This window comes from Cyprinus carpio, unplaced genomic scaffold (genome assembly GCF_018340385.1).
Source record: "Cyprinus carpio isolate SPL01 unplaced genomic scaffold, ASM1834038v1 S000006632, whole genome shotgun sequence".
In the NCBI taxonomy this organism is placed as follows: Eukaryota; Metazoa; Chordata; class Actinopteri; order Cypriniformes; family Cyprinidae; genus Cyprinus; species Cyprinus carpio.
Window position 1 is genome coordinate 4,889 of NW_024879262.1, and position 63,220 is coordinate 68,108.

At 37.7% G+C, this 63,220-nt stretch overlaps 2 protein-coding genes, 2 long non-coding RNA genes and 1 pseudogene across 4 annotated transcripts; 4 read left to right on the top strand and 1 right to left on the bottom strand.

The window, feature by feature from the left end:
• The first annotated feature begins 9,982 nt into the window (after positions 1-9,982).
• Positions 9,983-13,494, top strand: LOC109085580. Its single transcript, XR_006159638.1, has 6 exons — positions 9,983-10,329; positions 10,977-11,152; positions 11,528-11,590; positions 12,121-12,210; positions 12,423-12,509; positions 13,396-13,494. It is a non-coding gene; the product is annotated as an uncharacterized LOC109085580 (long non-coding RNA).
• Positions 13,495-15,248: 1,754 nt separating this feature from the next.
• On the top strand, positions 15,249-21,233 carry LOC122144288. The gene is made up of 5 exons (XM_042755081.1): positions 15,249-15,254; positions 15,490-15,642; positions 18,822-18,888; positions 19,905-20,059; positions 20,224-21,233. The coding sequence occupies exons 1-5, from the start codon at positions 15,249-15,251 to the stop codon at positions 20,803-20,805; spliced, it is 963 nt and encodes a 320-aa protein (XP_042611015.1). The 3' UTR covers positions 20,806-21,233.
• A 10,814-nt stretch (positions 21,234-32,047) lies between these two features.
• LOC109093867 lies at positions 32,048-33,445 on the bottom strand (annotated as a pseudogene).
• Positions 33,446-34,619: 1,174 nt separating this feature from the next.
• On the top strand, positions 34,620-41,016 carry LOC122144290 (A disintegrin and metalloproteinase with thrombospondin motifs 7-like). Its single transcript, XM_042755084.1, has 4 exons — positions 34,620-35,301; positions 37,481-37,848; positions 39,895-40,072; positions 40,187-41,016. Exons 1-4 carry the CDS (start codon positions 35,172-35,174, stop codon positions 40,405-40,407), a joined length of 897 nt encoding a protein of 298 aa, XP_042611018.1. The 5' UTR covers positions 34,620-35,171; the 3' UTR covers positions 40,408-41,016.
• Positions 41,017-55,057: 14,041 nt separating this feature from the next.
• LOC122144291 lies at positions 55,058-60,694 on the top strand. The gene is made up of 3 exons (XR_006159637.1): positions 55,058-55,207; positions 55,287-55,436; positions 60,669-60,694. It is a non-coding gene; the product is annotated as an uncharacterized LOC122144291 (long non-coding RNA).
• The last annotated feature ends 2,526 nt before the right edge of the window (positions 60,695-63,220 follow it).

Consider the following 63,220-nt stretch of genomic DNA (forward strand, 5'->3'; position numbering starts at 1 on the left):
CCAGTACAAAGCCTGAACAATGGGCTTATGTTGCCTCAGAGAACAATCCAGCGGATCATGCCTCTCGAGGTTTGACAGCAGAGCAACTTAAAACCTCAAATTGGTTCACCGGACCAAAGTTTCTTTGGCAAACGGAACTACCCGAAAGAGAATGTAAGTTGGGAGAAATTAAGCAAGATGATCCTGAAATTCGTAAGGTTGTGTTTAACACTGCTGCAAAGGAGAGCAGATCATTATTGGATCACCTACAGAAATTCTCTGACTGGTTAAGAGTTGTAAAGGCAGTTGCTAGACTGAAACATAAAATCAAAGAATTCAAAGATGTGAAGAAACCAACCAAAGAAAGTATGAGCCTGGAAGAAAGGAAAGAAGCAGAACTTTTTATCATCAAGCTGGTTCAAAAGGAAGCATTTTCGGATGAGATAAAGAGTTTGAAGCTAAAGAAAGTAGTTTCCAAGACCAAAAAGAGCAGGCTATACAAGTTAAATCCATTCTTAGACAAAGAAGGTATCCTGAGGGTTGGAGGACGCCTAAGTCAATCTACGTTGCACCCATACGTCAAGCATCCAGTAATACTTCCCAAGAATAGTCATATGTCAGCTTTACTTATTAAGTACTTTCACGAAAAGGTACATCATCAAGGACGTGGAATGACAATGAACGAACTGCGAGCTAATGGATGGTGGATCCTGGGATGTAGCGGGGTGGTCTCATCACACATCTTTAAATGTGTTAAGTGCAGAAAGTATAGAAGGCCTGCAGAAGAACAAAGAATGGGTGACTTACCGCAAGATAGAATGGAAACCACTTGTGCCAGCGTATGCTTGAGGGGAATTACATTCTCTCTGTCTCTGACAGGGGTTCCCAATTCGTATCCAAATTTTGGCAAGAATTTTGTAAATTACTGGGGGCCACGGTCAGTCTGTCCTCGGGCTATCATCCCCAGAGCAACGGTCAGTCTGAGCGAGCCAATCAGGACCTTGAGAGAATGTTGCGATGTCTGGTTGCCAAGAATCCGTCCTCCTGGAGCCAACAGCTCTTCTATGGTGGAGTACGCCCACAATTCGTTGCCAGTGTCATCCACGGGCCTCTCTCGCCATTTAAGTGTAGTTTAGGTTACCAGCCACCAATTTTTCCTAGTCTGGAATCTGAAGTCGCGGTCCCCTCCGCTCACGCATTCATCCAGAGGTGCCGCCGTACTTGGACTAGAGCCCGTGAGACTCTACTCCAAGCAGGGGGGCGCATGAAGGCCAAGGCCGATCGCCACCAGTCAAAGCCTCCCGTTTACGTCGTGGGTCAAAAAGTGTGGCTTTCTACTAAGAATATTCCTCTCCGCTCCGTGTCTAACAAGTTAGCTCCCAAATTCATTGGCCCGTTTCCTGTCACCAAGATTATTAGTCCGGTGGCAGTCCGACTCAAACTTCCTCCGGCGTACAGGAGAGTTCACCCCGCCTTCCATGTGTCTAAAATCAAGCCCGTGTTTTATTCTCCCATTAATCCGCATGCCCCGGTTCCCCCCCACCGCCGCGACTCGTAGATGGGGAACCCACGTATTTGGTAAACCGCATTCTGGACTCAAGACGGAGAGGACGCGGATTTCAGTACTTGGTGGACTGGGAGGGTTACGGTCCGGAGGAGAGAAGTTGGGTTCCTGCTAGGGACATTCTGGATCACTCCCTTATCGATGATTACAATCAACAGGTAAGGTTGTTGGGGAACGCCAGGAGGCGTTCCTAGGGGGAGGGGTACTGTCACGTTTCATGAATCGGCTGTCTCACACTGAGGTGTCTGTGTGAGTGTAATTGTGTGGGTGTTGGTTACTCATTGTGTTGATTAGTGTCACCAGCTGTCGTTGATTTCACCTCCCTTTATATGTCAGTAAATACCCTCTCATGTTGTCAGATCGTTGTGGTTGTTCCCTGGTGTGCGTCCTGTTCTTGTGTCTCGTCAAGCCCCATTCTCCATTGGATTTTGTCAGTTCTTCGTGTCGTTTGGATTTCGTCAGTTCCTCGTGTCGTCTGGATGTTCAACGGTTCCTGGGGTTCTCTTCACGCTCTTCACCGCACCACCACCGGATCGCCATCTCGTCCCTGCTTCACCACCACCACCTGAGTGTTTGTCCCCGGCCTGTGTCTTTACTCTGACCACCATTATAATTAAACTTGTTTACTTGCATCTTGCATCCTCTCATTATTCATCACAGTTTGTCCCTTTTTGGCCCAGCGCTGGGTTGCCAAAATAACCCAAATTGGGTTGTTTTCAACCCAGCAGTTTTTAGAGTGTGTGTACCCCATTTCGGTGGATGTTGGGAGAGAGAAATACGCTCCTTAAAGGATGCACTTCGAGTCACCATTGGCACCTAGACAGTTACAGAAGAAGTACTAAGAACTGTCTTCATAGAGATAGAGGGCATCCTAAACTCCAAGCTCATTGGCTACACCTCTTCGGACATTGCTGATCCAGATCCAGTGACTCCTAACATCTTTCTTACAAGTGGTATATAAGGACTCTAAACTCCTAAGCTGTAGGAGATGGAGACATAGCCAGGTCTTGGCTGACCACTTCTGGAAGCACTTTATTCGGCACTACTAATCTCCAGATCAGACAGAAATGGAAGACTGAAGAAGCCAACTTATAGACTGTGACATAGTAACCGCATGATCGTGGACTAGCAACTTCCTGGTTGTCTTTGGCCTGTAGGGAGAATTGTTTAGGTCTTTTTTAGGTCCAACCAAAGAATTAGATCTGCAGAAATACAGATCAAAGTCAAGACTTACTCTCGACCTGTAACCAGGATTATTTGTTTGCCCCCTCTCCCTAACTAGCAAAGATTAATATTGACAAATTCACACTGGGAATTTGGGGGTGACTGTAGAATGTGTTCTCCTTAAACAGTATTAATCCAAATCAGAGTAGTTTTTATCAATTGTGCATGTGCGTGCATCACACCAACCACACATCTATGCACATTCAATAAAGACATTTTGGATTATCTGAGCGAGACATCATTGTTCTGACCAGACAATGTAACCTTCACCCAAACCCAGACTAGCAATAGAAATTCTCAAGATTCAAAAGGTTTTTTTAAGCTAATATACATATTATAATATATATACATTTATGTTTGCTTTCGCTTATGATTATAGCTCTCTCATAATCATGAAAACTGTCAGTGTGTTCAATACTGCACAGCAATAAGCAAAAGAAAGGCCTACAGATTTATTCAGTCATAAATAAATCATGACCCAGATTTTGATCCTTAAATCTAAGAAATAAATACTGCAACCTGCTTAATTTAGCTCATAGGAAAGATAGAGCACTGGACATTTGTTTTCATTGCAAAGATTGTTTTTAGGTGTCTTTAGACTCCTAGTAGTCTTTGTCTTTGCCATATGAAACCATGCTCACTTTGTGTCCTTTCCTTTCATTTGAAATGAGGAAAGACAAAAAAGTATGCCAGCAATTCAGCAAGGCAAGACATTTTCTTAACGTGAATTTAAGATCAAAACTGTGTTCTAAAAACAGCAGGTGACCTAAAACAGGACGTTTTCACTGGTTACACTTCTCCAGTAGTAGCTACTTCATAAACAGACTCTGAGAAACACCACTACAAAAAATGAACCACAACATTTTTTTTGTACACTGTACAACTACCACAGTGAAAGTTAATCTCAAACCCTCTCTGACCTCTCCTTTTTTGCAGGATGGCTTGTGGGTCAAACTAAAGCGAACATTAAGCAGGTTTACATAAGGCTTAGTTGGGAGTATTGCACTTATGTGGAGCTCATTGTATAAACAATGTAGCACATGTGTGACTATTTGACATCATGTGAGTTACATTTACCAAAGCAAAGTTGTCCAAAGCTTTATTTCAAGACAATCCTTAGAACTTTTGAATGTAATAAGAGCTTGTTTTTTTTGTGAAGATGATGGTTGGTTATTTCCTAGAAGAAATGACAACAAATACTTTTTATTGTTGTGATATGTTGGAGATTTATGTCTCTTAGATTTTAATTACCGTTTCCTGAAATGTTTATGTGAGGTAGGGTGCAGATAAACAAAGATCACAAAGTTAAAAAGAAAAAGGTTTAGTGGTTGGTATTTAATAGTGCAGAAAACTCAATTCTCACTTATGATCTCTTATGAAACTAGACCAGAAGTATGAAACTTAAGCTAAATTACAGTTTAGGAGAAGAAATTGAGATATTAAAGATATAGTTCAATTATTATTATTATTTGTGAAACAAAAATTGGAATTTAAAGAATCATACAACAATGGTTCATTGTGACCATGTCTGTCAAATTTCAAAAATGACCATTAAAGTTGTCTATATTAATTGTGCTTCATAGCGGTCTCATTTTTAAGTACATTTTTATAATTTCTTGGCTGTATACTTCAATGAGGTTGACTCAATTCAGAAAAGTACCCCTTATAAGATTGATTTGTTGTTCATCATGAGGCATAAATTATTGTAAATTTGCTTATACTTTCAGCTATAATGTTTACTTTTCTGAAGCGAGCCAGCCTCAATGACGTATTCAGCTGACAAATGCAACATAGTAGACAATTAAAATCTTATGAAATCACTGAACACATTGAAAACTAAACCATTATTTACTTAATCTCTTTCTGAAAACCCCTGCTAAAGCTTTGATTATGGATAGACGTTCGCTGTCCATTATCTGAAAACTATGTTGTGTTTCAACTGTGCAAATTCAGGAGTAAAAATAATTACGACTAGTTATGGTAGCCTAATGTTTAAAAATACTGAGTGCTAACAAAGATTGCAGGTGAATTTCTAAGAACAAGTGACCACAAAACTGAGATTGTAATTCTCAAAGTGGTGACTTATTTGTATGAATTTGTACAAATTCATACATTTTTGTACAGTCTGCTTATGCCCAAGTGACACTTTAGGGTAACAGTTCAATGTCATATCCAGGTCTTTTTGTAAAAATGACATACTTCTCTCTGGTGACATATGTAGGAGCATGGGCGTACTTAAAATATAAGCAAGGTAAGTGGCCGCTTAGGGCCCTTGGGGAATCAGGGGGCCCCATCTGATATTGGCAAAACATATTTGCAGCATTGAGCAATGTAGCCAGTCACAGACATATCTGTTGATTTCTTGAACTCAATGACCAGAAGTGTTTAAGTTAGAATCACCGCTAAAAATGCAGTCTTTAAGTGCTGAGTTCTGGAAGATCTGGGGTATTTAAATTATAGCATAGTTTAGATACTATGTATACCTGAATTTGTTGAGTGATTGTTTATGCAGGGCTTATTAAAGGAATGTCATCAGATCACAATGAACTGAAGTGAGTGACAGCTTTTAGTGATTATAGAGGGAGTGCTCTTTGCGCACATTCTAGGCTGTATAATACTGTCAGATATTTACCTCAGTAAAGAAAGTATTGTGATCAAGTCAAATTTATTTGTCTTGATGTTTCAAAATGACTCTCTTGTGTGCTTTTCCTAGGTGTGCTGGTGCGAACTGTCGAATAGGCCTACTTGTATAAATGCATGAATGCAATGAAAGGAGATTTTTGCTTTATATCTGTCACTACTTCATTGCGCTTTCAAATAATATCTGTTTTTTGTTACTGGTATCCCGTTAAGTCATTGGTCTCAAACTCAATTCCTTGAGGGCCACGGCTCTGCACAGCGTAGCTCCAACCCTAATCAAATACACTGGATCCAGCTTATCAAGGACTTGTTATCAAGGATAACTAGAATCTTCCAAGCAGGTGTGATTTGGAGCTGGTTGAAGCTAAACTGTGAAGAGTTGTGGCCCTCCAGGAATTGAGTTTGAGACCACTGCGTTAAGTCATTTAGCAGATTATGTGACATAACATACATCATAACATACATTAAATTAATTCACTACTGATTGTATACTGAACTATTTCAGTTGCTAAAATGCTCATAAACTCTATTTCCTCCAATGGTTAACTCAGGGCTTGTTTTGATTAATGCTGCCAACCAGTATTTTTACAGCTTATCTTGACAACACATTACATACATCCAGTTACTTTAAAATAGCAAGAATTTGTTACATCAATGCTAAAACCTGTTTGGTCAAACCCTGTCCTAGTTGTCAAGCCAAGTTGGCATGGATTGGGAGAAAATGGGATTTATCCTTTATCCTTATCTTTTCTACAGAAGGACTTGTGAAATGGAGCATGCTGTTTTGAGAAGATTAACACATTGTTGGTATTTGTATTTTTAAGCACTTTGCATTCCCCAAGACTGCAACTGATCACAGTATTTCTAAAATAAGCATTGGCAGATTCCTGAAAATGCATAAATCTTACATGCTCCTTAATTATGCTCGTCCATATTAAACTTCAAATGCTCCACTTTACATCTACTCAGCTCATCTTCGCTAGCATTCACAGTTAGCCTCTGATGGTAGATGTTGTGGTGTGATTATTATGTGTTTGTTATGGGGCTCTTTAAGAGAGTGGGGCTAGCAACTGGCAACACGTTCAATGGGCCTGCAGTCTTTCATTTATGAACACGACAGATGTTGTCACTACACAGTCTGGGTAGAAAGCCATTTAAAACATCAACATATTCTGATTTAAACTGTTTTGCAAGAAACATTAAATTACACACATTCCAGATTATCATAATCATGGTTTGAAATTAACACCTGTTAAATGTGAAATTCAACCATAGCAGTTAACGATATCAACTCACTAGCCAATTTGGCAGGTTATGATTACTGTACATTCTATCATAATCTCTACAGGAGTTACCAACATTAGCAAAACAGCATTGCTAATGCACTGAGGGGTGAGGAAGCAAGAGACAAAATTTTAAATGCTGCACAATTTGTAACTTTGCAAATACATGTCAACTACCCTTTATTAATAGTAGGCTCTATTTTGATGGTCCCCTTACAGACATTCGACTAGTACATGCAAGTACATGTCAACTTATTCTACTAGCCATAACCCTAACCCTTAGTGTAACCTGACAGTTTACTAGTACTCTAGTAATACACAGTAACACTTTATTTTATTTTAAGTACCAATTTTCACTATTAACTAGTTGCTTATTAGCATGCAGATTACTAGAACATTGACTGCTATTACATGTAAAGCACATACAAATGCCTTATTCTGAATGACCATATTTTAGATCCCTTAATCCTACCCTATGCCTAAACTTAACACCTTACTGTTAATATGCAGCAAATTATGAGTTTATTGTGGTGAAAGTCATAGTTAATAAATAGTGAGAATTGGTCCCCAAACTAAAGTGTGACCTAATAAGAGTCAGTTGATGTGTAGCTGCAAAGTTACTGCAAGGGAACATCAAAAGGTAACCCAAAATTCACAATTCAAAATACCCAGTGTCGTGTTTCTCTCTTCCTTGCCGAACTAATTCTACCGAACACTACATTTCTTTGAATTCCATAAAACCTAAATCTAACTGTAACTAAATTTCAGTCTTATATTTAACATTTATGTGTAGTTAGGCCTTTGTCTCTTTTCTTATATCTCTTTCTTTGCACTTCAGTCTCCTATCTCATTTCCTTTTACACCCACATAAACTGGTACTCATAACACCTAATCCCATTATCTGAATCCTATATGTCATTTGTTATAATAACTTGTATCATTTCAATCAAGATACTCTGATTCAATCTGCTCTACTTTCAGTATTTTCTCAGAGTTAACCCTATGTTAGCCTAACCCTAGGAACATAGAACCCTATGTCATGTTCAAATCTGTGGAACACAGAACCCTGCGAAAATTAATGCTAAGAATGTTCTGTGATGGCTTAAACAAAGATGACAGCTTCAGTTTACTTGTTACTTCTTCCACATGGTCCAGCTGAGTTCTTCTTAAATGAGAATGCTCAAGCTTCCGCCAGGTATTACAAGTCTACTTTAGTCAACTCACTTAATACTTCAAACCTGCACAACACTGACCTCTGCTGGTGAAAGAAAATCTTGCAGTAAAATGATCATCAGGAGGGCTTTGCAACAGGTGAAAAGGCTGCAGAGCCAGTGGGTGGAGCTTGATGTCCAGCTTCCTCTCATTGGATGTAACGGGTGGAGTTAGACAACCTAACCACAATTCTGATTTGAGAAGGCTAAATTGATCAGACATAGGCTATGATCAGCTCACTGTCTGCCGCTGACCGCTTACTTAAAAAAAAATAACTTATATTTAACAAACAATTTTTTTCTAAATTACCTTATTAAAAAATAAAGCGAAACAAAACATAATCAGTTTGCCCTTACATTCAAAACTGAATTATTTTAATAGCTGAAACTGTAGTATAAGCCGTTTTGGGAGAAGGGGAAAAAGACTGGCTTGGGTCGGGCTCTGGCCAGTAATTTTGATTAGCTGTCGGACCCCGGCCGGCCTTAGGGCCTGAGTGTCTTGGGCTAGGACCAAGCTAGGGCCTAAATCTGAGGCTTCTATACTCTTTGCCTGCAGTATAGGTCATAAACCCTGCTTATTATCATGCATATTACTAGCGCAATGGCTGTTTATTACTTATAAAGCACATATTACTGCTTTAATCGTATAGGTCATAAACCCTGCTCTCTCCATGTAAATGAATGGGACATGACGTGAGCTAAACTAGAAAATCAAATTACACTTCAAATACATTTTTCCAAAAGATGGTTTCCTGTATATTAGGTAGTTCTTATAACACTGATGTGTGCTCAAGTTAACTTTTAGTTAGTTATTTGAAGCTATAAAAAAGGGGTTTGGCATAATAAGTGCTTGCGACTGGGTCTGAGGGAGTTTCGGTGGGAAGTTTGAGTGAGTTTGACTTAGTCACCATATCTTTTATAAAGTAGAAAGAGGGTGGAATTGTTTTGAAAGAAGCATTATATTGGCCGGTATTTCTTTCAAAAACCTTACAAAACAATGCAGCCTACAGCTTAGCTGTTCAAGGCCTGCTCCATGAATCCATGACAGCAGCACACAGCTACATGGCTGCACAATGTGTCTGCTTCATGTGACACTGTGTTCTCGTTGTTCCCACACAGAGAAGCAGTGGGGTGGAAGAGGGGCTTCTTCTTGTTTGTCTCCAAACATGTATTATACCAGCTGATGTCATGGTCGCGTGTGGCAGAGAAGAGCTCTGATTGGCTGAGAGGAAGGAAAATATTTTGAAGGAAATTAAGTATCAACAAATATGCTAAAATAAATAGCACACTGCATAACGAGGGTGTGTTCTTCCTCTCGTTCACAGACTTGGTCAGAGCTGATCAGTGGCACAAAATATTACATAAGTCTTGAGAAGACACCCTGGCCAATACTTTCACACATCATAGAATATGAAATGAAAACATTTGAGTGTATTATGCAGAAAATTTAATAAGAGTACCAATGTATGTTGTCTCCTATTCATAAAATATGAATAACACTTTCAGTCCAAAGTTTGGAATAAGTAAGATTATTCATTCAGTCAGTCAGTCATTTAATCATTCATTCATTCTTGTCTCTTTTTTTATAATGTTTTTAAAAGTATGCTCACCATTTCATGGTTTCCATGGAATCATTATTAATATATTTATTAATAAATAAAAATAATGCTTATCATAAAATATTCTTGAATTCATAGACAAATATGAATTGTGTCTAAACTTCTTCAATTCTGGATACAGATCCCAGGATTTTTATTTTTTTATCTCATACTTTAGTTTTCATAACTTTATTATTATTTAAAAATTTGGAACAGCTTTTTGAACAGCTGCAATACAGTAACTGTCTAAATATTTGGTTGGTATCTCATTATTAGTATAAAACTAAAGCGCTGATCAATGATTCAAGTAGTGACAGATTAACTAATTAAATAACTTTTTTTTAATTATTATTTCTCACCACATTTATTTTGTAATTTCACTTTTAATAGATCCAGTGCTGCATTAAAGTTTTCATTTATTCATCTGGTTAGACTGACAAAGTAATTTTAATATATTTCACATTATCAGATTTCTCACAGCCTCCCATCCCGCAGTGCTTCCAATAATACAAAATGACCCCTGAAAAACAGATGCAAGTATTTGGGTGGGAGGGAGAAGTCCACTGCTGGCAAGCTCTTTAGGCAATATATGACCGTAAGATGAAGTCACAAACATTGCGACTGGAGTCAACTCCCACTCATCGGTCAGCACAGTCAGTGCTTTATGTGAAGAAGTACCAGCTGGTGCCACGGTCTCATAGTCCTCCATACTTATTTGTATGCATCAGAAACTGGGAAATGGACATGATATTTAAGCGTAAATCCATAACTACCATCTTTGGCTGTTTATTTGCATTATCCTTTCACAAAATTCTGCTTTGCTGAGAAAAGTAAGTAACTCTTGTTTCAGTTTTTAGATCTGCTAAAACTATTGTCAGCAATGCTATTGTGTCGGTACGACGTGGCCAGTCTCTCTCTTTGGGTATTTTTTATGATGCAAGTAATTTCAGCTCAGTCAGTGGAAAAATAAAAAAAAGACGCCATGTCTGTTTTCATTGTCTACAAACGGCCCGGAATCTAGAGCTTCAAAAAACAATATATTTAGTTGCTCAAAATGCTTTCCTACAAATATTGTGTCATCACAGAAAAATGAACTGCCCCTCAAAAAACTTGAATGTGCTACAAAAACTTTTTAGTACAATTTCAAAAACAGCATTATGACTTTAAAATATTGATATGTTCACACAGTTCTAGAATAAATAAAAGCAAATTAAAATAGTCAATTTAATTTATTTTAAAATATTAACATATTAGAATCTGATTCAGAAAGCTAAATTGACATGCTAAAATTGAGTATCACATACAGTATCTGTGCATACACATTTACAAATACAGACAACAAAGATATCGTATTAATGTATTAACTGTAAAATATGAATTTCAACAAAAAAATATTTGTATTATATGACAAAACACACATTTTTGTTATATCTGCTATAATATGCTAAGAATGGTAATATTTGTTTTCTTTCCACAGTTTGTACCATCCCCCCAGAGCCTGTAGCAATTAAAGAGAATAACACCGCTGACACAGTCGTTGTCCATATTAACACAACAACAAAGGATGTAACGCTGAATCTCACAGAGAATCCTGGGAATGCCTTCAGTCTGAGAGGTTCAGAACTGATAGCAAAGAAAGGCCTGGACTTTGAAGTATGTTTATTTCATGACTTCCCATTTTCTTGTGCCAATTTGAGTAACAAGAAAATCCAGCTAAAACCAGCTTCAGATGTTAGTTATGTTTACATGGTTTCTAGCTGGTCATTCATGGTCAGTATTGATCCAAGATGATTTAGTTAATCAAGGCCGCACTACCAGACATAGGACCTGGTTTAAACATGGTGGTAGACCAAAACTGGACCCGGCAACATACCAGCTACCATCTTCCAAATACCAGCTTGACCATCTTAAACTGATTTGACTTTGGTTTAACTTGACTTGGTTTAACACTGGACTAGTTATGAAAATTCACAACGAAAGCTCACAAAAGTTAATCCTAACTTCAGGTGATATTAAACTGTTTTCCAGACACTTTCAGGTCCTGAAGAACTAACTGTCCAGATCCGATGTAATAAAACTGGCTACAGAAGTGTAAGTTTCTCAGAACTACAATTACAATTATGGATTCCATGCAGATGAATGCAAAGCAAAAAAGTCTTAATACTAGATAAAATATGAACCCATGTGTCAAAAATAAATGTTAAAGTTTTTAATTGACAAAATAATGTAAATACTGCACAGGATGAAGACAATCAATCAATCACAATATATATTTTCAATGATGAACTACATCTGTGGTTGCTGCATTAGGACACCTGAGGGAACCTGAGAGAAATTGACTTCATATATTCACTAAAATTCCATCTTATTAAACCTGAAACCATCTGATTAAAATAAATTGAAAGAATGACTCAGAACAGGCTAGGGGAGACTGGTGTGAGATAAGCTCTAGAATTTATCATTTGTTTGGAGAGCCCACTTGATAATGTTATCTAATGTAATGACATCCAATGACACCAGTCTGTTTGGTGATCACTTTTATATCAAGGATTAATAGTAGGTTTTTTTTTTTTTTTTTTCATTTTTGCCATTTCATATTCATTTGTACATTTTATCTACAGATCACTCTGACTGTGATTGTTCGTGTTGTGAATATCAATGACAACCCTCCATCATTTGACAAGAGCGAATATACACTTAACATAAATGAGGTGAGACCATATTGTTATTCAGCATTTTGTTATTCAGCATTAATTGTTGATACAGGTACATGCTCTTCTTGGCAAAATCATGATTACATACATAGTAAGTGAAGTCAGACAACTTGCTCATCATTTTTTATATCTACTATCAAAGTGAGGATGCTGCCATTCTAGTCCATTCTAATGCCATTCTAATGTTGCATTTTGTGTGTATTGCACAGCTTACACCAGTTAATAGCAGCATTGCCCTGATTGAAGCAATAGATGATGATTCTGAGGTTCTGTATTATTCTATGGAACCAACTGTGGTGAGTAATCAATTCCTTTTCTCTAATGAGAAGATAATTTCAGTTACTTTAGGAATTGTTTACCCCAAAATAAGTCAGTCATCATTCTCTCATCCTCCTGTTATTCCAAACCCATATGAGCTTGTTCTGTAGACCACAACAAGAGAAGATGAGCAGAAAGTTCAAGTTGTTTTTTTTCCCCATACAATTAAACTACCAGGGGCCAGAGGCTGTGAAACTCCAAAAAGGAAAAAAAAAAATATTGTAAAAACATCATAAACATGACAACTGTGCTGTCTGAAGTCATGCGCTAGCTTTTTGTAAAGATCTGACTGAAAATTAATGGGATAGTTCACCCAGAAATAAAAACACAGTCATCAGTTTCTTACCCTCACGTTTGTTCCAAAACCCATAATATTTTGTGCATCTTCAAAAAGACAAACTAAAATAATTGTAATGAAATCTGAGAAGTTCCTGTCCTTGCATTGAAAGGTATTTATCCAAAACATAATCCATATGAATTTAATTGTTTAGTTCATGTCTTTTGAATAGACACAATCCCTTTTTATGATGAACATATAAGGTGAATAATTTAGGCTTTTACTCATATATAAACATTAATCAACACACATAGAACACATCAAATATGACAAATGCAAGCTCAAACAAGCATGCTTGCAAGCTGCAACCTCATCTCGTCAGAAGTCTTGTTTTAAACCACTTAATTCACATGGATAAAATCAATATTAACTTTTTGAAGCATCAACGTTTTAAGTGAATGGACTTTCAATAAAACAACTGAAATCCAATACTCTGTGAGTTATTGGTTTGAAAAAAAAATGTGAGTAAATGACATTGTTCGCATATTTGCTTGAACTATTCCTTTAATATAAACATTTCTTTACAGAATAGGTACTTCAGACTCGAGACCATGTACATACCAAGTATCCTTGTGAACAAGATTTTAGATTACGATGTCATCCAACAGGTGAAACTGATCTTGTATTTTGCAGGTATGTAAAAATGTTTCATTTGAATGTGATCATTTCAGAAATTCTCTCCTGATCTCACGTAAAAAACAAACAATTCTTGACTCTAACAGGATACTCTACCTCCATCACAACCGGGTGAACTCTCTTTCACAGCTTCAGCAACCATCATCGTCAATATTATAGACATTGATAACCGTCCCTCCCTGGTTTCAACCATGTACAGAGTAAGCAGTGGTAATGCCAAACTCTGCCTGAGCCTGGGCTACAAGGGCAGGGTGAACCTAACAGAGAAACAAGTACATTTTCATTCATATTATGACCATGGAAATAGTTCACCCCAAAATTTAATTTTGCTGAATATTTGCTTACCCTTAGGCTATCCAAGATGCAGATGAGTTTGTTTTTTTGTCAGAACAGATTAGAAGAAATTTAGCAGTACATCACTTGCTAACCAGTGGATCCTCTGTAGTGAATGGGTGCCATCAGAAAGAAAGTCCAAGCAGCTGATAAAAAAAGTAATCAACGAACTCCAGTTCATCAATTCACATTTTGTGAAGTGAAAAGCTGCATGTTTATCATAAATCTATCAATACAACATTTTTGTCATTGCTTTGGGCTTTGGTCCTCTATCCATAATATTGCTTTCTCCAGTTTGAATCAGGGGAGAAATATGCAAATAATATGGCCATACTGTAAGAGACAGTTTACAGTTAAAACACCCTAATGACGGATTTGTTTCTTATAAACAGACAGCTTTTTTGCTTCACAATATTTTAACTGATGGGTTGAAGTCTTGTGGGTCATTGTGATGTTTTTATCAGCTGTTTGAACTCTCATTCTGACGGCACCATTCCAACGGTAAGCAAGTGACATAATTTTAAATATCTCCAAATCTGTTCTCATGAACAAACAAACTCATTTAAGTCTTGGATGGCCTGAGGGTCTAAGAAAATTTTAAGCAAATTAAAATTTTGTGGTGAACTATTCTTTTAATAAATGCAATGGTGTGTTTTGAAATTATACATACTAAATTGATGTTTCCAGGATGGAGCCTTGCAATTTCAGCCAGGACCAGTGTATGCCAGAGATGGAGATAAAAGCAGAAATGAAGAGATAAGCTATAAAATTGTTCGAGGTATTAAAGCATTTTTCCTCACATAACTGTTGCTCCTACACACTCAATGTTTCAACATGAACGGCACAATCATTTCTGTAATTACCTAGGAAAATGACGACACCATATTTCAGATTGATGAGAAATCTGGAAACATATCCATGCTGAAACCAGCAGATATAGCTGGCCCAATATCACTCTTAGTTTTGGTGAGTTTCTTGTGCATATTATGAAGAGTTTTGTGACATATCCATCCTCATGATATCTGGTTGGACCTGAGAGCAAATACAATTTTCACTGCTTAATTTTGATAATAATATCAATCGACCTTCTGTCCTTCCCAGGCTTCCCAGGTATTAAATAGAGATCAGTTTGCCACCACTTCAGTGACTATTGATGTAATGAAAAAAAGCAGAAATGCTCCAAGGTTTGAGAAGGAACGATATGAAGGGTATGTTTACAGTACTTCAGGGCCTGAAAACATGGTCCTAAGGGACAGGATATCCAAACAGAACCCATCAGAGGTCAGAGCAAGGGATGAAGATTTGCGGGCGAGTGTAAGTTTTTAAAACTTCATTTAATTCCATCAGTTAGTGATTTAATTTTAAAATTACAGTATATGCAGAGAAAAGACATTGTAGTTTTGATTTACCCATGACAGTGACCCTAGAGCAACATCCTTTTTGTTTTTGGAAAGGTTTTTAGGTTTAGGGTTGATGTTAGGACTGGGTTGGGGGCTTAAGCAACATTCATACCAATTTATCACTCCCCTCTAATTTTAAAGCTAGTTAGTGGTTAGATTTGGGGATAATATTTGTTTGAGAGAAATGTTTTTTTTTTTTTTTTTTTTTTTTTTTTTTTTTCAGGGAGGGACCAACAAAGAGATTGATCAAAGATCAATAAGAGATTGCCAATTTCTCCCTTTATTTTTCAGGGAATCAATCCTGACGTAAGATATGAAGTGCAATATAGCAGCTATGTTAATATCACAACAGATGGGTTTATACTTTTGAAGAAAGCCGTTCGGACTGATTCCTTTGCTGTGCAGGCAAGTAAGGTTCAAAAAACACATTATTTTCCATAAAATGTACATTATTGTTTCTCCTCTGTGCCCGCTCTTTCTGAAACGCGTATATTTTTACAAAGCTCATCGCTCTGAAAAAGCGAGGTGTATGCTGATTGGCCAGCTATCCAGTGCATGGTGATTGGCCGATTGCCTCGAGCATGTGACGGAAATGTTACGACCCTTAACATACTATGCCATCTCCCAGACCAGCAGCAGCACGAGACTCAGTCCAGCTGCTCTGCTCGTGCACATCCCATCATCAGTTCTCTTTTAGCAGTGTAGTGTTAGGAGTAAGTGAATAACTTGGGATATTGGTTTATTTCGCATCAGAGGGAGTGTAAGGCATGTTTATAAAAACTGATAACTTAAGTAAGTTTGTGGATTAGTGCGTACTGGAGACTCATACCCACCATTTCAAACGATTCAGTTCGATTTGGTGGAACTGATTTGACTGGTTCACTAAGAAGATCCGGTTAAATAGAACGATTCGTTCGCGATCACTAGACAAAAAAAAAACAATAAAACACATTACAAACAAGGCATTTGCTGCTTCCAGTGGGGACATAATTACTGATTATAATGACTTATACTGTCTTTTTACGCATTACGTTGCGTATCATGGCTGCGTAAACATAAAACCATGTCTGCTTTTGTGATCTTAGAAACAACAAGCCTACTCTACTGCTCAAAACTTGTGTTTGAATCATCAGCATTTATATTTAAATATAAAAAAAAAAAACATACAGGCTGTGAGTCAGAAGCGCCAGACTGTCTTTGCGTAGTTTGAACTGCCAAACTTTATAGAAACAGCCATTGTGCCACAGACGCATTGCAGGATACTGGTTCAGGAAACAGTCCTCATCCTCCATAAAATGCACTGCACACATCTGAATATTTGGGTTCAACTGTTCTGGAACAGTGTTATAAATACAACTTAACCACTGATTTCTAGTTGTGTCCTCTTTTGGAAGGCCAAACAAAGTAGTTTCGCTTTCACAACGAAACACTGATGAAAAATTTAATCCAATTCAGACGGTCAAGGTGTAATAATATGTAAATTTATTAAAAAGAATATAGAGAACAGAAACCACAAATCATAACTTGGAAATAAAGTTCTGGATAATAATAACAAACTTCAAATATTGAAAATGTAAATCCAATGTTAGTACATTTTAATAACAATCCATTTATGATGGATTGAACCCAACCAGTATTAATCAAAACATTAATACAATTGTAATTAAAACATAAACAATTATTCTGTTCGAATCAAAAGTACCAACATATTAAGTATTAAAATATTAAAATATCAAAGTATCAGAGTATCAAAGTATCTGAATTTCAAGGTATCTGAATTTGAATAAAAACCTGTAAGAGTTCTAAGTCTGAGTCTAAGAGTTGTCGAGTGAAGCCAAAGAAGAGGAAGTGAGCTGAAAAGATAGAGAGACCAGAGTCTCAGAAAGTCAAACCCCCCTCTATTTTGCAGAGTCTATCTTATATACTGTTGTTCCAGACATAAGTCGTCATCTGGCTATCACTAATAACACCTGACCTTTAAAAATAGTCTAGTCAATGTCTCGATTTTGGAGTTCTTCCTCTTTTAGATTCAAAGTATCATACTGATAATTCTAAGAAATACTGATACAAAAGAACAATACGTGCAGTTCAACTTCATATGCAAAACAGACTCAGCTGACTACGCAGTTAGAAATACTGTGAAATTACATATGAAATATATCATAAAGTTTATCAAAAACATTTTTTGAATATAAAAATGAAACCTGTTAATATATATATGAGACAGATCATTACCATGAAATATTAATTTTTAACTTTTGAAATGAAACTTATCATTATGAATAGAACACATTTTGAGTACATGACTCTCTCAACAACACTTGGGTTTAATTTAAATACGTGGACTTTTTCTCAGAATACCTGTCACCACGTGGATTTCTTTAAATTTCCATACACCAAACACACAGCGACTCCACAACATGGCAGCGGCGGCAACAGAGTTACGCCTTCTTTCTTTGCGTGAACATTTGGGCGGCGTTATGCAAATCTTCCCACATCATGACGTAGACATGTGGGGGCATGTTAGAATGAGCCGTTTTAGGGGGTGTGGTTGACTCTTAACTTTTATAAAGAACATCTCTTTGGATTTGAGACTTTAGTCTTTGCAACTTTACAGATCTTCTTTATGCACCAAGAGCTTGTAACACTCCAAAGAGAAAGGAAAAATCATATGACCCCTTTAAAATAAAGATGAAGAGGGATTTTGGATCTATGAGATTTGAATGAAGGCAGAGCTACACAACAACAATCCTGTTGTTCTTTGCAGCCACAGCATTTACCAAAGCTTTTATAACTTATTTTATCCTGTCACATCAGTTTTTTTTTTTTTAGTTATTAGTTTGTGTTTGTTTTTTATACATGTCTCACTTTATATGGGCATCTTATTACACTTTAAAAAATGGTACACAACTTTCTTTTAAACAATTATCATTCAAAAATTTACAGTACATTTCACAAATAATTACAAAGAAACAGCAAGTAACACTGAATTAAACATTACATTTCTAAGTGGAGAGACTGAAATAGTTTTTTCCTGTATGGGTAGGTTTAAGGGTGGGTTAATAGGTAAAGATAATTTTAGTGTAACTACAGAAATTAATTACAGATACAGTTTTTTGCATGTTGGTATTGAAATAATTAAAAGTACAATGTAAGTATGTACACAGTAAGTGCATTGCATCAAATGATTAGTTTAAAGTTTGTATATAGCAGTAAAAAAATGCATAATATAAAGTAGGTCCAAGAGACTTTGTTACTGAAGACACTGCTGTCAGTCTTAAGGCTAAAATCTTCAAAACCTAAGTCTGAATTTGAAAATTCAGTCACACTTTATATTAGCCTTCACTACTAGATGTCAACATTCAATTCAACTCCATTCTTGTTGTTCTGAAAAATTCCCACATCTACTGCTAACTGGGTATGGTTAGGTTTAGGAATAAGGGTTAGGGTTAAGATTATAGGGGTTAGTGTTCTTTTTGGGTAAAGTTTGCGTTATGGTTAGGGGTAATGCTAACAGCGTAACTACAAATATTAATTTAAGTACTTCATAAAGTGTGACTGAAAATTATTTCTTTTGTCATCAGCTGCGGGCAGTGGATGTGTCTACTGGTGAGGCAGGAACAACTACTCTCTCTGTGATTGTAGTACCATGTAAGTTATACTACAAATAAAAGTTTCCTATACAGTTTAACCCAGGGGTGTCCAATTCTGCTTCTGCATGGTCACTTTCCTGCAGAGTTTAGCTACAACCAGCTCCAACACACTGGCCTGGAGGTTTCTAGTGATCCTGAAGAACTTGGTGAGCTGGTTCAAGTGTGATTAGCTGGGGCTAGAGTTCAACTTTGCTGGAAGATGGCATTTTAGGAACAGGATTAAACACCCCTTGATTAAGTGTTAAAGGATTAGTTCACTTTCAGAATAAAAATTTCCTGATAATTTACTCACACCCATGCCATCCAAGATGTTAATTTATTTCTTTTCTCAGTCAAAAAGAAATTAAGGTTTTTGAGGAAAACATTCCAGGCCTTTTCTCCATATAGTAAGTTTGGGAGCCAATGGGTTGAAGGTCCAAACTGCAGTTTCAATGCAGCTTCAAAGGGCTCTGCACGATCCCAGCTGAGGAATAAGGGTGTTATCTAGCTAAATTATCTGTTAAATAAATAAATAAATACATTTTAAATTGATATACTTTTTAACCACAAATGCTCGTCTTGCACTAGCTCAACTTCAAGCATTACGTAGTCATGTTGGAAAGGTAACGTGTGATGTAGGCGGAAGTACCGACCCAGTGTTTACAAAGCGAACATGCAAAGAAAATCAAATGCCCTTTAAAAAAATGGCCGATCATTTCACAAGATAAGACCCTTATTCCTCGGCTGGAAACGTGTAGAGCCCTTTGAAGCTGCACTGAAACTGCAATTTGGACCTTCAGCCCATTGAGTCCCATTGAAGTCCACTATATGGGAAAATCCTGGAATGTTTTCCTCAAAAACCTTAATTTCTTTTCGACTGAAAGAAGAAAGAAAGAGATGAGCATCTTGGATGACATGGGAGTGAGTAAATTATCAGGAGATTTGTATTCTGGTAAGTAAACTAATCCTTTAAGGTTCTAATATTTTTTCTGCATGTTGCCTGTCTAATTTTCTATTTACACTCTGCCATCTCAGCAGTGGGGGACCAGTCGCCCGACGAGGGGTACCGTGCAGGAGACATGGCTTTGCTGGGCTTTGTAATGGCTGCGTTACTGGTGCTCTGCCTCATTGTGATTGGCTATCTGATATCCCGTGTCAAGAAGGGGAATCCTGATGCATTCAACTCTGAGGTCAGCATCTTCTCATCAAAGCTCAGTGAGTCCAGCTCTGAGTGTCCACTTTGTAAAAGAAATGACGCTTAAGATAAAGTTTCATAAGAACGCCGTAATCATGTACTACAGCAGGTAAAATACAGCACATGAAATTGTGAGATTAACCCTCTGCCCTCATTCAGTGTTTAGGGCCATGCTTGAAGTTTACTCAGCCTCCTAACAGGCCAAGTCCAAGAGATAGCATGCAGTTCACCAATGATGGTTTCTTGAATGAAGGGGACACAGGGAGATCCAGATCCAGGCGAGCTGAACTGAGAGAAAGGAGACTGGATTCAGTTCAAGCAGCGAGGGTGCGAGTGATACCTCGCGAGAGACAGAGGCACTGCAGCTCCTGTGGACTCCAGACGCATACCAACCATTCTCACCATAGTCCTGCCGTCCAAACCAGAGGAAAGGTGAATAAGCATAAAGTAAAATCCATTCTGGCTAAAGAGAGGAGGAAGGATGACGGTCACAAGACCGTTTGGTTCAAGGAGAGCGAGGATTCTTCCGATATCGAGGTGGAGATCATCCCTGACACTATAGGGCTTAAGCCAGAAGAGGACATGGAGAAAGTCGAAGGGGATTTTGCGTCCCATCCACCAGAAGACAGTGAGATGGAACTGGGGGAGTTGACAATGCTGAATTTGCAGGACTTGAGTAGCAGAGAAATGGCAATTTCTGATAGTAGAGAAGGACTGAACACAGAAAGAAGAGATCAGTGAGGATCTCAGAAGCTCTTGCCCAGTAAAACTAGAGCTCTTTGCTCATCAGAGACTGGAATCGGTTTTATTTATTTTTTTATTTTTCTCTAGTTCAGTTTGGCTGAAATAATTTATATTTGTGAAAATAAAACCGGGTTCTGTTCAGACATAATTAATGGCAAAATACTGACACATTTATTCATATTGGTGGTAAGTTGTGAATACATTATGATATGCATTTTTCCATTGTGTGATATGCATGCTAAATTAATATGCAAACATGTGTTGATGAAATGTCTATAATTTCAGAAAACAATGCTTAGAATTTAATGTTGGCTTGCTGCATTATTTAATGTCTGCTGTGTCTATGAATAATACATTGCGAAATAGAGTATTTTGTATAATAATGTAAATTATGTGGAAAACATCTAGAATAAAGCAAATTTGAAAGTAGCATCAAGACCTCATGTGGTGCCTGATTAATATATATATATATATATATATATATATATATATATATATATATATATATATACATATATATATATATATACATATATATACACACACACATACATACATACATACACACACACATACATATATATATATATATATATATATATATATACATATATATAAAAGACAAAACCAAATCATTTTAACAGAGCTAAACAGAGCCCTTTATCAAATTTCACAAAGGCTTTTTGATTTATGGAGGATGTTATCTCTGGGTTGTTATGCAAATGACTGGTTGCATCATTATGTTGTCCCTTTCTGGAAAATTTTGTAAAAATACCAACTTAAGGCTCTTCACTGATAGGTAAGACAGGGTTTCATATGAGAAATGTCAGACTAAGATTCAAAACCTGACCAACCAAAAAATGCATTTGCAGTTATACACTTACAATGAAAGTGTTTTGGTCTAGAAAACAACAGTTGCCTAAGTGCTTTCATTTTGAAAGAACCTTCAACAGGCAGTTGTTGTCCATGCATTAAAATGTGGCACGGACCAATACCCACCACTTGAGGGCTGCATTGGCATGAGTCCTGACTGTATCGTATTTTTAGTAAAAGGCCTTTTAGTGTGATTGCATCGGTGTCCACCTTTAGGTCCTGGTACGTATAGAAATTGAGGAATTAGTTTTATATTATTAATAAAATTTCAAGATTAACATGTACTGAAGCAATTTAGGTTTACTTGATTATCCATATTTATTTATTTTTTTAAATAATGACAATATGTATCAAATATGATACATTAGGCTTTTGAGGAATGTTTAAAGAACGTTACAAGGTTAAAAAGTTATACCGATGTATCAAAGTGCTCTAAATTCATATATATTTAGATTTATTAATTTAACAGATGGTTTTATTAAAGTGACAAGTAACAGATACAACAAAGCACTTCATCCTAAAGTGGCAATGACGAGAAGTGCTTATAAGTTTCAGACAATGCAGTACAGGCTAGAACCATAGACTGTAAAAAAGACAGTGAAAGCATAATGGATTTGAAAAAAAGATGTGCTTTTAACAATTTCTTGACTTTGCTTCTGGGTAGGACTGAGAATGTCATTTAACCAGCCAGTAACAGTGAACATGACATTTCTTGAGAGTGATCTTGTGCCTTTCCATTTGCTTACCAAACAAAGGCCTGCCTAATTGTCAAGCTATTAGTAGACACTGCAGTATTTGTGCTTAAAATGTGATAAGAAAGAAAAATATAATTTTACAAGTTAACATGCAAATCTGTGAAATTCATTAACCTGAAGAAAGAACTAACTATATATTAAACCTCAGTAGTTGAAAGTCATATCATTTTGCCAATGAGCCATATAGGCTACTAGCTATTTTAAAATAGTTAGAGACCACAGAATTGAGAAGTCTAAGACAGCAGACACTTCACTTGCAAAATTAAATTTTTCTTAGCATCACTAGTCTGCAGTTTATAGTATGCATTTTTTTTTTTTTTTTTTTTTTTGCATATGTGAATGTTTGTAGAATTACCAGTTATACACTACAATTTGCACATAATGCAGTTTTGTGACATTTGTAAGTCATGACAACATGACCTGATCCTAGCCATCGAGAGCTCTATTTGTTCATATTCTACCAGCATATCTGCAAGGTATTTTAGGCCATTACGGTAGCATTTTGTATGAGCTCAAACTGTCAAATAGTATTTTTTGGGACGGATAGTAAGAAGTCCATTATTAATCTACCCTTCTGGTGATGAATGCATGAAAAAGCATATCTGGGCCATGTTTGGACACAAAGGATCTAATTTGCGCTACGTTTTTCAGATGGTAGTATAGACTGATTTTTAGTTAGGCCTATTGCTGTTACGTGACTCCTTCAGATTCCAGAATGATATCAAGGTGCATTTACCTTTTATAATTCTTCTGTGTTGCCAAAACAATCACCTCTGTCTTGTCTTTATTTCAGTAAAGAACACTTTGGCACATTCAGCTGTTTATTTCATTTAAGGCACTTGCACAAGGTGTCTACCTGAAGGGCCCTTCCACGTGTTAAAATTAATCCATAATCGAGATTTAAATCTGAGTTTAAAGTTATGGTGCAAAAGGATTCAATTTAATCTTAAATATAGGCCTAACTTAAATCCAGAATCAAAATGATGGGTTAAAATGTAAACCTGCTTATTTTTAATGGTTTAAAGTTTGGTGCAACAGAATTATTAGATAAACCTTGATTTAATCTAGATTTAAAATTAATCATTGCAAACCATTTAGCTATAATTGAAAGAAGATAAATGCACATTAGGCCTAATGTCTGAAGTGGGCAAGCAACAATATGCCTAATTATCCTTTAAAATATAATTTGAAGAAGGGTTTCTTTCACAAAATGAGCATTGAATATAAAACTATAAAATATACTCAATTGTTCTCCCTCTTCACCAGGCACTCATGTCACTTTCATTTATTTCGGGATAAATGAATGATTTCAAGTGTTGTAAATCTGTCTGTAGGCCAATAGTGTACATAGCTCCTTTATTTAGCAATCAACTATGCATATTATAAACGTAACATTTAACTTACATTTTTCTTCTATTAAATTATTTTGTCTTTGTTACTCTTAGTTATAAAGTATGGTAGCACAGCATTTTGAATGATTGTCTTCTTGAGTTTGTCTGTATCCGTATTGCATGTTTCCTCTCACTTGTAAAGTATGCTTGCAGTTATTTCTTCTAGTTCTTTCAAAGCAGTTCTTTCTGCGTTTCCACTCACATATTTTTTTTAAATCTGTTTTATTGAGGTTCCAAATAATGGCTCATTGGCTTTGATATAACAGTTAGAAGCATATATTCTTACACATGCTGTTATTTCTATGAAATAATGTTATCTTTGCTATTCTGATATAAAATAGTTTTTTTTTTTTTTTTTTTTTTTTTTTTTTTTTTTTGACTGCTTGTCCTATTTTGGCACAATCCCTAAATTGAACTTGAGTAGTTTTACTAAGGGCAACCCACTTGAAATTGAACTATTTCAAACATATTCTACCTGCCTTCCTGAAATAAATTACTATTAATTTGATATATGGGAATTAATACTGAGACACTAATTTGGGCAAAGAGCACTAAAGACTTCAGTCTTAAAGTTGAGGACTTGCAACTCGACTTGGACTTGCCTGTCTTGACTTGGGACTCCAACACATCTCAAGCAACTAGGCCATGTACAGTATGAAACAAATAATCATGCAAGTTTATAAACACTGGTGATGTATATCTGTGAAATACTTTGTCTTCATCATATAAAGTGTCCTTCAGAAATGGTTGATTCTGAAAGTCTGGACAAACATATTTAAATCCTGCAAAACTTTGGGCATGTAGCCTAATGTTATTGCTGTTTTCACATTTATGCATATTTGTTCACATAATCCAGAGAATCCTAAATGTTTTTCTCAGCCAATCCCATCATATATTTATTCCAAATATCTCTGGGGGAGTTCATATTTTGAATAATTTAACATCACAATGGCAAGTTTTATAAAGTTACATACACACCGATATAAAGCATATTTTAAAAAATGTCATTATAAAATTTACACTTATTTGCAACATATTAACAAGAATATTAAGATAATCTTTTGTTTATCTTGGCATATCGATGTTCACTTTCATCTGGAATTTGCCCAGTATATCCAACTTTCAAGCATAAATGGGTTCCAGTGGCTAATGCATACAGGTGCTGGTCATATAATTAGAATATCATCAAAAATTTGATTTATTTCACTAATTCCATTCAAAAAGTGAAACTTGTATATTATATCCATTCATTACACACAGACTGATGTATTTCAAATGTTTATTTATTTTAATTTTGATGATTATAACTGACAACTAAGGAAAATCCCAAATTCAGTATCTCAGAAAATTATAATATTACTTAAGACCAATACAAAGAAAGGATGAGAGCCCAGGTTGCTCTGATAGTGGCTTTCAGCTCTTCTGCATTCTTGGGTCTGGCATATCACATCTTCCTCTTCACAATACCCCATAGATTTTCTATGGGATTAAGGTCAGGCGAGTTTGCTGGCCAATTAAGAACAGGGATACCATGGTCCTTAAACCAGGTACTGGTAGCTTTGGCATTGTGTGCAGGTGCCAAGTGCTGTTGGAAAATGAAATCTGCATCTCCATAAAGTTGGTCAGCAGCAGGAAGCATGAAGTGCTCTAAAACTTCCTGGTATACGGCTGCGTTGACCTTGGACCTAAGAAAACACAGTGGACCAACACCAGCAGATAACATGGCACCCCAAACCATCACTGACTGTGGAAACTTTACACTGGACCTCAAGCAATGTGGATTGTGTGCCTCTCCTCTCTTCCTCCAGACCCTGGGACCCTGATTTCCAAAGGAAATGCAAAATTTACTTTCATCAGAGAACATAACTTTGGACTACTCAGCAGCAGTCCAGTCCTTTTTGTCTTTAGCCCAGGCGAAACGCTTCTGATGCTGTCTATTGTTCAAGAGTGGCTTGACACAAGGAATGCGACAGCTGAAACCCATGTCTTACATACGTCTGTGCGTAGTGGTTCTTGAAGCACTGACTCCAACTGCAGTCCACTCTTTGTCCCACATTTTTGAATGGGTTTTGTTTCACAATCCTCTCCAGGGTGTGGTTATCCCTATTGCTTGTACACCTTTTTTTACCCCATCTTTTCCTTCCCTTCGCCTCTCTATTAATGTGCTTGGACACAGAGCTCTGTGAACAGCCAGCCTCTTTTTGCAATGACCTTTTGTGTCTTTCCCTCCTTATGCAAGGTGTCAATGGTTGTCTTTTGGACAACTGTCAAGTCAGCAGTCTTCCCCATGATTGTGTAGCCTACAGAGCTAGACTGAGAGACCATTTAAAGGCCTTTGCAGGTGTTTTGAGTTAATTAGCTGATTAGAGTGTGGCACCAGGTGTCTTCAATATTGAACCTTTTCACAATATTATAATTTTAATTTTAATCATAATATTTTCCTTAGTTGTCAGTTATAATCATCAAAATTAAAAGAAATAAACATTTGAAATATATCAGTCTGTGTGTAATGAATGAATATAATATACAAGTTTCACTTTTTGAATGGAATTAGTGAAAGAAATCAACTTTTTGATGATATTCTAATTATATGACCAGCACCTGTAGATGATGATGCATCGTTTTTTTAACCCAACCGTTGGGTTACACATATTGGGTCACTGTGTTTGGTTATCTTAAAATTTGTTGGGTCATTTATTTTCGGCGTTGGGTTATTTTTAGTTAACTAACTGTTGGGTTAAATATGGTTCCCGCTTCACTCCGGTTCAAAATGTAACGGTCCAGTAAGCGACTCAGTGGACATCAGTGGCAGCCTGCCTGATTATGAAAGGTAAGTAACTGTTAATATAATTTTATGATGTATATAACTGTTATAACATTAAGTGATGTGTACTGAAAAGTTAATTAAATCCTAAAACTGTTTAAAAATCTAAGTTTTAATTCCCTTTAGTCAGTTTTTTTTCTTCCCCAGAGAATCAGATCGAGTGTAAATGCTATTCATGTTTGCTTGCTAGCATTAATAAATAAAAACATTAGCTGAAAGACTAGCAAAACTGTTTAGAGAAGTATTACTTAACGTTAATAAAAATGTCTGGTGAAATGTGAAAGGCTGGCGAAATCTTAGGCTACAAAAGCCACACGGACCATTTATCGGATCAGACCAATGAATGAAGCTGCTCGAGCGAGCTGAGCTCACACATCAGTCATGTGACAGACACCAGATTCAGTGAGAAGCATTTTAATTTCGCTGAATTTTCTGTTATAAAAATGTAAAACTCAGACGAAAAAGCCCAGCTATACCATTTCAGGAATAATGGAATAGCCTGTAATAGTCTTTTTTTTTCTTATTAAGCTATAACAATTTTGCATTTATATTAAATGTGTTATAAATACCAAACATGTTTATACTTATGTTTTAGATAAATTTATTTCTTTGTATAGGAAAGATTACAACAGCGGGACCTCTTCAAGGTAAGTAATTATTTAATTTAGTGTTGTATAAGATTTTTTAGTCAACATGACTACAGTGGTTCAAACTTAATGTAATGAAGCGACGAAAATTCTTTTTTTGTGCGCAAAAACAAAAATAACTACTTTATTCAACAAATTCTTCTGTCCCCTGTCATACTGCTACTCTATTTTCATTTATTGGTTTTATTGTTTTCATATTAACTCAGTATTGGCCGATGCATGCGCGTGATGCTGACGGAGGAGCCAGCCAATAAAGAGTTTGCGTTCGGATGTAAGTACATGGAAGCTCTGAACTGCATTCACTACGTCAACTGCGTATGTCAACAGTTTAAAAAACTGTTAAACGAAGTAGTTATTTTTGTTTTTGTTTTTGCACACAAAAAGTATTCTCGTCGCTTCATAATATTACGGTTGAACCGCTGTAATCATGTTGACTATTTTATCAATGTCTTTAATACCTTTCTGGACCTTGAAAAGTGGAATGACGTTGCTGCCTATGTGTGGTTCAGAAACCTCTCGGATTTCATCAAAAAGTATTTAAATATTTAAAATAAAACTGATAAAACTACTTGGAGGGGGCAATTTTACCAAAATCTTTACCACAATATGAGACATATTTAACCACAGTAAGGACAGGCATTTTAATTTAGTAATTAAGTCAGATGTTACTCATTGAACTTAAAGCCATACCCTGTATTTCTCAACATCTTTGCTAAAATAACTTCTAATTAAATGTGGAGATGTTAAAACCCACATCAGACTATTTGACAGCCGGCCATTTTACCAGTTGTATTTTCATTAATACTTAAATTGCTTAAAGGAATAGTTCACCCAAGAATGAAAATTCTGTGATCATTTATTCCCCCTTAAGTGAATTTCTTTGTTCTGCTGAACACAAAGGAATATATTTGGAAGAATGTCAGTAACCAAACAGATCTCGCCCCCCATTGCCTACCATAGGCAGTTCAAGTCGGATAGAAAGACCTTTGGCATATACTTTGTAAATTTTAAAATAGTTTACGTGCACAAAACAGCTATATTACTAACTAAAGGAAAAGGAAAATCCAAAAGAGGATAATATAGACCCATTAAATTACATTGCTCTGTACATAAACTCTTTCCTTTAGTGATTCGGCTTTTTATCCACAGGTGTCATGACTAATGATCATCATCACTTTTAGAGTTAACTTACTTTAATTCACTAAAACACTGCTTCAATTTTACTTTTTTTTTTTTTTTTCTGTGATTCATTTGTAAACATATATTGAATCCCTGGAATGTTTGTCATATATGCTAACTAAAGTTTATTTATTCTTTCAAGGTTGGTACTAATATGGTGCACTACCTCAACAATGAGACAAGCGAGGATCCACATGTCTTGATGCTTGGAGACAAAGAAAATTCCTCCCAAGTTTTCATCAATTTCAGTGGAGTGGCAGTTGAAAAGAAGACCTTACTTCAAGCAGTGGATGTATGCTTCAAAATGTTCTACATCTATGACATAAACTACCCAAAGCCCTCTGCTCCCATTTGGGAGTTCTTGCAGCATGCAGTCTATAATATTCCTGGAGAATTTCCTTCTACACATTGCTGCCTCCTAAAAAACTTTGTATTCAGTGTTACTGATCATCAGTAGATCCATGAAACTTAGAAAGGAGATGGGTAAAATAATCCATGTGACATCAGGGGTTCAACCGTAACAGCATACGCTGTTTGCGTTCAATGGATACTGTCCAAAATGGCACTAGGGTGACACGGAGGAAACGAATTGTGGAATAAAGTCATTATTTTTTTTCTTTTGCGCACAAAAAGTATTCTCGTATAATATTATGGTTGAACCCCTGATGTCACATGGATTGTTTAACCGATCTCCTTACTAAGTTTCTGGATGTTGATCGTGTAAGGACCCTTGCAGTCTATGGGAGGGTCAGAGAGCTGTCAGCTTAATTTATGTTTCGAAGATGAACGGAGGTCTTACGGGTTTGACATGAGGGTGAGTAATCAATGACAGAATGTTCATTTTTGGGTGAACTAACCCTTTAAGGTGTTTATAACACAATGCTGATGACCACTGTAGCCTTTTTTTTAAGGATATGTTTATTTCTTGAAGTATAAAGGTATGTCCTTGCTGTACACATTTGTGTAGTTTTTGAATTGGTATACTGAATGTGCACATTTGTGGTTTGAATTTGTATACCGTATGTGCACATATGTTTAGGTTGTATATATTTCTGTACTGTATGGTGCACATCTGTATTTTAAAAGTGTACTACATGTGCACCTGTGTAGGTTTTGAATTGGTAAACCATAAGTGCACATTTTTTTTGAATATTTGTACTGTATGTGCATGTGTTTTGAATTTAACATGTATTTGAATTTATGTATATTTTGTGTATATTTGTTTTGAATTTAATGTGTATTTTGAATATTTGTACTTCAACATTTATTTGCCATATGTTCTACATGTTCGTAGTGTATTTTCAATTCAATATATGCAAATAAGTATGCATATTTATATTAAATACTAGGCTCACCAATATTGAGTACATTTGTCATTTAAAACTTAAAACCTGTTTTTAATACAGATTTATAGTTTTTCTACTTAAATAATCTGTATTTGAAAACTGTGTATTTTATTAATTAAAATAATCTCATGAATAAAAGTAAATAGTTAACCCAAGTGTTGGGTTATTTTTAACCCAACTGGCTTTTAACCCAATCATTGGATTAAAAATAAACCCACAGTTGGGAAGGTGCTATGTTAACTTATAGTTGGGTTACTTGTTGGGTTATTTTTAACCCAACTTTTTTTAGTGAGTACTGATAGCTGTGCAGATGTTCCATTAGCAGCAAATAATTCTCTTAGTGACCAAATAGCAGAATATTGCTGAAATTTGCATGTGTGATTATCAACAGAGAAAATCATTTGAAGAGTGTTTTACACTGATACAGTATCTCTGCAAATGTTTGCCAATCAAGTTTTGCTATCTTATAGGAATGGCTTGCTGGCACATGAACTCTCTGAAGTATACAACCACCATAATAGTGTTCTTGTAGCCTAAACAGTAGTGCATAGCTCCAGTAACATCAAGGTCATGGGTTTGATTCAAAGGAAATCTATCAACTGGTAAAATGTATGCTCTGATTGCAATTTTATAAAAAGTTGTAAAACTGTGCACTGTGTTAATATAAATTGTGCATTGTATTGTGGTGATGTGTTTTAGGGTTAAAGTAAATGTCTGTAACTTAATCCTGAAATCTACCATTCTACCAATCTACTTCATTTTTCTACAGATTTTTTTTTCTTACAGTTAGAAAAAAAAAAAATAAGATTTTGCAAAAAATATCACTTATTTACCCAAACAAATTAAGGTATGATTCTTCTTGCAGGTATTTAATATTTTTATTATACTGTATAGATATATATATATATATGGAAATCATTTGAAAGGACTTTTTCGCCAGTGCTCCCTGATGATAACAAAATTAAATTATCAATGAAATTAATGTATACTGCTATAGTATTTCCTGCACTTGGATACAAAGCTTTCTGTCACTATTAGTTGAATCACTGACACAGCCCGAAGCATCTCACACACTTTATTGCACAGCTGTCTTTTATCAAAATAAGCTTAATTTAATAATTTATCTTCAGCCAGAGATCTGCATGATATTTTGCATGGGAAAATTCTTTTTATCCATTATGTATAAATTTTATTTTGACACTCACAAAACAGTTTTTAGCATAAAAAAACATGCACAGTTTTTTGCAGATTTGTTGGTTTATTATGTGGCGACACATCATACCCACTCTCTGTCTCCTGATGAAGATGGATGTTAATGACAAATATAGTGAAAATATCTTCTTTTGTATTCTGCAGAAGAAAGTCATACATGTTCAGAATTATATTTAGGCTGAGTAAATGATGAAACAATTGTAATTTTAGGTGGAGTATCCCTTTAAGAATTATACTGAAATAAATGTAATATTATACAATTCATATTAATAAATTACTATTAGTCATGTACATTATAAATTAGTGCTGTCAAACGGTGGTGTGTTGTGTGTGTGTGTGTGTGTGTGTGTGTGTGTGTGTGTGTGTGTGTGTGTGTGGTGTGTGTGTGGTGAGTGTGACCCTGGACCACAAAACCAGCCTTAAGTCGCTGTGATTGATGTTTTGGCAATGGTAAACATTGTATGGCTCAAAATTATCGATTTTTCTTTTATGCCAAAAAATCATTAGAATGTATTTATTCAGCTTTCAGATGATGTATAAATTATGACTGGTTTTGTGGTCCAGGGTTTTATATATATATATATATATTATATATATATATATATATATATATATATATATATATATATATATATATATATACTATACACACCACACACCACCAGTTGCCTACACACCCATATATTATGTAAACAAAACTTTTATTTTGGATGCGATTAATCGCGATAAATCGTTTGACAGCACTAGTATAAATATAGTTTTGCAAGCATCGATTCAGTGCTCAGAATATCTTTCCATTTCAATGTATTTTTTCATTTCAAATTTACAAATTGTGAATTCACTATCACACAAAAAGTGGCAAAGAAGAAAATATGAATATATGGGCAAATAGGTGCGTGAGATGCAGGACAAAAACATAGCCTAATTAGTATATATATATATATATATATATATATATATATATATATATATACGTATAATTAGTATATATATATATATTTAGCCATAAGGTCTAACTTGGACATGTAGGCCTATATATTCAGTAAGTATATGGGCCAACAAACAAAACACCTTTAAAACTGTTCAAGCCACAAACAACAACTGCAGTCATTGTTCGTTCTCAAATCACAGTAACCCTATGGTTTATCAGGGGAAAAAATAAATAAGTCCACTGTTTAATTAGTTGACAGAATCTGTCTGAAGTCCTGTGAATGTTGTCAGTATAAGGTCGGTTGTTTGGATTGTTGGGAGCGTTGTGCGTCAATCACGTTTAAATGAATTACAGTGTGTGCGTCATCCAGGTTTTGACTGCTGCCTCGACTGTATCCATGTAGTTTTCCAGCCTTCGAGATAACAGGCGAGGAGACGCGCCAAAAGAAACTATGTAACATTTTCCTAAACTCCCGTCGCATTAGACAATACAATACTGGGTTTAAACAACTATTAGTATGAGCAAGACAAACAGTCACGGGGAAAACATAAGTTTGCACCATGTAATATGTTTTGTCCCAGTGCACCGCGTTCAATTTCACCAGCACGCCCCACAGGGTGATCGCATGGTTTGGCATCCAGCAAATAAAAAAAGAGAGGACCACCACCGTTACAGACTTTGCTACTTTCGATCGTCTTCTTTGACGGGTATTAATACCCCTCTTTCGGATAAACCTCAGCAGTAATAGATAACATACTGAGAGAATAACATGGGCAAGATAAACGCAATGACAATTTTCTGAAGGTGATACAGAGCGAGCCAATCCTGGCCATCTGGGAACTTGAGGAGGCAGAGTTTTTCACCTGCCACAACTGTCACGGTGGAGAAAATGGAAGTTGGAGCTGTTGCCACAGTCGCCAAGATCCACAGTACAGCACAGACCCACTTCACAGACACGGACTTCTTTCGAGAAGGGATCTTTAAAGCAGATGCGACAGACCAGTAGCGCGTAATGCTCATCGCGGTGAGGAAAAAGACGCTGGCGTACATGTTCATCACAGTGACTGATAAAATGAGTTTGCACATGGCGTTACCAAACGGCCAGCTGAAATCCAACGCCGTATCTACAGCCCAGAAAGGTAAGGTCAACACAAACTGAAAGTCGGTGACAGCTAAATTGATGACAAAGATTAATGATGGATTTCTTTTGACCTTGTCTTATTTTCATAAGGAAAAACACCAAAAGGTTTCCGACCAAACCCACGGCGCACACCGCGGAATAAACCACCGAGATGATAATCCGCAGGACGAGGCTGCCGTCAGCAGTCACATCGATGTCTTCCAGACTGCTGAACTTGTGCTGATCCGTTAAACTTTTGTTCAAAGTTCCCCATCCGCTTTGGTTGAGAAAGTCACCCATTGTTTCTGAGGAAACTCTCCAACAGGTGCCTGGTGCACAAGGCTGTCTACTGATCGCATATCAGTTAGTCTGACATTGTTTCACACAGAAAATAAACGGTTTTAGATGGCAATGGGTTCCCACAGGTGTAAGCGACTTGTTTTGAGCACGCAGTGCACCTGACAGCCAGCGTTTTATGCAGAAGCGCGCGGAGAGCGCCCGCCTGTGAAGCGCGCGCACTGGATAACACCGCTGACTGACTTACAGCCGTACTCTTGACGTCATGTCATGTCATTCAGATTTGAGGGAAGATGACCAAATAACACAAGATTCCAAAACAGACCTCTTACTTAAACATGTAATAAACAAAAATCGACAAATAAACGCATACCAAGCGGATAAGAAATGTAACAGCAATATAGGCTATGTAGAACATATCTACAGTGTCTATAGTAGCTTTGTTACATTTATTAGTAATAGTTATTTAAATACAATATCAAATGGTTAAACATTTAATGCTACTATAATTCAAGATTATGTTCTTGGATTTTATTTTATGTAATGTTTGCTTTTTTAGTTCCTGTTGATAGCTCATATACGCTTAGAGTTAATAAAGCCTTATCGTGTATCATCTTATCATATATCATCTTAAACTTCTGCAATTTACAATGCTAGATGGGAATGACTTCCTAAATTGATATAAAATATGTTTCCTTACTGTTGTGTCCACCAGAGGGGGCGCTTGATGGACAGATATATCAGCAGCTCAGTTTGTTACTCCCTTAAAAATTAGCTAGCATTGTCAGATTTGCCCTTTTCAGCCTTTCAGTTTATGGAAGGGTCAGGTAGAGTGGACGATGGTGGGACAGGTGGACAATTAGGCTACTTAGTAGGCATTAAAGAGATAATTCACCCCAAAATTTAAATTCTGTCATCATTTACCTTAATGTTTTAGATTTGTATGACTTTCTTCCGTGGAACATATTTATTTTCCATATCCAAATGGAAAACAAATGATGATGATAACGATGATAGTCAAATGATATAGAGCTTATGAAAAATATGCTATTAAATAATGATTTGCATTATAGAAAAAAGATGATTATTCGCATTATTATTAATGGCATCAACATGGATACAAAAACGTGCCTTCTTCCATTCAAAAATAGCTACCCGGGACTAAAAGGAACTGAACAGAATGTAAATCGAGTTTATAGCTGTAATGACAAAGGAATAAACGCTCTTGGCGCCACGCAACAGCCAAAGACGACCGACTGTTGTGTTCATATACCAAAATTTAAAATCGCACAGAGTAAATTCAAGAACGCGTCCTGTGTTTGTGTTCATTTGCAAACGGTTAAATTATGAGACGGGAGTCATTTGAGTATAAACACGGAAAGCACTAAACAAAAGACTGGAGTGGGTTCAGTCTGGCACACTGAACACAAAGACAGTGTCCTCCTACTAGAAGACTGAGAGGGCGGAACTTTTTCAAAGTTTTACTGAAACACAGTTCGCTGCTCTTCTGTGAGCTGCTTCAGTAACTGCAGTCGTCCCAGTTGAATTAACGGAGCCCAAAATCGCCCATGCACCGGATTCACAGACTTTATCATGCTACATCATTTATCTCGGATTGATGACCATTGCAGATCTCTGGCTTAATAAATGCAGAAGCGTTCTTTTGTGTGATGGGTCCAAACTACCGATGCATAAGGCTGAGGCAGAAGTTACTATTCAAACTATCACAATTTAAATGGACTGTGGATGTACCAGGAGTGATCTGTCTTCTCCTCTGTGCAGTTTGACATGATGGTACAGCTGGACTGCGGCATTAAAGTTTTGGGACCAGCAAGTTTCTCTCTCTGCTTTGTGATAACAGCTGGGCTTCTGTCCATGTTCGAGAGCATAACAGCTAGCGGATATAATAAAGACACAGGTGAGTGGGTTGAGCTTGTGTCTCATTATAGTCCCGCACTGTGAATTTTAGCCTTTTTTGTTTCTTTGTCAGATGATGTGCGCGTGTGCGCACAATGGTGTTCATATACAGTGGCCCAAATAGTATTTTTGGGCACTTGTTTGTTTTTAAAATGTGGCTTTTATTTTAAAGAGATTAAGCGAAAGCACATTTATTGCAATCAATATATTTCATAAAGAAAATGTTGCTTCCCTTCTGATTTTAAAACGGCATATATTCTGTTAATTAAAACGAAACGTATTGTGACACTTTGGGGTTGTAAAACGTTAAGTGAAGCGAAACATGCTCATAAAATTTGATTAAAGAAACTTGTGGTTATTACTTTGAGGACTTCATAAATCCACTTAAAACCACTGCAAAACCGGTAATTGCAAAAATGGCTTAGAAAAGTGAAGTAGTTCTGCAAAAGGCCCTGTTATAATTTGTCTACAGATCACATTTGTCGTACTCGTCAAAATTGTTTCGAGTTTTTAAGTGCCCATACTGTTTACTTAGGCCAAGATATGTGATGGCACATGGTACATAGGCCTATTGTTTAATTTTTCTACTGGCACTCTATAAACTATGAATTCATCTTTCTTGATTAGGTTATTTGAATGTAAATTAGAATTTTAGGTCACAGTTCCAATAGCAATATTTATTACCACTGTGTGAAGCTACTGGACAATAATAATAAACAATACAACTTCAGAACTGTCTGTAATAAAATGTTTTAATTGTAATTTTTAGTGCTATTGTGTATAACTATATTAAAGTGTAAGGTAAAAGAATACTGTAATGTGAACTGTTTCTAAATATCAGCATCACACCACTTTCGTTTGGCTTTTGTGTGCTTTTGACTTATGTTTACCCTGATGGCGTATACATCCCCCACTCCATATCCCATTTCTTGATAGACACTACCCCTATTGCTGCTCTCTTGTGGAAGCCCCTCTGCTTCCACAATCACGTAGGTCAAAGCAACAGGGCTGCCAATGAACAGACTGGAAGTCATGTGACAAAGACTGTTCAAATGTTTGTACTACAGTCTCTAGGGAGATACTGGAATATGGAGAATGCAGACCTGAGAAGTTATTTTAGTATTTACTCTACCACATAATTGCTATAAATACTTCTGTAAGTGTATTATTCTGGTCTGTTGGTTGAATAGAATAACAGACTTCAGCTTGCTGTTATTAATTCACGGATTTGTTTCATGAATTATTCAATGCACAGTTGCTTTGAAAGTCACAGGAATTTAAATTATTCGCTTATTAACACTTATGCAAGTGCAAAATAAAGAACAGAAAGGTTACAATGTTCCGGTTGCAAAATTGTAGTCACAGTCACACACTTCTTAAAAATCAGAAAAATCTTTGGGGAATTTTAAAGTCTAAACTATGATCAATTGTCTGTGTTGTTTGGTCATATCTTTAGATGATAATAAATAGTAAATCATATAAAACTTATTTAGTGTTTTGTAAAATATACATAAGACACATACATAGACTTTGACATGTTCTGGGGGGGAAAGTGATTATCAATGTAAAACTTACCCCCCACTGTGCAGTTTCAGGGCAGAGTGTTGCTTTCTGATTTCTAAGATGTTCAGAGTGGTTGTTAGCTAGTATGCTAAGTTGCTAGCATGAGCTTGGTAGCTGATGTTTAGTTTAATTACTAGATTAAGCCAAAAGAACCCATCCATCTCAATGATATTCTAGTAAGACTGTTACACAAGTATGCCTAGTTGTATATAGGCACTAAGTTTATTCACTGCTAAATATTTGAGCTTTTGCATCATTAAACTTAGTTTAAGCATAACGCTATGTATAACTAAATATTTACGGAACCCTGCACACAGCAGTAATGGCTGGAAGAATGAGCACTTCTTGTCTGGCAGACATGAATCCTTTAATTCATTTACATTTGAGAGAACATTATGTGAATATATGAGTTGTAACCAAATTGATAGCTAAAGTAGTTACAAGCTAAGTAGTTGTTACAAGGCCCAAAGTGTGAACTTGACATTCGATGTTAAGTAAGATCTGCAGATGCAGACCTTTTCATCTGTTTTATGTTATAGCACCATACTTTTTAACTAATCCACTTAATGTGTGTGGCGGCTTTTATCCTAAGAGTTATTACCCTGGTGTTTTTGCAGATAGTTCTCCTAATGGATTTCCTAACTACGAAGTTGTTCATCCTATCAAAGTAGATTCATCGGGACATTTTTTGTCCAATCATGTGTCCCACCGTGTGAGTCGAATTCAAAGGAGAGAAACATCAAAAAACAAAGAGAGCCTGGCCAAGGTTTTTTACCATCTGCAGTATGGTGGTCAAGACCTGCACTTTAACCTCACCCTAAACCCTCATCTACTAGCATCTGGATTCCTCACAGAGAGGAGATACGGTGGTCTGCAAGGGTCTACATTAAATAGCCATGGCCACTCTCTCTGCTACTTCCTGGGAGATGTCTGGAGCAGTACATTGAAGTGGGGTCAAGCAGCTCTGAGCACTTGCAATGGCCTGGTGAGTTATTAAGCATGTTTGTATTTTAATGTTCTCATGTAGAAGTATAAAAATCTAGAAATATTTTATCAAACAATGCTAATAATATTTTGTATTGACACTGAACAACATTCTTTTCTACTTATAATTTACCTTATATTTTAGGGATATAAAGGAACTGATTAAATTCCCGAAAGCCTGTGTTTTTTTGTTGGTGGACACCCAGTGATGAATCTGTGGGCTCCACTCTAGGTCCTTAGTGACCTCTTCATAACAGGGCCTGGGCAACATTCCCAGAAGTCTCCCATGATGACAGCTTTGTAAATACGTTAAGGTTAGAGGTTAGAGCAAGGGTTCAGGTTATGATTGTTTGGAAGAAAGATTGTTTCAAGACAAACAAAGGATGTTGATACAGGTGATCCATATAATCCAGAAAAATTGCTTGGTTAAAACACATCAAGCCACTTACACAAACAGCTGACCCTGTCTTTTTTATATATAAATAGAGAGCAAACTGATTTAGGGTCATTGGCATAACTCTTGTTTTTCATGGTCAATTTATTCTATTACATGAATACATCAATAAATTTTGTATATATAAGTATGTAATTTCTGTATTAAATTCAAAGATTATTGTGGAGGGGTGGCAAGGGTGTGTGGGTTTGATTATATGACATTAGTGAGGACATAACCCTCCTTGATATATGTTTTACCAGAACTTCTTGTCATCTAAAGCCTTTATTTACAGATAATAGTCAAAACACTCACAAAGGGAGTTTATGTCAGTATGCTCCTAAGACAATAATTACATATTATTAGTATTGCAGTTCTGTATTTCATGATACAGTATATGCTTGTAAAGATGCATACATCATTTAATTTTAAAAATGAGTTGGTTCAGTGACAAACACAACTTTCACATGCATCTGATTAACAAATTGATTAATAACCACATGCTATTTTGCTGTTGTTCATTGTGTGGATTTTTCAGCAGACAGTTTGTTTTATACATTTAGTTTAACAGCATTATGTTAAAAATTGTAAACTTTATCATGTAGCTGTACTGTGCACATGCAGTTTAAACACTTATGTTCTTGTTCTGTTCATGCAATAAATTTGTGTCCTGTAGTAAGCAGGGATTTCTAGCATGTTTTCTTTACCTTCTCAGGTGCTGCCAAGTCTTATCAGCCTCATATCCAACTTTATTTAGGGGGGTCGAGAGTAGAGAATCTGGGCCAGGGCTAACAGAGCCCGCAGATTCTTAAACTCAGTGAGACAATCCTGGTTAAATAAAAAATTTAAATAAACCCCAAAAGACACTGACAGACAGCAGTCTCTATATATTAATATATTTAATTGTTTTATTAAAATTATTACAAGAGACAATTCAGTAGTCACTGGATATTGATGGGACACGCTCCTAGCATCCCTACTAAATTAAATGGCCTTGAGGGGTGGGAAGGTTACTGTTGCATAAAGTAAAAAAAATGTCAAGGTGATGCAACTTTCCTGATGATGATGATGAAAAACAGCCTTTTTAAAAGAATGAAATTTTGGAAAAGAAAACTATTAGCAGTGTGACATAATGTTTCTCTGCTTATTAATATAAAAAGTCACATGGTTCACCGAGCATGCAAAAACATGCAGGGAAAAACAATTTTCACAAGGTCGGTTAATGTTCTTAAAACATCAGAATTTTTTTTTAACAAAGGTAAGTTTTTTTATGTTATAAAATGTTATGTTGTGTGGCTCCCATTATAATTTAATAATTAATTTGTTTTTGAATGAAAAATGTAAATACAATGAAAAATGTATTTACAAACCTTATTAAAAAGAATTTTTAAAGATTTTTTCCTTTGTGTAGTTTATTACTGACCCTCACTGATGGCAAAAGCTAAAGTTGTTACCATTCTGAGTAAAACTCTGTTTAATACTTAGGAATAATAAGTAGTAGTTGCCCTGTGGCAAAAAATACGGCCGCGGTGAAATGAGACAGTGAATGTGGATTGCATGGGTATACGCTGTTTAATTTTTTGTCACGTTACTTTGACCTTGTCTTCTCTCTAGACAGGGCTGTTCAAGCTCTCAGAAGAGGAATTCTTCATTAGTCCACTGGAGTCAGCACAAGAAAAGTCAGCCCCACAGGCTCATGCAGTCTATAAGCGACATGCTGTCCAATCAGAACACCAGCTGCTGCAGCCACTGTTTGGGGAGCACACAGCTAACACGACTTGTGGAGTCAGAGGTAAGATTTTGGGATGTAGGATTCAAATGGGCTAAATAATTTATGAACAGATGTCTTTCATGATTAAAGCACATCATGCATTAATGATCCAAGATCATTTTTAATCATCCTTAGATCTTTTAGGAGGGGCAAAGCAGGTGGAAAGGCAAAGAGAGCGCTGGGAGAGACGGCAACATCGCAGACGGATTAGACAGCGCTCCATAAGCACTGAGAAGTGGGTAGAGACTCTGGTAGTGGCTGACCCTAAAATGGTGGAATACCATGGGAGCAAAGGAGTTGTGAGCTATGTGCTCTCTGTCATGAATATTGTGAGTAACAGTCCTATCTATAAATAATTCATGCATGGTGTTTTCCAAGGCAAGCACCACTATTACTGTTGCTCATACTTATTCTAAACCCTTAAAGAGATCACTGTCCTGTCATCATTTACTAACCCTCATGTCATTCCAAACCTGTACAGTATGTGTATTAATGTCTGTGTATTTTTTTTTTTTTATTCACTGAAAGTCAGTGGGGTTCAGTGCTGTTTTGAACTTCACTGACTTTCAGTTCATAAACAAAAACAGTAAAACAAAAGCAAATTTTTTTTTATCTTCCACAGAAGTCATTCAGGTTTTGAATGGCATTAGGGTGATTCAGTTTTAATTACAATTTTTGGGAGAACTGTCCCCTAAGCTATCCCCTAAGGGATAGTTCACCCCAAAATGAAAAATCTGTCATTAATTACTCACCCTCATGTTGTTCCAAACCTGTAAGATGTTCATCTTTGAAACACAATTTAAGATATTTTTGATGCATTCTCAGAGCTGTAGACAGTAATGTAATTAACACGATCAACTTCCAGAAACATAGCAAGGAGATCGGTAAAATAATCCATGTGACATCAGGGGTTCAACCGTAATTGTACAAAGCAACGAGAATACTTTTTGTATGCCAAAAAAAAAAATAATAATAATGATTTTATTCAACAATTCTTCTCCTCTGCATCACCCTAGCGCCATTTTGGAGTGTATCCACAGTTGTACACACGGATACATTGTTTTCGGTTCAAATAAAAGCGTAAATAAATGTAGAAAACGTTTATTCACCACAGAATAAAAAAGGTAATTGCAACTTTTTATCTCACAACGTTGGACTTTGTGTTTCTTGTAAATTCCTGAGAAAAAAAATTACAACTTCAGAGTTTGCAAGAAAAAAGTTAGAATTCTGGTTTACATCTCGCAAATCTTTTTTTTTTTAAAAAAAAAAAAATTATTCTGAGTTTGTAAAGTCTGAATTGTGAGATTTAAACAACAACAACAAAAAAGTCAAATTACCTTTTTTTTTTTTTTATTCTGAGGCAAAAGCTGGTTTTCCATAGAAAACCACAAGTTGCTCATGGAGAATTATTAGTATTATTATTTTTTTTTTTGGTAATTAAACAAGTTCTTTAGCACAGATGAAAATGATGGTTTTTTTCCATAATTTTTTAATGTGCTTGTCAATTAAGTTTTTTTTTTTCATATATAATCTTCTATACATGAAGACTTTAAGTATTAACTTCTGCGTATATCTCAGCCTGTGACCCTTCTCTTGCCACGGTGTTCTATTACTTTTCAAAGTGATCGCAGATTTATGAATTTCATCTGAGGAATGGTTAGGGTTAGTTGAAAATAATCCCATGATCAAAGCATTCACCTAGCCTTTCACCATTTTTAAAGCAACAACTTTAAACATCCTAGCAACCACCTGGCAGTTGTGGTGGCAGCATCCACTACTCACATTTTCTTTTATAATACTGTATCACCTGTTTTAACAAACAATAAGTTGTTCACCATCTTCATCCAGCTTATTCATATTATTGCTGATAATTGTATAGATACTGTGATCGCTTCTAATTAGAGGATCCTATGTATTGATTAGACTTGTTTCTAAGGTGAACACTTGTTCGATCGTCTACGGCATTGTCAGGAACACCCCATGAAAGAGATCCAAAAAGTTTTCAAAATTCTGCATTTTTGTATTTTTTTTCATTCTCAACTCTGATGTGTTGTTTCTAGAAACTATCCTCATTTCATCCCTTCAGCTTTCACCTCGCTGACTCTCTTCTCCTCCAATAGCTACAATCTGCCTTTAGGCAGTGCACTCATTCTGCTAGTTGCTCCCTGAGCTGATCCAATTCAGCTGACCGTGTTACTGATCCATGTCTGTTTTATGTACATAAAATATTTTCCAAAATATGCTCTGTATGCTTTGTCCCTGACTTCTGTTTTTGTGCGAGGGAAAAACCTTCAGGGAAAAAAAGTTTTTCCATTCCAGACATCCTGGTTGGTATTGAAGAACATTCTATAAAAAGGTAAACATTCCCATTCAGCTTTCCTCAGTTTTCCTGCCAGGCTGCTTCTTCTTCTTTGTAGGTCTATCCTGCTACTTATGTACAACAAGAGTTGGCAGGAGTTTTAGGTCTGGCAATACCCCGACCCATTTCTGCAGTATTTTACTTGTTTTTGTGTATTGTTGAGGCAGACTAAGAGGGTAATAAACCAATTCAGAATCAAAGTGAGGATACAGAGCTACAGTAAATAAAAGAGGCTGTTGGACAATGGTTTAGACACAAATATTCCACACTTTAGTAAGCTACATTTACTTGCTGTCTACTGATGACATAGAAGGGAATTTTCTAAAGTGCAGTCACATTTACCATTGCTCTTCAAATCTTCTTGGGTGAACTATAGTCATTTCAATCGATGTGAATGGATTATTTCATGTGAGGGGTGAAAGATTTCCGTTGAAGATTCAAGTGTTGATCACATGGATTTGAATCTTTGAATCTTTTAAATTATATATATATATATAATATATATATATATATATATGAATATATTATATATATATATATATATATATATATATTAATAGTTTGGTATTTTCTTTGGAAAATTGGTAGAAAGTGGTCCAACATGTTAATCTGAAGTGATTTTTCAAAAAGAAAAACTGAAAAAAAAAAAGGCAAACACAAGTGTACTCCATTAACTTACTTTATCTACTATAAGCCTCTTGTATTGCAGTTTAAAAGAATCAGTAGAGAGGACAAATATTATTGGGCGTTCAGGCCACCATTGAGCTCCTGAAATTCTCTCTCCAGCAAACATACTGCACCACTGCTGATATGTATTCACAGTGCCCTTTTTACTAAATATGTCATTACAAATATGACTATTACAGAATTACAAGTAGTGGTTTACATTTTCTGAACATAATAGGACTTTTGTTATGCAATTCTAAGATGTTTCTGAGTGGTTGATATTCATTGCTACGTGCAAGTTGTTGGCGTCTTCTGATGTTGGCAAGCCATTCATACATTAGTGCTAGGGTGTTCTGGGTGGTTACTAGATGGTTACTTTACTGGTCCAAGTCAAAATGGTCTAAACCCCAAGACTCTATGATATTTTTGTCTCTAGATACTGGCTTGTGTCTCTTGATGTCACAATGTAAATTTCAAAGACAACCTTCATGAGTATTATCTGTCAGCAAAATTTTTTTAGCCAGATTGCTTAAAAAGTAAAGCACACCTCTGCTTGAAAATAGCAACATGATATTAGATTACATTAACGTCTGTAGCTTACAGCAAGGATGAGTTATTCCCTAGAAATTCACTACTTAATTCCATTGAACTAATGATTCACAAGGTTTTGTTTTTTGTTTTTCATATCAGGTTGTCTTATACATCTCTCAACCTTGCTAAATATCATTTGCCAACATATTCCAGCGTAAGCTTGCGCGAGCACTAGCAGAGAACCTGGAACATTAGTAATCCTGCAACCTGAAAAAATCAAGGTATTTATAATAAAGTATGAACCCAACTTCTGAGAGTGCCCATAGTACTATCATCAAAGATCCTAGATAATGTCAGCAGAAGTTGCTTCAACCTCCAAAGAGGACAGAACCACTTCAAGGTGTGCCTCATTAATTTCACTGGAACATTTTTGTAATGAGCACCACAGAAGCATAGAAACTGCCTCATCACATTTCATACCACATTTACCTCAAGGAGGAGACTTTGATATGAAGAGCAGAACTTCTAAGCATCCTCGCCAAACAGAAAATCTTGTTTTTTTGTGTTTAACTCCTTAGTTCAATATCAGTATGCCCAGTCATATCAAGGTTTCTTGAGTTCTATCTATGACTTATTTTGTTACTTCTCTGCATAGGAATTCATAGACCCTATTTAGGAGGGAGCTTCAGCATCCAATGTCTTGCATACTAAGACCCTGTGTAGCCCCCTTTAATCTAAGATCATGTCATCGCTACTAAAAGTCTGTGATTATGTGATCTCTCCTCCGGTTTGATGGAACACCGTTGGCTGCAGTAAAACTATCTGAGGTTACTTCACTCTAAATCCTTTCCGTACAAATCATTTAAACAATGTGGCAACAGTAAGTATCATCCTTCCCTCTAGTCAGTGTCCAGATCTATCCGGCAACATAAAAGGCCTCCCACAAACAGCTGCGAAAGATACTCTATCCATTTCTCTACACTTTCCTCCGGAATGGTAGGGTCTCTCCATTCCAGAGGAAACAGAAAACAAAAACGCCATTACTGCCCGTAGATTGTTGACCCAAAATTCTATAATCCACTGCCAGGAGAAGGGTTGTGATGTTAGATTAGCTTCAAATCGATAGGACATTCAAATTATTTACATTGTCATACTGTGAGAATGCTGTGTTTTGTATGGTGGACGGGTCTATTTCGGGATTGCCAGCATTGGAAATGCATATCAACAATTGCTGCGGGAGCGTCTCATTCTGCTGGAAAAAAAGGATGAGCGTATGTGAAATTGACAAAGCCGTTGAAGTGATTGCAAACCTCTAGCTCTAAAACAATAGATTGGAAGAAACGTCTGAGTCAGTCTGTATCAGTGCCAACAAAAACAGAACTAGGTACACTCTGAGGCACGTACACACTGCAAGGTTTCGGTGTTGTAATGACGGCATGTAAACTTGTGGAAGGAATCAAACCTAATTCATGGGTGGCTTCAGCTGTTTTGATTTATGTTGGTGATCACGGTGCATCACTTGTGCTTTTCATGGCTTAATCTGAGGAATATTCCACATATGGGTCACCACATGGGTTTGTCTATGAAAAAAAAAAAAAGCAACAAAAAAAGAAATAAAGTCAAACAACAAAAAGCCTATTCCAAACTGGTATCTATTGGGTGGTACATTGGCCAGGCGTTAGAAAAAATATCACTATGATAGGTACAGTAGTCTTTATAAAGTGAAATTTTGATATGACATCACACACAATCAACTTATATTCTTACATGGTGTCTTAAAATCAAACTGAACTGTCAATGATGTGTTCCTGACCAATTTTTGACTTGCATTTGATTTGCTTGAGTTAGTTCGGGTTTGGTGAATAAACAATAAATAAAATTCTAATACTTTATTTAATTATGATTATAGTTATTATTACAGCCATAGTTGGCAGTTTAAACTACTATTTCTCACTCTTTCATACCAGGATTCTTTGAAATACAGGCCGTAAGTGGCAGTATCTACTATAGCCTCTTGGTTTTGCAGCTTTAAAGAATCAGTAGAGAGGACAAATATTATGGGGCTTCAGGCCCATTGAGCTCATGAAATCTCTTATCCGAGGAACATACTGCCCCATGATGTAGGTATTCACGTGCCTTTTTTATAAATAGGTCATTACAAATAGAACTATACAGAAATTACAAGTAGTGGGTTTACATTTTCTGAACATAACTGGGTTTGTTATGCAATTCTTAAGATGTTCTGAAGTGGTTTGAGTAGTTTCCATTGCTATGCCAATTGTTGGCGTTCTGCTGATGGTTGGCAAGCAATTCATAATTAGGGCTATGGTGAGGTCTGGGTGGTTACTAGATGGGTACTTACTGGTCCAAGTCAAAATGGGTCGAAACCCCAAGACTCTAGATATTGTTGGCTCTAGAGGTATGGCTTGTGTCTACTTAATACATGTAAATTTCAAAGACCTTCATGAGTATTATCTGTCCAGGCAAATTTTTTTAGCCAGATTGCTTAAAAAGTTAAAAGGCACACCTCTGCTTGAAAAGCAACATGATATTAATTACATTAATGGCTGTACTTAAGCAAGGATGAGTTATCCCGATGAATTCACTAATTAATTCCATTGACTAATGATCAACACGTTTTGTTTTTTGTTTTTATTTCATTCATTTGCTTTACATCTCTCAACCTGGCTAAAATATATTTGCCAACATATTCCATGTAAGCTTGATCACTGCAGAGAACTGGAACATTAGTACCTGGCAACCTGAAAAATCAAGGTATTATAATAAAGTTAACCAGAATTCTTTGAGTGTGCCATAGACTAATCAAAGATCAGATTAATGTCAGCAGAAATTTGCTTTGCTTCATTCACCTCAAAAAGACCAGAACCACTTCAACGGTGCCTCAATTAATTCACTGGAACATTTTGTAATGAGCACGCACAGAAGCGATAGAAAATGCCTCATCACTATTTCAGACCTACATTTACCCCTCAAGGAGAGCTTTGATATGAGAGCAGTCAACTTCTAAGCTTCTCAGCCAACAAGACAAATCTGTTTGTGTTAACTCCTTAGTTCAATACTCGTGATGCCAGTCATATCAAGTTGTTCTTGAGTTCTACATCTTATGGACTTATTTTGGTTACTTCTCTGCATAGGGAATTTAATAGACCGCTATTTAGGAGGGGAGCTTCAGCATCACTGTCTTTCCTCTAACTGCCCCTGTAGCCCCCTTTCATCTAAGATCCTGTGTCATCGCTCCTAAAAATCGGTCATTACTGTGATCTCACTCCTCCGTTTTGCTGAAAACCGTGGCTGCACGTATAACTATCTGAGGTTACTTCACTCTAAATCCTTTCCGTACCAATCATTAAAAATGTTGGCGAACATTAAGTATCGATCATTCCCTCTAGTCAGTGTCCAGCATCATAGGCAACATAAGCTCCACACACAGCTGACAGATACTCTATCCCCTTTCTCTAACTTTCATCCAAATGCTCTCCATTCCAGAGGAGATCAAAACAAACTGCCATTACTGCCCGTAGATTTTGACCCCAAAATTTCTTAAACCACTGCAGTAGAAGGGTTGTGGATGTTAGATTAGCTTCAAATCGCATATGACATTCAAGTATTTGACACTTTCATATGTGAGAATGTTGTGTTTTGTAGGTGGCAGGGTATATTTCGGGGATGCCAGCATTTGGAAATGCAATCAACATTGCTGTCGTGCGTCTCATATGGCTGGAAAAGGATGAGGTATCATGAAATGACAAAGCAGGTGATGCAAACTCTAGCTCTAAAAATATATGGCAGACAGTCTGAGTCAGGTATTCAATTGCACACAAAACAGACTAGGTACACTATGTACACAAGTACACACTGCAAGGTTTCGGTGGTAATGACTGCATTTAAATGTGGAATGACTCACCTAATTCAGGGGATCTACAGCATGTTTTTTGATTTATGTTGGTAACACTGTTCATCAACGTTTTGCTTTCATGTCTTAATCTGAGGAATATTCCCATATTGGTCACCACATGGGTTTCTGAAAAAAAAAAAAAGCAAAAAAAACAAAAAGAAATAATGTCAAAAAAGCATATTTCAAACTTGGCTATAGATGGTGGTAAAATTGCAGGCGTTAGAAAAATATCACATGATATGTGACAGTAGTCTTTTAAAAGTGAAATTTGATATGAATCACCACTACATCCCATTATCATTCTTTACCATTGTGTCGTAAATTCAACTGAAATGTAATGATTGTTTACTGACAATTTTGACATTGCATTTGATGCTTGGTTAGTTTAGGGTTTGGTGAATAAGACAATAAATAAAATTCTAATAATAATTATTTAATTATTATTATAAAGTATATTCAGCCAATAGCTTTGCAGGTTAAAATAATATTTCTCACTCTTTCATACCAGTATCTTTTACATTACATGCCTTAAGTGCAGAAAAGGGAAAGGAACATGCTCCTGAAATTTGTTTATTGGCCATAGTGATAACCATAGCAATTGTGTTGGATTCATAGCGCCAAAACAAGTAACAGATGAGTAGAACAGTTTATGTCATTAGGTGTTAGTTTTCGTATGTTTATTCGCAAAGTAAATTTTAATATTAACCACTGGACAACACAGGTGAGAACACTGAACAACTGAACCAATGGTTTTGAATAAACACAGAGAGCAAACTCAGTGAAAAAATACAGGGCCATGGAAAAACTGTCAAGGCATCATTGGTTGTATGACATCAAAGGTTGTCACGACATCAAAGGCTGTAGTTTGGGTTATTAGCTAAACCCCTTAAAACCCTTTCAAGTACTGAGATTGAATTTACTCTGTATATTCACTAATTTTGCCATGAATTAATAACAAACTTGCTAATTAACATGGGCACACCGTCACACAACTCCAACCTCTTCATTAAGTTTGCGGATGACACGACTGTGGTGGGTCTCATTAGCAACAGAGATGCTGATTAAGTTTGCGGATGAGGTGTGAGCCGCCTGGCGGTGGTGCCGTGGGACAACAATCTCTCGCTGAACCGTGGAGGAAGAAGAGAAGGAGATTGATGTGTGGAGCTTCAGGAGAGCGCGCTACTGGTCAGCATGTTCCTCTGTACCATCAACGGTGCGACTGTGGAGAGAGTGAGGCAGCACAAGATTATGGAAGGACAATAATGTGTTCCTGGGTGTGCACAATCACAGGTGACCCTCTCCTGGGACCGACACACCGCAAGCACTGGCCAAGAATCACAGTCAGCGTCTCATACTTCCTCCGCAAAACTGAGGAGAGCCAGAGCCCCACCACTCCCCCATCATGTACACCTTCTACAGATGGCACCATCGAGAGCATTCTGCCTAGCTGCATCACTGGTGTGGTATGGCGCGCTGCAACGCGTCCTGCCGGAAGACTCTGAAACGCACTAGTGAGAGCAGCTGAGAAGATCATTGGTGTCTCGTCTCCTCTCCCTACCCTCCAGGACCTTAATGGAACCCGTCTCCACTCGAAAAGCCCTCTGCATTGCAGTGATCCCACTCACCCGTCACCAGCTTCTTCAGTCTGCTGCCATCAGGGAGGAGACTGCGGAGTCTCAGGCCAGGACAGCAGACTGAAGGGACAGCTTCATCCATCAGGCTGTCAGGAAGCTGACTCGCTCCCCGAACTTACCCCCCCGTCCCTCTTCTGCCTCAGGCACCACTGAACTATGAAACCCCCCCCCCCCCCCCAGGTCCCACATCCCCCAGGTCCTTCCACCCCCCTACCCTCTAACATACGAATGTCATGCACCAGATCCACTTTGTGCAGCAGGGTGCTGCTCACTAACTACCGTCATTCACGCATGGATCTGACATCATTCTAACCTCCCTCATCAGTCAGTTTAATAAAATAACTGCTCTGAGCCCTTTGTCACTTTGTCACTTTTAATCAGACTGAATAAGCATTTTTTTATGCACTAAAATCTTTTTATCTGCACTGTTTGTTCACTGTTTGCACTCTATCTGCCATGGTGCCTTGCGCCTGCTTTTATTTAACCTTATTTTTATTTTATTTTTTCTATTAGATTGTCTTTTTTACATTCCCTTATTGTATAGTTTTATCTTATATTTTTATATTTGATCTAGATTTTAAGCTCTACTGTTAGTGTTATCTGTATGCACCGGGGGTCTGAGAGTAACGCAATTTCGATTCTCTGTATGTATGTACTGTACATGTGGAAGAATTGACAATAAAGCAGACTTGACTTGACTTGACTTGACTTGTATATGTTTAAATCTGAAAGTCTGGGGCCAGGGGTCATTTTTGAGATGCTTTCTCCTAGTGATTTATGCATTAAAGCAGGACTTCTCTACTCTGGCCCTCAAGCTTTCTAGTAATCCTGAATACCTAGATTAGCTTGTTCAGCTAAACTCCACTGGAAAGTGGACCTTTAGGGCCAGAGTTGGGAACCCCTGAAGATTAGTTCACCCAATGTCATCTGTCATCAATGACATCAATTACGATTACTTATGCTCATGTAGTTATAAACCCATAAGATTTGGCTTTTATTTCCATATCAACACTGATTATGCACAGAACACATCGAATAGGGTAACAAAAGTTCAGCCTGGTTTGCTTAATGTGCGAGAACCAATAAGATTTAATTTAGCACAGTTGAGCTTCTGGTTACCCTGTTTGATGTGCTGTATGTATGTGTGTTGATCATATTTATATGTGAAGTGTTTTTATCATACATATGGAGATCAGCTTTCGATGATGTATAAATCAACAATTTCTAAAAAAAATGGACCCCTATGACTTGTTTTGTGGTCCAAGGTCACATATGGAAAGCTCTTTTTTTTTACATTTATTTTGGCATTGTGGTTTACAGTGTGGTGTGTAACGTATCGGTTACGTATGTTACCCTCATTCCCTGAACAGAGACATTATGTCGGATGACCAATGAATTGGGATCTCGCTTAGAGAGCCCAATCCACTTTGAGTGTAAACTGATCAAGCTAATGCACAATAGTATGTGATTATTGCATCCAACTACTGCTGATCACAGCGTGAGTATAAGTAGGCAGCAGGTGTGCAGCGTATATTCAGGTTTTCGCTGAGGAGCCGAGCTGGTGACCCAGCTGCCCAAGCAGTGGTACAGCAGCCGTGGTGACGGGAGTTGACGTCTTTTGTTCCTCTCCTTCATGTTACAAGGGTTACATATGTAACTGAGACGTTCCATGATCAGTGGGTTCCTCTCACGTCACGTCGGATTTCTGACCGACTAATTGGGATCCCTACCAAAGTGCCATTGATACTGCTCCTCCTTCCAGTGTCCTGTGGAAGCCTCCCTGCTCCCCTTCTTTTTGGCATAGGCTGAGGCCTACCACAAGAAGACCATTACTGCTACTATGGCACTACCCACTCTGTAAGACTGGATAACACTGGGATACGTACCCTTTCCACTTGGAACCGGAAGGTTTACAGAAGGCCCATCCTTACTGAAGGAGGAGGTTTCAGAAGCACTTACACATTATGAACAATTCGTCTAGGAGCATATAGAAGATTAGAGGTGATTGTAACCCTCTTGGAAAATAGCAGGAAATCTGCCAAGGAAAAATGGGCTCTGTGGGTATATACTGTGGACTTACACATATGGGATCCACTTTGGGTCTCTACATATGGAACAAGACAGCCCTCTACTGGTTTCTCACGGATTCATCAAGCTTGACAGGGTCGTCAGTATGGACTCTCTGGAGCGGTTTTAGCAAGCCGACCCAAAGCCGGGGCCTCTCAGTGCTTCTACCCGTTTGAGGTAAGAATACAGGAGGATACCGACTTCACACGAAGGTTATAGAATCTAGCGAACGTGTTGGGGGTCACCCAGCCCACAGCTCTACAAATATCTGCCAGCGAGGCACCACAAGCCAGCGCCCAGGAGGATGTAACACTTCTAAGTAGAGTGAGCTGAATGGGCAGGACACACCCTGTGCCTCATAAGCCAGGGTGATGGCACCCACTATCCAGTGGGCCATCCTCTGCTTAGAGATGGCACTATCCCCTTCTGGAGGGGAGAGACAAAGAGCTGGTCTGAGGTCCTGAAGCTTGGTGTCCAGTTCTATGTACATCTCAATGCACAGAACAGGACAAAGCAAAGCTAGGGCGGGTCTGCCTCTTCCGGGGGGCAGCTCTTGCAGGCTCACCAGCTGATCCTTGAAGGTAGAAGTGGGAACCTTGGGCACATAGCCAGGCCGGTGCCTCAGGATTACCTAGGAGTCAGCCAGCCCAAACTCTAGGCACCAAATTTTTGGCAGAAATGTGTGCAGGGTCCCCTATCTCTTGATGGAGACCAATGCAAGCAGGAGCAGAGTTTTCATTGATAGGAAACTTCAACTCGACTGTCTGCAAAGGCTCAAATGGGCCTTGCTGTAGTGCTCTGAGCACTAGAGACAGGTCCCAAGAAGGTCTGGTTGGGGTTGGGGGGGTTGTAGGATTTAGCCTTCTTGCTCCCCTAAGGAACCTGATGATCAGGTCATGCTTCCCCCCCGACTGCCTTCCATGGGGTCGTGTTTGGTAGCAATCACAGCCACATAGACTTTAAGGGTTGAGGGAGAAAGGACAGCACGACTCTGATCGGACATTTCCGCGGGTTTTTTCGGTGAGAAGAGCACCATTTGATGAACAGGTACCACTTCAAGGCATAAGCGTGTCTTATAGACGGTGCTCTCGCCGAAGTGATGGTGTCAACTACCTCTTGGGGTAAGTCACCCTAGAACCTCCGTGTCCCCTCCAGGGACCATACATGAAGTTTCCAGAGGTCTGGATGCGGGTGCCACAGGGTGCCCCCGTCTCTGAGTCAGTAGATCCTTCCTCAGAGGAATCTGCCAAGGAGGGGCTGTCACAAGGAGCATAAGTTCTGGGAACCAAGTCTGAGTGGGCCAGTAAGGTGCCACAAGCAGGACCTGCTCCTCATCCACCCTGATCTTGTGAACAGTGTTTGTGCAAGAAGGCTTACTGGGGGAAACACATACTTGCGAAGGCCCCACGGCCAGCTGTGTGCCAGTGTGTCCATGCCTTGTGTTCCCTCGGCCAGGGAGTAGAACAACTGTCAGTGAGAGGTTTCTGGAGAGGCAAACAGGTCTACCTGAGTGACTCCTAAACAACTCCAAATCAGCTGGGACCATCTGGGGATGTAGTCTTCATTCTCCCGGGAGCACAGCTCGTGACAGCTCGTAGGCTGCCCGGTTGTACAGACCTCAGATTCTTCTGACTCCAGAGGAGGAGGTGGCGGGAGAGTTGTGACATGTGACGGGATCGTAGACCACCTTGTCGGTTGATGTATACAACAGTCGCAGTGTTGTCTGTGCGGTGAAGGTTTGGCAGCAGGCCAGTGTGACTTGAACCCGGTGAGTGTCGCGTCGCCACCCCCACGTCAGGACTCAGCCATGGAGCCAGTGTTGAAGCGGTCTCATATGAAACAGCCCCTGCGGCGTGACTGCCGCTACAGCTGCCATATGCCCCAGGAGCCTCTGAAACTGTTTCAGTGGGAACGCCGTTCTGCACTTGAACATATTCAGCCAGTTCAACACCGACTGAGCACATCCTTGCATGAGGCGCGCTCGACCGAATCCAACTCCATATGGAGAAAAGAGATCCTCTGTGCCAAGGAGAGTTTGCTCTTTTCCCAGTTGACCCAAAGGCCCAACCGGCTGAGGTGAGTCTGGTTCATTCCCTGCAGAAATTATCTTTATATCATATAGTTCCAGGTATCCACATACAGCGGTGATGATTTTGTCCTCCATTGTTGTTTCAGATTTCTGCCTCAGCTCGCTACGTCGTAATCACGTCACTACTAGAGCACTCTCCTGATTGGTTAACGCGTTGCAAATTTTCGCCAAAGTTCACATTTTTCTACTCCCGATTTGAGCAAATCACACGTTACGTGCGTCAAATGCCCAAAATGCTCAATCCGTGATGCGTCATTCGCGCGGATCGTGTCGCAGGATGTCTATCTCGTCTCTGCATTGACTTAACATGTAAATCACTCATGCTTAATGCTTCATTTGCGTCTGGTGTGAATGCACCATAAAGCAGAGGCAGCTTCTCCACAGGCCGTATAAGCATTGTCAGATAGACCGGGCGAGTACCAACAGACCCGGGAGGGGAGGCACGGTATATCTTGCCAGGTGGTGGTGGTATTAGGACACAACCAACAACTCCACCGGGGGGGACCCCCGTATATCCCCTAGCTGCACCACCACTGAGAGTGGTGAGGGAGGAGGAGTTAGCAGGTCGGCTTCTGGCAGAAAAAGGGTGCCATACACAACCTGGTAAGCCCCTCATGCACCTCTGGGAAGAATGGCACTGGGGTGGGGACCAACCCAAAGAACCAATCGTCTACTCTTGAGGGCTTGGGACACGTGGAGGTCTCCACTCAAGCCCTACCCTCACGGTGGCCCGGGAAAGCATAGCTGTTATTTATGGAACCGATTGCTAAAGTCCCGGAGGCAGCAGTGCAGCTGAATCTTCCTCTCCAGAAAGCTCCAGCTCACCCTCCGATGTAGCAATCAACATCCGGTCATCGAGAGGAGCACCAAAAGATACTGCTGGTACAGTTCCATTGGCAGCTCAACTGGTTGCGGAGTGCAAGAGGAGTGATGGTCCCCCGAGGGTTGATTCCCTGGAGGGTTTGCCATCAATGTTTCCCTCAGACCGCCCATGCTACTGCCTGAAGTAGCCCCCGCCTGACTGCCGCCATAATGAAACTAGATCGAGGCAGAGGCAATGGAGTTCCACTTCTTTGAGGTAATGGAGCTTGGCCCGCAACGCCGAGATGATCATCTTCCCGCAATGAGAACATGATTCATGGCTGCCTGCAACACAACAAGAGGTAGTGCAGCCTGATGTGTGCAACCCACTTTTCACGGGAAACCACCTCCGCTGAGGTGCTGTACCGGCAACAGGAAGAGCTTTCAAAGAGTGCACTTAACTCTTTCAGTCTTCTTCTCTCAGTAGAGTAGTCAGGAGCAAAATGATGTGATCGCTCGGCTCTGAAGCGAAAAGATGACTAAGCGCTGCACCTGCTGCCTACATATGCTGTGATCAGCGGCCGCTGGATACAATAATCGCATGCCAATGTGCATTGGCTTGTTGAATTTACACAAGAAGTGGATTGGTCTCTCTAAGCGAGATCCCAGTTCGTCGGTTAATCAGCGTGATGTCGCGAGTGACCAACTGAAAGGGAACCACCGCACTGTATTTATATGCATAGTGTTTGCCACCATTTAAAAAGTTAATGTATTTTAGAGTTGAATCATTACTTTCATAAATTCTCATTCCTCAATACCTTCAATAAAAGCTCCAATAAATCCATTTTTATTTTATTTTTATATTTCAAATTAATTATAAGTAGTTAAACTCAATAATTATGTCATACTTCATACATACAAACTTTGCATACAATTTTCCCATTTTATGTATTTAAATATTTTATCAGGAGGATTTGAAAATTACACATCATGCAGACAACAGCCTGAACAGCTTCTGTAAGTGGCAGAAAGGCATCAATATGAAGGATGATGATCATCCAGTCCATCATGATGTGGCTGTCCTTATTACTAGGTACATATGGCCTAATTGTAACTAAAATTGCATTGCTTTGCATATTTATAATACGTGTTAACCATTTTCTATGACACAGAAAAGACATTTGTGCCGCCATCAATAAGCCTTGTGAGACATTGGGATTGTCTCATGTGGCTGGAATGTGCCAACCTCTCCGCAGCTGCAGCATCAATGAAGACACAGGCCTGACCCTGGCATTTACAATCGCACATGAGCTTGGCCACAAGTAAGCCCTATAACACAGATTACATATACTGTATACAATTATATTTACAAGTTAGGTATACTTTTGAAAGATTATTGATGGAATTTCCATGTGTACATGATATATACATTTAAACAACTTTAGATCAAAAGGTTTTTAAGACCACTTGAAGCAAAAATGGCCTCAATTAATATATTATCTTAAAATGTAATTTATTCCTGTGAGGGCAAAGCTGAATTTTCAACAGTCATTACTCCAGTCCTCAGTGTCACACCTGATATGCAGTGTTCTGCTACACCTTGGAACATTTTTTTGCTGCATTTTTTTAAAAGAGTATAAAATAAATAAATAAATAAAAGCATTTATTTGAAATTGAACATTTTTTGTAACAATGTCAAAGTCTTTCCTGTCACGTTTGAACAATTGAATTCATCTTTCTGAATAAAGATATTAATTTCTTAAAAAAAAAAAATCATTTTGCATGTTAATAATGTAATGCTTAAAAAAATCATTGTGTGTGTATTAATCACTGGTTTAGAAATAATACACAACAAAATTGACACCTCTGTGTTTTTCCTTGATCAAATTTGGAAAGAAATACAGATTTCTTCCTCGGCTAAAACTAAAAACAGTGTTGCACATGCAAATTGCTCATTTTGTGTTGCTCTCAAAGCCAAGGTGTCTTTGATGAAACATGCATTAGCTCTGTGGAGTTAAGAGTCCAGTAACACACTCTTTATTGGAGGCAGTATAAGGCCATCACACACTGAATATTCTCTCTCGTTATTCTTCAGTATAAAGCTGAACCAACTGCTTTTTTGGCATGAGAGTTGTGGAGTAGGGGAATCTTTCTGGTACCAATTATGACTATAAAGTTTTTTGCCAGCACCTCTCCAGCTATATTTCATTCTGATCTGTGTGATTCATTGTGTACATTTCCCTTTAAGATAATATGAAATAGTTTTTAAGAAGTCAGTGTTTGTTCCAGACCATTATGTAAATGAAGGTGGTCTGAATGTGACTTGTGCTGCCTAGTGGTGCAGAAATGGGGATTTTTTTTTTCACAGGAATGTACTCTTAAATGACAGTTTGTTTGTTAGAAGCCATATTAGAAGCCTTACTCAGACTTAGAGTAACACATGCCTTTTATAAATGTTTGTGGTCACGCCACAGATATCATGATAAACAGTCAAGCACAGCTGGACTCAGAAAAGGCAGCTTGACAGCTCAGTAAGGGTCTCCAGTGAGCCTTGTTTCTAGACTGCTATAGCTGAGACACCAGTCTTTGTAGTATATTAGAAAATCTGAATTTCCTCAATGTACATTTTAAAGGGGTCATTTGATGTTGCTAAAAAGAACATTATGTTGTGTATTTGGTGTAATGCAATGAGTTTATGTGGTTTAAGGTTCAAAAAATACATTATTTTCCACATAATGTACTAATGTTGTTGCTTCTCTACATGTTGATTTTACATAGCTCATCGTTCTGAAAAGTGAGGTGTATGCTGATTGGCTGAATACCTCAAGTGTGTGACAGAAATGTTACACCCCTTACCATACTGTGATGCTGTCTCCAGGCGCAATGAGACGAAACCAACAATATATCTGCATTTGTGATCAGAGAAACGACAAACAACAAGCACTACTCTACACTGTTCAAAACTCACGTTTGAAGCATCAGTGGCAAATTCTTTAAATATTAAAAACATACTTACAGGCTGTGAGTCAGAAGGGCCAGACTTTCCTTGTAAAGTTGGAACTGCCCCACTTTATAGAAACAGCCTTTGTGCACAGACGCATCGTAGGCTACTCTGCAGGTTCAGGAAACAGTCCTCCATAAAATGCGCTGCACGCATCTGAATATTTGGGTTGAACTGTTCTGGAACAGTGTTGTAATTACATCTTAACCACTGATTTCTAGTTGTGTCCTCTTTTGGAAGGCCAAACAAAGTAGTTTCGCATTCACACCGAAACACACAGCTTCACACACGGCGGGATTGAGTGAGCGGCGGCCGGCGGGCTTGAGAACGGTGCGGCTGGTGGATTTGACGAAGGAGCAGCCGGCGGGCTTGCGGCAACCACATGTGATGACCCGGGCTGGACTCCGCTTCGTCCATGGTGAAAGCCGATCTGGTGTTCCACAGTGCGAAGTTGATGTATTTCCTCAGCTACCAGTACAGATCAGCTCTAGGCATGACGAAGTGGATATCGTCCCCTTTTGGAAGGCCAAACAAAGTAGTTTCGTTTTCATAACGAAACACACAGCATCTCCACGACATAGCGGCAGCAGCAACAATACTACAGTGAGAATAAAAGTTACGCCTTCTTTCTTTGCATGAACATTTGGGCAATGTTATGCAAATCTTCCCACACAGTGACGTAGACATGTGGGGGCGTGTTTAAACGAGGCATTTTAGGAGGGCGAGGACTAGTCTTAAATTTTATAAAGAATATCTATTTGGGTTTGAGACTTTAGTCTTTGCAACTTTAGGGATCTTATCTATGCACAAACAGCTTGTAACACTCCAAAGAGAATTTGAAATTGCATCATATGACCCCTTTAAGAAATATTCAAGCTCTATCAACAACATCTGTTAAACAGAAAATTAGTTTGACTTGCCCAGCCCCACAATTTGTAAAAAAAAATATGTGGAAAGTAATGTTTATAATGCATGTCTATGGAGCAAGCTGTGGTTTAAACCAGAAATGTGAAGTTCATATTTTTGTTCAAAATTCAGTTCAGTACATTTCTGTAAGAATAAACTGTATAACCACTGTTTTCTGTGTGTGGAATTTGCACAATGAAAAGTTAACAGTAAGGGCCAGTATTACTAACAGGGCAGTGACATATTAGAGCTGAAAATGCGTGGACACAGTTATTTTTGCATCTGACCTTATTGAATATGTATTTCTAGGAGATTCCCTTTTAGAAGCAAAATTTATGGGAGGAGTGTATTCAAAATGAATCACGCAACGAGATTTACTAACGTTTGTGCTCTTATAATTACTGGTATTTGTGCCATTATTTAATGCCCAAATAAAGCATGTTTTAGAAGGGAGAGGATTTTTCCACACGTATTAATTTATTTGGAAAGAACACATTATCCGAACGTATCGTTTGCCAATGTTATTTTTAATTTGCTTCAGGGAATAGAAGATGACTCTGAACCCTCAACTAGGAGTCACACAATACCAGCTCTGTCAAAACTTCTAGCAAACCTTAATTTTTTGGCCTTTGGTTCTTTTCAGCATACTGTGGCTTATTTATTTATTTTATTTATTGTTTAATCACGATCTGTGCTTGTTATGTTGCATTGGTCGATATGTAGATAAATCACCTGCAGAAATTTCCACACCCATCGGCGCTGTTTTGGAATTGCACTTTGCTAATTTGCCATATTTAGTAAAATTTGCCCTAAAACTTTATATATAATATATATATATATTTTGCCCTAAAACTTTATATAAAATATATATGTAGCAATAACTAATAACAATCAAGCCTAATTATGGAGCAACAACTACCTATAAATCAAACCTTAAAGGGGTCATATGATGTGATTTAAATTTTTCCTTTCTCTTTGGAGTGTTACAAGCTCTTGGTGCATGAAGAAGATCTGTAAAGTAGCAAAGACTAAAGTCTCAAATCCAAAGAGATATTCTTTATCAAAGTTAAGACTCTGCCACACCCCCCTAAAACAGCTCATTCAATCACACCCCCACATATCTATGTCACTATGTGGAAATATTTCCGTAATTCCGCCCAAATGTTCACGCAAAGAAAGAAGGTGTGATTTCAGTAACCGCAGTTAGTCTTGAAGCAGCCATGTCAGGGAGATGCTGTGTGTTTCTAGGCGAAAGCAAAAGCACTTTATTTGGCCTTCCGAAAGTAGATGCATTTAGGAATGTTTAAGATTACTTACAACAGAACAGCAACGCATTTTATGGATGACCGTTTCGTAAACCTAGGAGAGGAAGTAATTCTGACTTTGCTACAACAATCTGGCACGTCTGAATTAGCTTCTGTAAGTATGTTTTGTTATTAGTATAAGTACTGAATGCTATTGAATGTTCAAATGCGGAGTTTTGCTAATAGTATCTCTGTGTGTGTGTGTGTGTGTGTGTGTGTGTGTGTGTGTGTGTGTGTGAGAGAGAGAGAGAGAGAGAGAGAGACAGGGTCACATCACAGGGGAGTCAGCTGTCTTAACCATCCATGGCTTGTGTACTGCAAATACATACGAGCTTCATCACTGTGTCTGTCACGCGACTCTGTTCCCCTTTTGGGCTTGAACTGATGTTAAACTAAGGACATTATTAAGTGTCTTTACATTTATTTTGAAAGATGATGCTTACAATTATAGAAAGGGGCATTACATTTGCGACGTGTTTTTGCGGTGATCAGCCAATCACAATGCACTGGGTCAGTTGGCCAATCAGAGTAGACTGCTCTTGTTGGAAAGAGAGACTTTGTAGAAAACGAGGCGTTTGAGAGAGGCGGCGCATAGAGGACCTACAATAATGTACAGTAATTGAAAAATAATGTGTTTTTTGATCATTAAAGCATGTCAGCATATTCTGTTACACCAAATACCCAAAATAATGATCTTTAAAAAAGCATCATATGACCCCTTTTATCCTATAGTAAGTACATGTTGTTAATTAATATTGCTCAGTGCTTATTTGTGTAATTACACTGTGACAAGGACACTTTAAAATAAAGTGTAACCAAGCTAACTTAGTTTGTCTTTCATTAGATATATACCCTGACAAAAATTAACCATGGTTTTACTACAAAAAAAAATTTAAAACACCAAAAACCTTGGTTACTCTAGTTGAACTATGGTAACCACAAATTAACCAAGGTTTTGCTGCACTAACCATATTTTAACCGTGGTATTTGTAGTGAAACTGTGGTTATACAAATGGTAATCAATATGGCAAAAACTGACTAGTGACTAAATTTTTTACTATAACAAAACCATGGTTAATTTTTGTAAGGGTAATTATGTCCCCTTCAATGTATTCTTGTGGATTTTGTGCAAAAACTAGGGTTTACAGTTAAAAGAGTTTATACAACTTTCCACAGACAAGTTATGTAGAAAGGATAGTGAATTACCATGGTCTTGCCACCTATTTTTGTAAATGTTAATAGATTGAATTACCAGCTTTTAAGCCAATGTGAAATATGGCTGAATGCCAGTCCAGCAGTGCCTTCTCACTCTCTCTCTCTGTTAAATTTGCTTTATGCCACAGCTTTGGGATTCAGCATGATGGTAACGGCAATGAGTGTGAGCCTATTGGGAAAAGACCTTTCATCATGTCTCCGCAGCTCCTGTATGGGACCTCTCTACCCAACTGGTCACGCTGGCAGCCGTGAATACATCACCCGCTTCCTCGAGTGAGTAAAAAACAATGCTTTTTTTAACAGGATAACAGGAAATGGTGTAGAGTTGACGGTGTCCCAGTCCTGCTCTCTCGAGGGCCAACATACTGCAGAGTTTAGTTGCAACCAGCTAAACCAGGGGGGGTTTTCAAAACTTTTAGGACATGTTATGTACCCCAAGTTTGTGTAATTTTCACTCGATTATATATCCTTATATAATTGGTCAAGGACGATTAGATTTGTCCAATGTCAGATTCAAACTTGAGTTGACTGTATGAATACCATGGCTCAATATGTCAGGTCACTAACTACTAACTGCTAGGACACAACTATCATTTATCAGCTTTGTTTTTATAATATTCGTATATCATGAAAGCCATTTTCATACTGGGTTATTTTAAGTTGTGAAATGAATAACTTTTGCATAAAATGGACTGATGGCCAATTTTCTCTGATGGCACAAATTGGTGTAATCTTTGTACTCTGCGATTTTTATGCTTAAGGGAAGTTAACGGAGTTCATTGGAAAGCTTCTTGGCAGCAACTGCCACTGGGCGCTTTATCAGTATTTTACCCTCCCAACAAGCTGGCTCTGTCCTTCTTGACCTTTGCATGTGTGTGTTGCCAAAAAGCAATGTGGAATGGCTCGAGATTTCCCAAGAAGGAACAAAGCTATGTTGATTCTTCTGTCATAGTTACACTAGTTTTGCTGCCTGCCTATGAGCACATTAGACAAGGCTTGCCTGCTGCAGCATGGCCTGAAATAGGGGGAAATGTTAACACAACTGGCAGTGCCCAAAACACAGGATGTGGGCTGTGTTACGATATCTAGCGCCAAGCAGATCCATCAGGAACTGAGTAATTAGTTTATCTTAATCCCTTTGAGGTTTCGATTGTTTAGGCCTACCCTTAAACCATTATTCTATCTGTGTTTTAAACTCTTGGGCAGATGAGCGCCATCACTTTGTATATGTCTCTGATCAGGGGCGTAGCAACCGGGGGGGCGGGGGGGACACGTCCCCCGCACTTTTAGAATCAGGTGATTCTGACCCCTGCTATTTTTTTTTAGATCCAGCGTGAATATTTCCGGCAGTGTTCTCTGATTTGTTACTTAGCTTTGAGTGAACTAACATTCAGCCAATCACAGAGCGAATCATCTCTTGGGCGCGTCTGCTATGGGCTTCAAATCTCTTGTTGCTGTTGTGAGTTCTCGTTTGTTCATTCACTTTGCTATTAGGCCGTCTGGGATAAAATGCACCCCAGAAAAAAAGCAAAGGACGATTAAATCCTTTTTTCAAACACACACTGCAAGTATGTTAATAGTATGTGCGATGACACGAATCACGCGATAAAGTTTTCATGTTATGATTTAACTTACTGTAACGTCAAAAGACAACAGAAACCCGTATGGACCCTCAGTCACACGTCGCGCCGGATTCAGTGTGTTAAATGCTCACCTACTTGTCGCTTTGGATAAAAGCGTCTCCTAAATGAGACGTAACAAATTATTGGTTTCTGCTGTCTTTTGTTTGCCTAACGTGCTGCTCGCGGAGTAGAATATCCTTTCACAATAAATCAAAATTTGTTTTGCACCGAATATCTTAAACTACTTTATCAATTTTATTCTTTTTAATTAATTACTGCTACTTTATGTCCCTAACTGGTCTGTAGTATACACTACCAGGTCCAAAAGTGTTTTTGAACAGTAAGCTTGTTAATGTTTTTTAAAGTAGTCGCTTCTGTTCTCCAAGCCTGCAATTATTTGATCCAAAGTACAGCAAAACAGTAAAATTTTGAAATATTTTTACTTACCTATTTAAAATAATGTTAACTGTTTTCTATTTGAATATATTTCAAAATGTAATTTATTGATATTTCAAAGCTGAATTTTTAGCATCATTACTCCAGTCACACAATCCTTCAGAATTTGTTATTATGTTTTGATTATCTGATTATTCTGATTAGCTGCTTATTTCACATAAATGCTGATCTTTGGATCCTTCTATTCATCGAAGAATACTGAAAAAAAATGTACTCATCTGTTTTAAATATTGATAATTCAGCAAATCAGCATATGAGAATGATTTCTGAAGGATGTGACACTGAAGACTGTAGTCATGATGCTGAAAATTTACTTTGATGTCACAGGAATAAATTACAGTTTAAAATACATTCCCAATAGGAAACAGTTTTATTTTAAGTAGTAAAAACATATTTCACAATAGTTAACTCTTGCCTTTTGCTGTACTTTGGATAAAATAAATGCAGGCTTGGTGAGCAGAAGAGGCTTCTTTAAAAACATTAAAAATCTGACTGTTCAAAAACTGTTGACCGGTAGGCTAATTAGAGTAAGCAGAAATGTGCTATATTGCAGGGACGCAGTACAGGGGGGTTGCTCAGGCTGTCTCGGGCAACTGCCCATA

Coding starts and splice junctions, on each gene's coding strand:
- LOC122144290 (XM_042755084.1), top strand. CDS start 35,172: ATGATGGTACAGCTGGACTGCGGCATTAAAGTTTTGGGACCAGCAAGT. Junction 35,302..37,480: donor CGGATATAATAAAGACACAG/GTGAGTGGGTTG, acceptor GTGTTTTTGCAG/ATAGTTCTCCTAATGGATTT. Junction 37,849..39,894: donor TGAGCACTTGCAATGGCCTG/GTGAGTTATTAA, acceptor TCTTCTCTCTAG/ACAGGGCTGTTCAAGCTCTC.
- LOC122144288 (XM_042755081.1), top strand. Junction 18,889..19,904: donor CTCTGTGATTGTAGTACCAT/GTAAGTTATACT, acceptor CTGCCATCTCAG/CAGTGGGGGACCAGTCGCCC. Junction 20,060..20,223: donor CTGATGCATTCAACTCTGAG/GTCAGCATCTTC, acceptor GCCCTCATTCAG/TGTTTAGGGCCATGCTTGAA.